The sequence below is a fragment of the Miniopterus natalensis genome, chromosome 1, assembly GCF_054644295.1.
Source record: "Miniopterus natalensis isolate mMinNat1 chromosome 1, mMinNat1.hap1, whole genome shotgun sequence".
Taxonomy (NCBI): Eukaryota; Metazoa; Chordata; class Mammalia; order Chiroptera; family Miniopteridae; genus Miniopterus; species Miniopterus natalensis.
The window spans coordinates 8,036,159-8,101,407 of NC_142081.1; the positions used below are offsets into that span (position 1 = coordinate 8,036,159).

At 54.4% G+C, this 65,249-nt stretch overlaps 2 protein-coding genes across 2 annotated transcripts; one reads left to right on the top strand and one right to left on the bottom strand.

Annotated features, from left to right (window-relative positions):
• The first annotated feature begins 436 nt into the window (after window positions 1-436).
• ASB2 (ankyrin repeat and SOCS box containing 2) lies at window positions 437-25,433 on the top strand. The gene is made up of 9 exons (XM_016212479.2): window positions 437-621; window positions 8,051-8,149; window positions 11,356-11,522; window positions 12,344-12,499; window positions 14,466-14,711; window positions 16,624-16,795; window positions 21,068-21,632; window positions 22,449-22,602; window positions 25,070-25,433. The coding sequence occupies exons 1-9, from the start codon at window positions 437-439 to the stop codon at window positions 25,204-25,206; spliced, it is 1,881 nt and encodes a 626-aa protein (XP_016067965.2). The 3' UTR covers window positions 25,207-25,433.
• A 3,520-nt stretch (window positions 25,434-28,953) lies between these two features.
• Window positions 28,954-29,916, bottom strand: FAM181A (family with sequence similarity 181 member A). Its single transcript, XM_016212485.2, has one exon. It carries the CDS (start codon window positions 29,830-29,832, stop codon window positions 28,954-28,956), a length of 879 nt encoding a protein of 292 aa, XP_016067971.2. The 5' UTR covers window positions 29,833-29,916.
• Between the last annotated feature and the right edge of the window lie 35,333 nt (window positions 29,917-65,249).

Below are 65,249 nucleotides of genomic sequence, written 5' to 3' on the forward strand. Positions count from 1 at the left end.
TGACCGGATGGACAGATGAGCAGATGGACAGGAGCATGAGCGGTTGGGTGGAGGGGCGATTAGACAGTTGGGTGAGTGGGTGAATACGTGGGCTGTTGGGGGCGGGTGGATAAACGAGCAGGTGGGTGGACAGGTAAATGTGTGGGAGAATGAATAAAAAGACATGTGGGTGGGTGGTTGATAGGTGGGTGGGTTGCTGAATAGACGAGTGGATGGGTGTGTAGGTAAATGAGCGGTTAGGTGGATCGTATAACAAACGAATGGATAAAAAACGATTGTGCGGTCGCCGGAAGATTGCATGGCCTTCCCGGTGGGTGAACATAGCTGTTTGGCCGAACCGTCCATGACCGGGATGGCTCTGGTCTCCTCGCAGGGTCTTCCGATCCGCTGCTTCCTCCCCGCGGAGCGTGTCCCGAGGGGGGCGAGGCGCGGGGAGATGGCCACGAAGATCAGCGCGCCCGGCTCGCAGCGCGCCATCGGCCACGAGGAGTTCAGCCTGTACAGCAGCCTGAGCGAGGAGGAGCTGCTGCAGCTGGCCATCGAGCAGAGCCTGGCCGACAAGGCCCGGGGCCCCGGCGCCGAGGCCGCCCGCCAGCCGGCCCACTGCCACCCATGGACCAGGTAAGCGAGGGGAGGCCCGCGGGGCTCGTAAGGTGCAGATCCCAAATGCTATTGACCCCAAACCAAGTTATCCTGGTCTCTAGGATGCATTTGAACACTTCGATGACTTACATTTATTGTCTAAACTTTCTGAGCTCTAACAGCGCCAAGTACTCTGTCAGGTACATGTATACATACTTTGCCTCATTTAATCCTCTTAAGGACCTTCTAGGAGGCTCTGTGCTAGATTCCCATTTTGCGGATGAAGAAGCTGAAGCTCAGCGCTGAGTAGGTAGTCCAGGTTACACAGTGACTAGGTATTGCAGAGACTGGACCGTCTGTGGCCTGGCCTCGCGCTGCTGGCTGCAGGTTTGAATGCAGTGGAGATGACATCTGAGCCTGGCCAGAGTTTCCAGCCCCATCTACGCAGTCTCCCTGGGCAAACATGTCTGAGAAGCAAGTGGCATCTTCCCAGCAAGGCGATCCTGCCTCCTTGCTCTGGCTCCCTGTCTCAGCACCACCCCATCTCCCCAGTGCAGGACCAGCTGGAGCAGCACCGCACTACACCATTGGAGGTATGACACAGGCCACAACTGCAATTCCACGTATATCATTTTGAATCCCTAATAGCCACATTGAAAAGTAAAGAGAAACAGGGGAGATTAATTTATGCCTAAAATATTATCATTTCCATGTCCTCAATATAAAACTTACAAAGGAGATGTTTATATTCATGTTTTTTAATATCAAGTCTTTGGAATCTAGTGTGTGCTTTGCACTCACAGCACATCTCGGCTCAGACCCCCTACACCTCAAGGGTTCACTAGCCACATGTGGCCAGCGGCTGCGATACAGGACAGCATAGATCTGGAGGACACTATCTTTGTAGGAGATGAGAGCCAAAAATGTAATTAGCATTGGACCGTAAATGCTTTTAGAAAAGAAATACACAAATTTTAAAAATGCTTTTGCTCACCTTGGAGTCCAGGTCAAGTATCGGGGAGTGGGTAACGGGGAATGAAAATTGCTATAACAATTGTGTTGGTGTTATCTTGGGGCATGGGCCTCAAATCACATTGTCTCCAGCAGCCAGCTGAGTCCCTGTGTGACCTTGGGTAGGTTACTTAACTTCTCTGAACCACAATTTCCTTTTCTAATAACAATAGTAACAACAGCAACAATAAATAGATTTTTTCCCACATCCATCCCCAGCTGATTGGGGTGGTGGTGGGTGATGGTGCATCTCAGCCTGTCCCCTGATGAAACTTACCAAGGTGCTCCCCAAGAGACTTTGGCGCTTGCCCAGGCTGGACCATCTCTGCCAGGCAGGCTGGGCAAAGACCCTGGATGTCTGTCACCAAGGAGTCCCTTCTAAAGGGGAAGCAGGCAGCCTCCTTGGACAGCTGGAAGCTCCAGGTGACTGTGCTGCCCCGAGGACATCCCATTTGGGGACTCAACCTGAAAAACAGAAGCCCAGAGCCAAGGACTCATGGTGACCTGTGCTCTAGGCCGCCCTGGTTCCTGTTCTGGCCAGTTCAGCCTAAGTCAGACCACAGTTTCCTCTTTCTCAGGAGAAAATCAGACAGAAGAGCACCTTCCCTCCCCCGAGCCTTCCGCACAAGCCAGCACATCTAGGCCTCTGCAGCCTTCCCCCAGCGTGGGAGCCCCACCTGGAGTCCTGAGTCCAGGCCCTGGCCTCCTTCTGCCTATAGGGAGAGGGAAGTAGACAACCACCGTGGGGTGGGTGTAAACATTTACCCGGCCTCCTGAGCAAACGAGCTCTCAGAGAGAAGTAAAATGACTTATCCATGGCCACATGGCCCGCACCAAAGATCCAGGGACAAGTAACGTAGGGGGGAACGATTCAGCCCTGCATCCTGTCACTCTTCTATTTAAATTAATTTTCATTAAATTTATTGGGATGACATTCGTTAATAATGTAGGTTTCAGGTATACAATTCTATGACACATCATCTGTATATTGCACTGTGTCCCCTTCCATCACCATTTCTCCCCCTTTACTTTCTTCTGCCTCCTCCCACACCCATCCCCTCTGGTAGTCACCTACTGTTGTGTTTCTAAGAGATTTTTTCTTTGCTATTTCCTTCACCTTTTTCGCCCAGATGCCCAACCCCCCCTCCCCTCTGACAGCCGCCAACCTGTTCTCTGTATCTATAAGTCTGTTTCTATCTTATTTGTTAGTTTATTTTGTTCATTAGAGTCCACATATGAGTGAAATCATATGGTGCTTGTCTTTCTCTGACTGGTGTGTTTCACTCTCGATGTGACCTGAAACCTTCTGGGTTCAGTTCCGCCCCTTTGTCTCTGAAAGGGAGCTGGGCTTGGGTCCTGCCGGGGAAGCCAGTCCCACCGACAGGATCTTAATGTAACTCTCCTCCTGCCCCTAATACGCACTGAGTGCCTCCCACGTGCCCGCACACTCTGAGCCCTTACAAAGCCACGCAGGCCGGGTGTTTCTGTGCCCATTTTACATGTGACGGAGCACCAGCTCAGCAGAGCCAGGAGGTGAACCCAGGTCTGTCCCACTCCGAAGCTCAGGCCCTCACCCACTCTGCGGGTTCTGCGAGGACTTTCTGTTTCCTTTCCCTCCACCGCGGAGTGGCTCTGGGTCTCGTGCCATCCACCTCTGGCCCACAGGTTCAGGGGCCCAGAGACGCATGGGCTTGGGCTCGCACGCGAGACACAGGACCCGAGAGGGTCCTGGTCACTTTTACCCCCAAATATCACAGTTTCCATGCAACCAGACGCAGAGCAGGCTTAGGAGCAGGACATCACCCATGGCCCCAGGGCCGCCACATGGCCAGCTCCTTCTCATTCCCCAGGTCTCAGACTAAATGTCACCTCCTCAATGAACTGCTTGGCTACCCGCCTGTGTCAGGCAGGCCACCCTCTTACTCAGTCGCTCTCCTGGCTATTTCCTTTGTGGCTCTGACCTCAACTTACGATTTCTCTGTTCCCACCGTTACCCTGTGAACTCCTTGTGGGCAGCGCCCCCCCCCCCCCCCCCCCCCCCCCCCCCGCGAAGCCTCTTGCCTCGCACACGGCCGGATGGCCTGACCCGGGCGAGCGCCGAGCCGGTGCTGAGTGAACAGGGGATAAAAGGATGGGAAAGAAGAAGCTGCAGAGGGGAGAGGAGTGGGTTTGGAGGTTCGAATCCTTCCTTTATCACTTACCGGCTGTGTGACCTTAGGCAAGTTAGTTAAACTTTCTTAGCCCCAACAGCCTTGCCCTTACCATGGCAATGGCAAAAGCTGCCGAGCCCACCTTGCAGGGCTCTTATGAAAAGCAAGGAAGATGAGGTGGGTGTCGGAGCCCCATGTCCTGTCCTGCCGCTGGAAGTGACCTCCTCACCTCTTCTCCGAGGGCCCACCTTATGACTGCCTCTGTTTCAGGGACAAGCTTTTGTGTCACCCTAGGAAGGCATTATCTGACCTCCTGAGAGTGTCCCCGACCACGCTGTGTAACTTCCTTGGGGACAGGGAACAGATATTCCTCACTTCTGTATCCTCAGTGCAGAGCAAAGAGCCTCTTATTATTGTAGGTGCCCAGTGAATGTTTTTAAGCGAATAAGTGCACTAAATTTCTTACAATAAAATTCTCCAGGAATGTAAGTTATTGCCATCATCTTGTGACCAAAATGACACCTGTGGACATAAAGATCATCTGAGTCTTTGGGATCCTAGAAATGAAAGCCAGACCACAGCCCAGAAAAAAACCATTACCTTCCCTTTTAGAGCCATTTTCCAATTGGATCTCTCCCTCCATGATGTAAGAAGTGAAGTTTGAAACCTGCGTGAGGATCGTCTTCCAGGCCGTGGCTTGCTGAGGGCTCCCTGGAAGGCAGACCCAACTTCCCGTCCCATGGAGAAGTAGGGTTCATGCCCTGCTGGCTTGAGAGGAACGAAAGAGGGGGCCCGAGGTTACTGCTACGGACCAGCCGATTGGATCCAGGAAGCTGGGTCTTCAGTCTTTGAACTTCTGCATTTTATTTAAGGTTACGTTTCTGAGAAGACAAAGGAGGAAAGCATGAAGCAGGAACTTGCTTGGGCTGATGCGACCACACTGTAAACAATTCAAATCAGTCCACCCGTATTCACTGTGCACTTCTGATGGGCCACATGCCTGCCTGGCACCTGGCTGCGAACCAGGCCTGGTCCCTGCCTTCCCCAAGCTCGACAGCTAATGAGAGTAAAGGCACAGCGGTACATAATGATCCAAAAGGAAAGATGCAGCAAAGGGGCTTATCTCCATTTCAGAGGGATACAGAAAGTGTCTATTCACTTAGTCAAGGAGGTGGGCTTTGCAGGATGAATAGGAGTTCACCAAGCAGGCTAGAGGAAGCAAGCTTCTTTGAGCCTCAATTTCCTCATCTGTAAAAGGGAACCAATTGCATCTCCTTGACTAAGTAAACTAGAGGATGAAATGAGATGCTTTGTGCTGTGTGCCTACCGCAAGGCTTGGCACACAGCAAGCACTCAGCCAGTCTCAGCTGTGTGCAGGAAGGCAGAAGCTGCAGCTGGAATTCCTGTTCCCCTCTAGGATTCCTCTCTGGCCAGTCCAGAAATGACAGCTTGACCAGTGGATGAGGGAGAAAAGTAATTCTCCTGGGTGGTAGGCTGATTCCAAAGACCTATGGGAATGGGGTGGAGGTGGCAGTGCCACGTGAGCTCCTCTTCGCTCTACCTGAGGGGGCAGACTGGTTCTTGAGGAATCTGAGGTCTTGGCATGCAGCCACACAACACTGAGATTACCATATGGGATCCCTCCAAAGGCTTTGGTTTGTTATTTTGTTTTCATTTAAGTTTATCAAGTGCCTACTGTGTGCCAAGCACTGTACCCACGCCACCTGTGCTTGACACAGGGTTGGCACGAGGACCAGATGAGAGAAAAAATGCAGAATCCGGGCACAGTGGTGGGCCCGGGCAGACTCTTGGATTTGTTAGCTTCCTCCCTGTTAAGATGCCTGCACGCCACCTGCGTTCAGCCAGGTCCTGTCCAATTTCACACCCTCCCGTGGCTGGCCTGAACGTCTCACTAACTGAGAAGCCAGCAGGCATTGTCATCACAGCTTCGCTCACTACTCTCCCAAGTCTGAAGGACGGGGCCCTACCTGGGCTTCTTCTAGGGCATGACCTGCGCCCACATCCTGCCAGGTTTCTCTCAACTTTAATGAGTCAGCAGGTGGCTTTCCCCTGCTCTGGGCCTGAGAAGGAAGTGCAGCTGCAACCTCAGCAGAAAGAGCTCAAACCCCAGTCAGGGGCCTGGCTGCCCCTCCAGCTCAAACTGAGACTCACGGCTCAGGGGCTCTGATCACTCACCCTGCCTGCCCCTCACACCAAGTTACCACCAATCTCAGGGCTCCCAGAACCAGTCCTCCTGCCCCTTTTCAGCCCCTCCCCTGCAGCTCTGTGATTCCCCTCTATGTATGTGTGTGTCCTAGTCTCCCACCCACTGGCCCCTGAACACCTCGAGGATCAATGGAACTGTCTTGTTGGCCTGCATCCCCAGGCCCCAGTTTGGGCGCGAGCAAGCAGGAGCTGGGAAATTCTAGTTGAACAGAATTCAGTTTGTCTGCTTCCCTCTCTGTGAAGTGGAGACAGTGCACCCCCTGCCTCCATCATGGTGGGGGGACCATGGACATGAGGCACAACCCCAGGGGCTGTCAGCGTGAAACCCCAGAGCTTCGGAGCCGGTGGATTGGTCTCTTAGGTCTGTTTGACACGCTGACTTCCCACGTGAATTCAGGTCAGCAAAGGCTCCGCGGCCGCAGCAGTGAGGAAGCCCCTGGTCTGGTCCTGCCTCCTCATTTTGCAAAGGAGGAAACTGAGGCACAAAGAGGGGTGGGGCCTTGTTCAAAGCTGCAGGGCCTGTCAGTGTGGCAGCCTTAGAGCTGGAGAGAGGACAGAGAGGGAGGAAGAGACCACAGCCCAGAGGAGGGAGTGTGGCGTCCGCGGCTCCGCTCCACTCGCCAGCTGCAGCTGGGTGGGAGCCGGGGGCAGTCCCCAGCTCGCAGGGCCCCAGCTTCCTTGTCTATAAAGGGCAGCGACATTGGCACTCAGCTCCGATGTTAATGAATGAGGACTGATAAATAAACACACACAAGGGGCTCGACCCATAGGGCACACAGGAGAAAGTAGGGAGTGACAAACAGAAGGGAGCGAAGGAAGGTGGACGGTAGTATGGCCATGAGGATGAGGCAGGCGGCAGCCCGGAGCCCCCCAGGTGGGCTAGAGCAATGGACTCAGATGCCCTTCCTTCTCTCCCTGCCCCCTCCCCCCTCCCACCGTGCCCTGGCGTCGCCCAGGGTCCCCACAAAGCCTATCCTGGAATAGTGTGGGTCCTCAGAGTCAAGTTTCCAGCACCTCCATGCCCCACGGGGTGCTGGTCACCGGTAGCAGTGTCCTCCTCAGTCCCACAGGGCACCCCCCACAGGGGCTCAGGAGGCCAGGCCAAGCCGACTGGGGTGCCCGTGGTACCAGGGCCTGACCTGTTGGAAGTGGGGCCACCATGGGCCACATGTCCCATTTTTGCTACAACCCCAACTAATCCAGATTCCTGGAGTGGCCTCCACATCTCCTTCACTCCTTCCATCTTCAAAATATGGGGTGGGGAAAACTGATGCTCAGAAAGGCAAAATAATGGCCACATTGGTGGTGGACACGATTTAGCGCCCTGGGCTTGCCCTCTACTAAGCGCTGTATGCCATTCCCTCACTCAGACCGCACCAGCCCTCTGAGGCTGGGCTGTCCCGGAAACTAAAGCCCAGGCAAGTTCTATCTGCCCAAGGTCACACGGCCAGAAAGTACCAAGCCTGGACTTGAACCCATTTGGGTCTGACTCCAAGCCCTGGCCCCAGTGACCTTCCTTGGGCACTTTTGCTGTAACCTTTATACTGTTTGTTCCCAACCCTGGGACATGGGCCCCTCTAATGAGGAGCCAGCAAGGTGGGGGTGGAGGAAAAGACCCCACTTCGCTCCCCTGTCCCCCACCCCCATGAAGCTCTTGTCCATCCCTGTTAGGACCCGGCCTGGCCAGCCCTGAGGCTGGGCCCCTTACACCCTGGGGCCAGTTGCTGACACTTCTCACATCCTCCTGGTGAAGTATTTCACCTTGTTTCATATCTGCCTCCCGTGTGGCTGGCTGGGGAAGGGGACCGCAAGAGTGGGGGTGAGGTTAACCTCATTGTTGTCTTATATGGTCATTTAAATCTCCCAGGGCTTCCTCCAAGGGCCAAAAATAATCCGAGACACAGCAGCTGTGTCCAGCACACAGAGAGGACCGGGCCATCTGCTTTGGTTCAGAGCCCTGCGTCTGTCTGTCAGTCTCTCCCCCTCGCTCTCCCTCCATCCTCGGACCTGCCTCTGGCCATGACCTGCTTCTCTTATGCAGAATATTTTTCCCTCTTTCACTCCTGCCCTGCACCCTCCAGGTCGGCGGTGCCTCCCGAGAGCCCGGCGGCCTCGGGCCACATGGGCCTGTTCCAAGGGGTAATGCAGAAATACAACCGCAACAAGACCTCCCAGCTGGCGTAAGTGACCCCGGGCCCGTCCCCTGAGACACCCAAGCTCACTCTCCCAACTGGGGCTGGCGGGGGTGGGGGGTAGGAAGCAGGTCCACAGCCCCCAGGCAGGGGGGCACTCTGGAGGGACCTCCCAGGCACACCCCTCCCCGGGGCGTCCCTCTGAGACCCAGCTGCTCCTGCTGAGCCGGACTGGGTGGTCACAGACTGTCCTCAAGCGATTGCCATGCAGGCTGTGATTGCGATTAACCTCTCAAAGGCCCCAGAACCAGCCCTGTGTGCTGGAGTGGCCCCGTGGGAATCTGAATCTGGGGACCCAGCCAAAGGGAGACTTGGGGAGCTGACCCTAGCACCACAGAGGCCCAGAGGAGCTCAGAACAGAGTTGATAAGTCAGCCACACCCTCTGTTTGTCTCAGTTTCCCCCCACCCCTGCCATCATTCCGGGTGTATGTGTATGTGTGGGGGTGAGCACTTTGCTTTGTTGCCTTTATTTGTTAAGTGCCAGGTGCTAAAATCCAGAAATAATCTGAGTTACTGGAGGGGTTTCTGTTTGCCAGGCACCAGGGTGCTGGGCTAGGTGTGTCTGTGAGAAATAGCTCAGTACTGTTTGCTTCTCTGCTCCCCATATTGAGCCCAGAAGCAGCTGAAAGCAGAAGAAGGGCCCCACGGCTGGAACCCCATTTCCTTGCCCAGTTACGTTGCAGAGAGGAGAGGAGACAGTTGGCCAGTGTTTTGTTTCTCCTTCCCAGCCCTTGTGAAGCACCCACCTGCCTGGTGCTGCAGGTGGGATTCTGACTGTGTGGAGAAGGGAGACCCAGGGTCTGGTCTTGGCACTGCTGAGGTTTCCTGTGTGACTGCCCGGGAGTCGCTGTGAGGTTGGAGAGGACAGAGTGGCCTCCAGGGTCCTGTTCAGCTCCTCAGTTTCTGGTGGCCTGACACCCCAGCAGCCACTCCCACCCGTGGGGCGGGGACTTGGGCTGAGCTCATAGAGGAGCCATCAGCGGGTGTGCCTGAGAGCTCCAGGGTCCTTGCGCCACAACTGGAGGAGACCCAGGCTGGGTGGCAGGTCCTGAACGTGTTCTCATGATGCCACCGCCCCCCCAAGGCGATAAGAACAGCCAGCCCGCCTCCCTTCCACTTCAGCTGGGGTCCCACAGGAGACCCTCCAGAGAGACGGGACACATACCCCACCGGGGCTTTTCCTAACGCCAACGGGGGCTGCTCTGGCCGCTCCATAGGGGAACTCGTCAAGGTGGCAGTGATGGCGTTGATGGGGAATCCAGGGCTTATCTGGTCAGTTACCCCTCGTCCTTGCTGGGTCTGTAATTTAACAGGCATCGATGCTCTGAAGCTATTAATAACCGAGAGGCTGAGAGTCAGGAGGAAGTTGGCTCAAGCTGGAGGAAGCAGTGGGAGGTTGAGGGGCTGGCCCTGTGGACCCTTAAGGCCTATCCCGGCCTCTGACAGGGGTGGGCCCTGTGTCACTTCTCCATCTGGGAAGTGGGACCATGTATGCAGAATGTTCCCCAGGAGTGGACCTGGGAGTCACTGACTCTCCAAGGATGGGGGGAAGGGAGCTCAGTGAATGCAGGCAGGCATGCATATGTGCGTGAATGAATGAATGAATACAGGAAACAGCTTTAATGAGCCAAGCAAAGAAGTTATCATTTGCATTAGCCCTGAATTCTTTTTGACATTGAGAGTTTTATATTGCGAAGGCTTCAGATTTCGGAATCCTTCCAGTATTTAAGTCTTTCAGTGCTAAAGGTTCTGGGGTGAGGATAGGGTCAGGAGCAAGGAAGGAGTTGGAAAGACCTCAGAGAGATGCTTACTGCAAAGAGCTCCCTTCACAGGGGTCTGTGCCTTCGTCTCAGAGCTGCTCCAAGTGCAAATGGGCCCCAAAGGTGAAGGTGCTTGGTCAGCACTGGAGCGCTATGCTCGGGGAAGGCATTTAATCATTGCCAACCCCTCCCACGGGGTCAGTTATCCATCCCTTTGGAGGCTGGCACTGCAAACTCGAATCTTCTTGGTAGACGTGGCCTTGGGGTGACATTAGAGGCAGCCACTAAAAACCGCAGGGAGGTAAGACCCCCTGGTTCTCTTTCAGCCCCCGATGGGCTTTGTCTGAAAGGGACCTGGGTTTCCACCTGTGGGAGTGAAGGAGCTTGCCATGCTTCAGCCTGTTTCTAGTAGAGTTTCCCTCCATGGTGCCCGACACGGAGATCAGAGCTGTAAGAACACCCCTGATGCTCACAGGGGGTTGGACACTGGCATGGCTTGACCTAGACCCCCTGCATTTATCTTCGCGGGCCGGTAAGTCTTCCAAGTGCTCCACAGAGGCCACTGCAACAAGTGTTTTGAGAAAGATATAAGTAAAATTCCCGAAGAAACAAGCAAAACTCTAATAACAAAGAAGCTATCTTTTTGGAAACAGAAGGGATGAAGGTGTGAAATAATTGTTGGGGTTCCTAGGTTCTGAATTCTTCCTCCTTCCCTCTTTTCTTTCTTCCCTTCCCTTCCCTTCCCTTCCCTTCCCTTCCCTTCCCTTCCCTTCCCTTCCCTTCCCTTCCCTTCCCTTCCCTTCCCTCCCCTCCCCTCCCCTCCCCTCCCCTCCCCTCCCCTCCCCTCCCCTCCCCTCCCCTCCCCTCCCCTCCCTCCCTCCCTTCCTTCCTTCCTTCCTTGCAGCAAATATTTATTGAGCACCTATTATGAATCAGTCACTGACCTGGGCCTGGGAATTAAATCATGAGAGATATAAGAAAGAAAGGCACTGTCCCTGTCTTCTGGAGCTCATAGTCCATTCGGGGAGACAGACAGTGGTCAAAAAATCATTCAAAAACATGTGAAGGCCAGCGGTTATAGGAGGGCTTATGGTTAGAGGCAGGGAGAGGCTAACCCGGCCAGGCAGGCTGAGGAAGCCGTGATGGAGCTGAGAGCTAGAGGGGCCAAGGTCAGAGCCAAGGTCGGCGCCGGTCCCCAGGGCATGCCCATGTGGGTCAGGACGGATTATTGTCCTTATTGCAGAGGACACTGGCTGAAGGGGGCGCTGAGCACCCACCCAGACTGGCAGGGACAAGCAGGGCAGAGCCATCCCACAGCTTGCCCCGCTCCCGCCCACCAGCAGGAGGCCCTGCTTTCCCACTGGGAGAGCAGCTGCCTGGCCCAGCCTCTGCCCTGCTGGGGTCCTGAGCAGTGGCCCACTCTGTTCTCACAGGCCCGTGGACCCTGTGCTAAAGGCCATCAGGGAAGACGATGAAGAGGCCTTGAAGGCAATGATCAAAGCGGGGAAGAATCTCGCAGAGGCCAACAAGGAGGGCTGGCTGCCGCTGCACGAGGCGGCCTACTACGGCCAGCTGAGCTGCCTGAGGGCCCTGCATCGAGGTGAGGTGGCCGTTCTGGGTGCAGCCAGAGGTGGGAGTGGGACTCAAGAGCCAGGGCCCCTTCCTCCTAACAGCTTTGTGCTCTTTGCCCCACAACCTGGGTGATGGGGACCAGGCTAGGTTACCACTCCTATTGCAGAGTTACAGTCACCAAGCTGGGAGACGGAAAATGACTGGTCTCCTGACTGCAACCACCTTTCCCACCCACCCAACCTCTCCAGGCCTCCCAGGACAGGAGAGCCTAATTCCTAGAAAAGAAAGGAGGGAGGGCCGGCTTTTGGGAGAGCCACTGCGAGCTTGTTCTAGAATGTTCCAGGGGCTGATTTGGTATGGAAAATAGTGCAGCTGTGCCTGTGCCTGCCAAGGCCATCCCCCACAGCTGTGGGACCCTGGGTGAATCATGCCTCGTCTCTGAGCCTCAGCTTCCCACCAACCCGTATGTGAGTAACACCTGCAGCAGCACCCCAGCCAGCCTACCACACTCCAGGCAGAAACAGCTGCATGAGACCGAGCTTCCAGCAGCAGCCGGTGGGACTGTAAGGGAAGAACAGGGTCATTCACAGAAGGAGAGGCTCAACCAGGGGAGGCTTCCCAGAGGAGGTGGCATCTGAGCTTCACAGGAAACTGAAACAGCCTTGTGAAAACCACTGAGTCCAGGGCCAAGACGATGAAGGCAGTCTGGGTGGTAAATTTAGGCAGATGTCACACAAGTTTTTCCTTGGAATTGGGAGAAAATTATGACCACTTCTGCGGGGCGGGGTGTTGGGGAGGGGAGAGGCAGGTATCTTCCTCCTTTGGGAACGTGCCAACTGCTCTCCTCAGCATACCCAGCAACAATCGACCAGCGCACCCTGCAAGAGGAAACAGCCCTGTACCTGGCAACGTGCAGGGGACACCTGGACTGCCTCCAGTCCCTGCTCCAGGCTGGGGCCGAGCCCGACATCTCCAACAAGTCCCGAGAAACCCCTCTCTACAAAGGTAGGCCCCCCTGAGGAAGGTCCAGAAACTAGGTTGCTCCTGAGGTGCATACCCCTCCCCCCCGGGGTCTACTTTGAAAGGGCAGCCTCACTTGGATGCGTAACTTAGGTAACTGAACCTGTCATACGTGCGGGTGTCAGTCAACACCTCCCAAGCCTTCCCGTGGGCTAAGCACGCCGAGAGGCACCACTGCAGTGGGCGCCGACTCACAGACGACGGGTAGCCAAGGGTGTGAAGAGCGTGGCTCCTGGCACCTGGGAGCGCAGGGCAGGGCCTGACATGGGGGAAGGGCAACCACAGGAGCGTGTGCCTGAGCTGAGCCCGAACAGGAGGGAGCTACCAGCTGGACAAGCGGGAACAGCATGGGCAAAGACAAAGACGTATGGGAGAGAATTTGTACCTCGGGGGTTTAAGAAAACCAGAACCTTCTGGCTGAATCAGCACATCATCTGAGGACACTGGCTACCCTAGCAAGTGCCCAGAGCCAAAATCTGAATAATTATGACAGCTGGCTTGTATTGAGTGCTTATATCTACCAGGCGCTGTCCTTTTATTTACCCCCATATCCATCTACATCTGCTAGTATCCCCATTTTACAGATGAGGGCCTAAGACACAGAGACCTGCCATGAGGTACCCAGGACCACACAGCAAGGGGCAGACCTAGCTTTTAAGCTCAGGGAGCAGTGTGCCAGCTCCACCCTCTGGACTCCTACCCGATAAAGCATCCAGTTCCTGCCTACATGCTTAAACCATCAGCCTTGGGGCTTGCAAAAGTGAGAGGGCCTTACACTTTGAGAAACTATAGAAATCCCTGGTTTCCCATGTGTCTGGCATCCAGCACCTGGAATGTTCTGTAGGCAGCAGACCCTGGGTAGCTGGTGACTGGGGTCACTGCATACCTGCGGTGGAAGTGTCTCCCCCAAAACTCATGTCCACCCACACACCAGAGCCATCACCTGGAGCCTCCACTGTCCCAGAGAGCGCTCCTAGGATGCTAGGTGGGCCTTGGTCCTGCATGAAATCCAACTATGTGCTAAGCACCATGCTAGAACCTTCCGTGCACTGCTTCACTCAGTCCTCCCACAGCATCTTCTCAGGAAGGCTTTGTTATCTCTGCTTTACAGGGAGAGAAAACCAAGGCTTCAAGAGATAGGGAGCTTCACCTGGGGTTCTGTTTGAAACACTACACAGCTCCCCTTCCTTCCCACCAGCCCCCTGACTGACCCGGAGAAGCTTCCAGGGATAGTTAATTTGGACAAGTGTCCAGGCTCCCTGGTGATAACTGGCCAGAGCCAAGAGTGCACTCAGGGTCTAGAGAGAGGAGGCTTGAAAGGGAGGCAGGGGCGGGTTGAGACAGACTTTACGAACTATATTCAGGAGATAAATTTTACTCCAGATTAAGTGCAAAGCCTTTGAGGAGGGGTTTTGAGCAGGAATACGACACTGTCCTCCTCTTGGGGCCTTGGCAACATGGAAGGCTGAAGCAGGTAACATTGGGAAGGGACATCAGTTCAGGACATCCTGGGACATTCCAAGGGACAGAGATTTTCTGGACCCAACAACCTGGGTTTGAATCCCAGTTCTGCCCTTTACTGTCTGTGTGACCTCGGCCAAGTCACTTAACCTCTCTGTGCCTCACGTTCCTCCTCTGTGAAAAGGGACAATAACCCTACATATTTTAAGGGTGGTTGGGAGAATTAAACGAGCTAATCATGTCAAGTGCTCAGAACAGAGTTCCTGGCACACAACCGGTGCTTAGGTCAGCAAGTATTATTGCTAATCAGTGTTACTATTACTTTGAGCTGTGTACCCTGCGCAGGGACTGAAACTTGGTGTAGACCCAGTGGATGTCTGTTGAATGAATGGCTGATGAGTGAGTGAGTGAATGGGCGGACAGACAAATGAAGTCCCGGCTGGCCCCCGCCACGGGCCCCGGTGAGCGCCTTACTTCTCCCCGGGCGCAGCGTGTGAGCGCAAGAACGTGGAGGCGGTGAGGATCCTGGTGCAGTACAACGCAGACACCAACCATCGCTGCAACCGCGGCTGGACAGCGCTGCACGAGTCTGTTTCTCGCAATGACCTGGAGGTCATGGAGATCCTGGTGAGCAGCGGCGCCAAGGTGGAATCCAAGAACGCCTACGGCATCACCCCCCTGTTCGTGGCCGCGCAGAGCGGGCAGCTGGAGGCACTGAGGTTCCTGGCCAAGCACGGTGAGTGCTTAGCATCTGGGTCATGGCATCCCCAAGGGGTACAGCTGGGAAGCACCCCAGAGATCCGCTCTCAGGGAAGGCAAGCCTAGGCGTAGGTGTCAGCGTGTGGACATACTCCGATGATCTCCTTGGAGTGCTGTGTTGAGAAGGATTCTGAGGCTGTGGTTAGGCTCAGCGGGAAACCTGTTGAGATCCACCAGTGATACCTGAAATTAGGCACAAACTTGGGATGAGGGGAGTGGGACCCCAGCCACGTATTTGCAATCTCTTAACTAGCCCAATATCCTTGTTTCACAAATGAGGAATCTGAGGCCTGGAAAAGGGAAGTGAGTTCTCTAGAGTCACATAGCAAATTAGTGGTAGAACCAGCCAGACTCCTAGGCTCCCGACACCCCAGCCACTTCTCTTTCCACTGTGTCACACTTCAGGGCCATAAGTAGCCTCAGACAGCACCTAGATCACATCCTCACTTTATAGTTCATGAAACCAAGGACCAGGATGGGAAAGTGATTTTTTCAAAGTCACACAGAAAATTAATGGCAGAGCTGGGATTTGAACTCGGGCCTTTGTACTCCTTGTAAACAATTTTTATTCACTTAATGGGCAAAGTAAAACAATATTGCCTTTCGGCAGACATCCTTTTGGCTAAAGAGCATTATATTCTGATCTCCCCCCAAGAACACTTTTGGTTTCTTTTCTCTCTCTCTCTGGGAAGTGACCCCTCCCTCTCTATCAATAGAGGTCAGAGGTAAGCCAAACCCTGAGACAGAGTTGGAATAATTTGCTGAAGACCTACTATGTGCCAACCACTGTATTAGCATGAACACAGGTTAGGCCAATGTGGTTTCTCCATGGCCATATGAGATAGCTAGTGTCTTCATCCCATTTTGTAGATAAAGAGACTGAGGCTCAGAGGCTAAATGATTGGTCACAGTCAGGGCCTGAATTCTGACCACGTCCATTTGACCCCAAACTGCACATTCTTTGCACACCGCCACGCCACCCAGGCCAGGAGAATGGCCCTTGTGGGATTTTGCTCAGATAAGCGTCCACTTAACATGTGCTTGAGCAGTTAGGAAAACAGACCCAGGCACTTCCTTACAGCCAGGGATGAATCTGGACTGACCAGCGCAAGGACAAAGGGGCACAGGCAGCGTCCTGGGAGCCCAGGCAAGGAGGCTGGGCAAAGGGCAGGGTGCTCAGTGGGTGGGGAACCTGCTAGCTCTGCACATCTGCACAGCTCTCCTGCCAGCTCTGAGTCAAGGTCTGCTCCCTCTGTGGGTCGAGCCCATCTTCAAATCCAAATATTTTTCCTGTGTGAGCAGTCAGCTTTGCTAGCGGGGTCCAGGCTTCCAGGGAGCTTGACTTTGAGAATCCTGCTCGCTGACTCTCCCCAGGGATGTAGAGCTGAACCTGTCCCTGTGCCCAGGCCCCTCAGTCCTGGAGAACCGCCACTTGCCGAGCACCCCCTCTGTGCCAGGCACCATGCAGGGAGGCTGTCCTAGTCCGTACCGGCTGCTATTGCAGAACACCGCAGACTGCCTGGCCCTGGACAGCAGCAGCTTGTTTCTCACAGTTCCAGAGACGGGGAGGCCAAGGTCAAGGGCCTGGCAGATTCGGTGTCTGGTGAGGGCCTGCTCCCTGGTTCATAGACAGCCGCCTTCTCCTTGTGTCCTCACAGGTTGGAAAAGTGCTCAATAAATGCCAGCGTCGTCATGGCAGCTTTTCAGCTTCTGCTCAGGCGGGCAGGCCCTGGGGTCTCGGTGCTATGGAAGGGAACTGGGGGTTCTCCAGGTGGATCCCTCCTTTCTAAGGATCCAGTGTGTCACGGTGGTTAGCACCGCCCAACAAGGACACTACAGCAGGGACCGTGACCACCCTGATCGCTCACTAGTCTGCCTTTCTTCCCCAGGCGGTGACATCAACACGCAGGCCAGCGACAGCGCGTCGGCCCTCTACGAGGCCTGCAAGAATGAGCATGAGCTGGTGGTGGAGTTCCTGCTGTCCCAGGGCGCTGACGCCAACAAGGCCAACAAGGACGGCATGCTCCCGCTGCACGTCGCCTCCAAGAAGGGCAACTACAGGTCAGCCCAGGCCGGGCCACCGCCGCCCAACCCACCCCGGGGGGCTCCGAATGTCCTTCCCACAGGATAAGGCAGGCTCAGGTCAGAGAGGTGGGCACCTTCGGTGGGACAGAGGAAAGGCTCTCAGCAACCGCAATGGCGACAACAGGAAAGCAAACGCCTAGCGCTGACCGCCACTTTCCATTAACTATTTTAATCCTTTTGATAACTCCACTTTCAATGATCCTTTTAACAAATCTTCTAAGGCAGATACTGTTATCTCTGTTTTTCAAATGAGGAAGCTAAGACACAGAGAGGTTGAGTGAGTTGTCCAAAGTCACACAGCTTGTAGACAGCAGGAAATCGCCTAGTCCCAATGTCACATCTATAGAAATCCACTCAAGGTGCCAGATATGAGTCTGGGCTGGTGGATATTCCTGATGGGGATAAGACGATAACCTCTCAGGCAGTTAGCAAGCATGCTGGATGCCTACAATAATACAAACAGTACCAGTGATAATAGCTAGCCTTTATTGAGCACTTACTATATCTGAGTACTTTGAGCAAGATGAGAGATGCTTATATCCTCAGGGAGCGATCTGGTGGGAGGAAGATGCACATGTATGTACACACATACACATACGAATTCCTGACAGAAAGAGCATGCCACAGCGGTCCTGGTGCATGTTGGAAGCAGAGGTGTGGTAGAGCTGATCAGTATCAGCTTACGTGAGCTGATTGTCACATTGATAGCCTGAAATTGGCCGTGGTGAGAGTATTTACACCACAGAAATAGGTGCACGCTATAAACCACGGGCTCCTCCACACAATTCAACTGTGCAGCTCAATAGAGCAGCGATTTTCAACATTTTTCATCTCACAGAACGTAAGCTAACTACTAAAATTCTGTGGCACACCAAAAAATATATTTTTTGCTGATCTGATTTTAAAAAGATATAATTTTGATTCATTCATACCAGACGGCTATTGCTGTGTTGGCTGTTGTTATTTTTTAATTTGACAATATAAGGGAAAAGAGGTCAGTGCTCCTTACTGAATAGGTACTGGATGTTTTAAAAATCCTTGCATCACCTGGGTTGAAAATCACCGTAGTAGTGAACCAGTGTCTTAGGGTCTATCTTGCAGCTGACGTATAACACAGACCTGCATTTTGGACCTAACTTTTTACCCCCTTGTTCTTAAAAATTCTTTCTCTCTTACTTCTAATTTATACTATCTTTGCAAGCTTACTTAAAACTTTTTCTGGAAAAAGGCAGAATAGAGGACATTTAATAAATTAAATTAAAATGCAGCTTATAAAGCATGTTCACAAGCAAGTTAGAATCCTCATTAATTAAAAGGGAGACTGAGGCTCGGAGCTCAAGGCCTCACAGAAAATAAGAGGGGAGAGCCTGGGCACGGGCCCTTTCCCCCACCTCTGCCCCCTGCAGGAAGCTGGTTGGCTGCCTGTGTCTCCTGTGGGAAGTGATTGACTGGCATCCATGTGTCTCAAGGTGTGGGGCGTGGATCACCTGCAGCAGACTCCCAGGTCGCTCCCGGCCTGCTGAATCAGGCGCTGGACCGCAGGGCCCAGGACACTGCATTTTTAGTATTCCCTGGTGATTCTGAGTTGCACTGTAATGAGAACCAGCAGTTTGCATCTTCGGCAAGCTCCATTGTGTGCCCGCCCTCCCTCCTTCAAGGAGGACCTGCTTCCTGCTCCAGCTCCCAGAATCTCCTAGAAAAGCAGCAGACTCCTGGGCCGAGTCCCTCTCTGCCCTGAGCAGATGCTCCACTGGTGGACCTTTGCTGGCTCCCAAATGAGCATTACATGGGCTCAGAAAAGAGATAATTGTCCCCAACACACACACATACACACACACACACATACACATACACACACACACACACAGAGCAGGGCTGACACAGTGCAGCTCAGTGGTATTGGCGGCTGTGGGCGGCTGGTTCCTCTGTGAAAGTCTAGTCCACAGTCAAATTTACACTGAACAAAGGTCACACTACCGTGACCCGGTGACCCAGAACACCTCCATGTCTCGAGTAGCAGGGCAGTGTACTACAATCACCCTGATGGCCCAGGTACCAACAGCCACCATATATTGAGTGCCTACTATGTGCAGCTCAGCTTAACATATAAGATCTCATGTTATCCTCAAAAGCAGCCTCAGTGAAGGTATCACTAAGTTGTGTTTTGCAGCCTGGGCAGAGCAATCCACCTTGCAGGTTTGTTACGGAGAGTGAATGAGAGAAAGTGTTTAGCTCATAGTCCCAATTCCAGAGGGGCAGGGAACCGGGCCTCTGAGGCACCGAGGGTTCTGTCGGGCAATGGGCACCGTAGTTCCTCTTCAGAAGGTGCACTTGGAGCAGTAAGCACTCTGTGGTCCCTGGACCTGCCCGTGGGAGAAGTGGGAAGGCCCCAGCCCATCCTCTAGCCCACACAACGGGCTAGGGGAAAGAGGTGACGATATGGATATGCAGTGGGGCCACCAGCATGGTGACCCCCCGTGTTAGGGGGACTGGGCATCATGGAAAGGTCTGGCCCTGGGCATGCTGGACCCATACATTCTGGCTTGGCTTTGCCATCCACCTCCTGTCCAACCTCACTCTTATTCCCACCCCATACCTGGGCCTCGGTTTCACCCTCTCTAAAATGGGACAGCTGGACTCACTGATCTCTAGGCCCAGTCTAGTGTTGCACATTCGCGTTCTGATTGAAGAAGTCCCACAGAAGTGGACAATAAGATGGTTTTACTGCATTATTAAGATGATGCTTCCGGGAATCTAGGCAGCATCCAGTCACATTCCTATATTTCTGCCACTTTCCCTCCATTCAGTGGGGGATTGCTGGAGACCAGCTGTGACCCGCCGGAGATACCAGCCCCATCTGGCGGGCAGCCCCAGGCAGTCCCTCTTGCTGTTCTTTCCTGAGCTTGGGCAGGTTACGGCTGTTAGAGAGCATTTGTTGCTAATGGCCTCCATCCAGGGTGAGGCCCCAGCCCTGCCTTTGACCAGCACCTCTGCAGAGCAAGGTCAGGCCTCCTGTGCCTGAACAAATAGAAATTAGGAGGCAATTAGCCCCCCTGGGTGTGTGAATTTCCTTTTGAGGTTTTAGACGCAGATTTTAGGTAAACACAGCGTTACTAACAATAATAACATTTTCCACTGAGATCCTAGCGGGAGGTTGCTGGCATCAGATTTCCAGGAAGCGGGGAAGTCAGCATGCCAGGAGGCAAAGAGGCGTGGGAACAGGCCTGGTGGCACCGGCTTGCCCTGCCACGTCCACCTCCTTGGAGCCCACATGGGGCCGTGAGGTCACCTGTCATCAGGGATTAGATGGATTAGGGTCTGGAATCATGACAGGAGCTTGTTTCTGCAGGTGACAAAGGTCCGGGGGGAGGGGGAAAAGAGCAAAGACAATGGGTCAAGGGTCCTGGGATCAAGCCCCCAGAACTGCTTTAGGACCTTGGATTAGTCACCTCATTTCTCTGAGCCCCATCAGTTAAAACAGAGCCACAGACCTGCTCTGGCTACCCCACAGGGCTGCAGGGAAGACAGAATGGGCAGGCAAGTAATGCATCATGAAGGATGCAAAACCCCATGACAGAGCTACTGTCACCTCAAGTGCTACCCGGGAAGTGAGGGGGTGGTTAAGAGTGTGGCTCTCCCTCAAGGGGGAATTAGACTACCTGCATTCAAATCCTGGCTGCTTCGCTTACGGCCTGTGTATCCTTGGGCAAGTCACATACCCTCTCTGGGCTTCTGTTTCCTCGTCTGTACAGAGGATAATACTAGGACCCCGCCTCAGGGCTCCCGGGAGGGTAAAACAGATGAATGTAGGTGAAGTGCGGGAGGATTCAGTGGAAGAGAGCCGAGCCGGGGATCTCTGGCCCCAGCAGGGGCTCAGCAACCCACTGCAGGCTGCAGGCAGGGCAGAGAGCCTGGGAGAGGCTAGAGTCAGAGACTTCAGCATAAGAGGCATTGGGACTTAAGGACAAGGGAGGTGACTTCGCGGTCACCCAGCTCCACTGCTTACTGGCTATGTGACTTTGGGAAGGTGGTTGAAGCTCTCTGAGCCTCAGTTTCCCTATCTGTGAAGTAGGGATAACGGCAGGCCCGCCCTCCCCAAAGTGGGAACTGTGAAGAATGGCCGGCTCCTCGGCGCCCCCTGCTGGCGGCCGCGTGCCTCCCTGCATAGAATAGCTGTGAGCGGCCGAGCCCGGTCCCTCAGCGCCCCCTGCTGGCGCGTGACCCGCGCGCGCCCTCTCCGCCCGACAGGATCGTGCAGATGCTGCTGCCGGTGACCAGCCGCACGCGCGTGCGCAGGAGCGGCATCAGCCCGCTGCACCTGGCGGCCGAGCGCAACCACGACCAGGTGCTCGAGGCGCTGCTGGGCGCGCGCTTCGACGTGAACGCGCCGCTGGCGCCCGAGCGCGCGCGCCTCTACGAGGACCGCCGCAGCTCCGCGCTCTACTTCGCCGTGGTCAACCACAACGTGTACGCCGCCGAGCTGCTGCTGCTGGCCGGCGCCGACCCCAACCGCGACGTCATCAGCCCCCTGCTCGTGGCCATCCGCCACGGCTCCCTGCGCATGATGCAGCTGCTGCTGGACCACGGCGCCAACATCGACGCCTACATCGCCACGCACCCCACCTCCTTCCCCGCCACCATCATGTTCTCCATGAAGTACCTGTCGCTGCTCAAGTTCCTCATGGACCTCGGCTGCGACGGCGAGCCCTGCTTCTCCTGCATGTACGGCAACGGCCCGCACCCGCCCGCCCCGCCGCCGTCCAGCCGGTTCAACGACGTGCCCGCGGGGGACAAGGCGCCCAGCGTGGTGCAGGTAGGGGGACGGGGCGCCTAGGCTTTGCTCCTGGGGCTGGTGGCCGCCCTGCACCACGCTTCCGAGGCTTGGTGGTTAATGCGCGTGGGAGGCGGTGTAGACTAGTAGTTAGCGCGCTTTGGTGGCTGTGGAAGCCGGTGGTTAGTGCGCTTCAGAAGCAGCAGAACTTGGTGGTTCACACGCACAGTTAAATTCTTTTTTTTTTTTGCTTCGCTGTCTTGGGGAACTTAAGGAACAGTGGAACAGGGGGCTGGTGGGGGACTTTGCAAAACCCAGAGGTGTATCGCCCCCAGCAGACCCGTGTCTGGAATGGGAGGTTGAATGGCCAGGATGGGGATGGATGTGAGGGCAGGTTGGGCTAAGGTGGGGTGAGATGGGCAGTCAGAGCAGGACCTGTCCGTGGTGATGACTTAAGTCAGAACTTAAAATGAAAAGGAAGTTAGAAACGCCCTTCCCTTGGAGATGTTTACAACGGCTAATGGCCAGCACTTATGGGCCACCTACTGTGTGCAAAGAAGTTTATGTTCATATTACCTTAATTCTCATAAACCCTCGAGGTGGCTGTTATACACCCATTTCCTAGACAAGGAGAGTTGATGCGACTGGCACGAGTTGCCCGTCACCCACTGTTGGCAGCAGAGGCCTGTGCTGATGAGAGAAGGGAACTGGGATCTAGCCTGGGTGTACCTATCCGGTGTCTGTCCTCAGACGTGCCCCCTGCCCTCGCCAGCCTTAGGCCGCCACCCGTAGGATGAGCTCACGGAGGTGGTGCCTTTGGTCCTGGGCATCCCAGCGCTGGTGTGTGCTCTCTTTCAGTTCTGCGAGATCCTGTCTGCCCCCGAGGTGAGCCGCTGGGCAGGGCCCATCATCGACGTCCTTCTGGACTATGTGGGCAACGTTCAGCTCTGCTCGCGGCTGAAGGAGCACATCGACAGCTACGAGGACTGGGCTTTCATCAAGGAGAAAGCAGGTAGGGGCTGTCGCTGCTGCTGCTGGCAGGTCTCCCTGCCTGACTCGGGCCCCGGACTCGAGTCGGGTGACTGTTACTAACATTTGATGAGCACAGTGCCAGGCTCTGTGCTGTGTGTCACATGCAGTGTCTTCGTGACTGTATGGAAACTGACCCGCAGAGAGACAATGTCACTTGTTCTCACTGCTAGTTAATGGCAGAGCTGGGATTCAAACCCAGGTTTGGCCAACTCGAGTCCTTCCACTAAGTCTTTCCAGAATGTTTTAAACAGTTCCAGCTCCCGAGGGATATCAGGACATTCAGAGCAAACTGCCCATGTCTGTGGGCCACTGAGAGGAGGTCCAGTGAGGTCCAGGAAAGAGTGACGACCTGGAGTGTCTCAAACTGAAGAGTGCATATGAATCACACAGGCGTCTTGTTAAAGATGCAGGTGCTGGCTCAGCCTGTCTGGGGCAGGGCCTGAGAGCCTGCATTCAGCATGCCCCCGGTGGCGCCAGTGCTGCTGGCTCACAGACCACACCTGGAGCAGCACTGGTCTCGGAGGCGGGCCCCCTGAGCTCTGGAGCCAGGAGCTGTCAGGTGACCGCAGGCCTCAGCATCCCCATCTGAGCAGAGGAGCTCGGGCAGGCTCATGTCCAGCCCCCTCAGCTCTGCCAGCCTGAGGTGCCTGCGGGGGGCGGGTGTGCCTGGTGCAGTGAGGTGGGGTTTCGTCACATCCAGCCGCTGTGTGCAGTGTAGGTGGGGCAGCAGGGCTAAGCCAGGTTGAGAATCCCCCTTAAGTATTAGGGAGCTCACCCGGGCAGGGGAGATGTCAGAAGCAGTGGGACCGGGTGCTGCCACTGATACTGAGAATTGGGCACCTGCCCGGAGGAGTTGCAGCTGCTCCAGGCTTTCTCTGGCTCTGACGGGCACAGTCCCGTCTCTGGCCAGGTGTTTGTCGATCCGTAGAACAGAGACTGACATGCAGGGAGTTGTTATTCCGCCACTGCTGCATGCCCAGGTGAGACTGCCTTGGCCTGTTGCCTGTCCAGGTGCCCCATGTCCCAGTGCCCCGACTCCGACTCGCCAAGTTCTTCCTTCATCCCCATACGCCTTTGAACCTAAACCTACTGTCGGAGTTTGCATTTGGACAAATCCCTGAGTAGCACTTGAATGGAGTTGGTGGGCTGGCAACAGGGAGGGTGGCATCAACTTGGGCACAGCTCAGGATGCTCGATAAACATTCATTGAGTTCATGAATAATTGGTTACTGTCACCATGATCCTCCACGGCCACTAGAGGGTAGAGCAGTCCATGCTTAGATGTCGGCCTTGCCCCTCGCTGTCCCCTCTTCCTGTCCTCCCTAGAGAAGGCAAATCCCTTACAACTAGACGGTGTCCCAGGGAAAAATGAAAACTAAACATCTAGTAACAGGTAGAACAAATAGCTCTTAACCAGTACCCGCTTTGGTTACCGTAAAGCCCACCCTCCATCTGCAAAGCACTCTCCCTGCGCTTTTTCATTCAGTGCTGCGATGTTGGCATCATTATTCCTGGAAGAAGGGCAGATAGGGGCTCTAAGAGGTGGCAATGATAAGCCCAGAGTCCCCTAAGTTATCCGGGCCACCAGCCCAGCCCTGGTGGCCCTGTGTCCTCTGCCCACCAGTGCCTTCTATCTTCTTCCCCACAAGTTCAGTCCTTGCTCAGGTGAGAAAGGGGCCAAGCTTACCAGAGGGCAGGCTCTGTCCTGAGACCCAAAGGCAGCAGAAGTGTCAGAAACGCAGCGATGGCACATTGTCACCTGGTGAGGCAGCACCGTAGCTGCCTGGCCTCTCTGTCCTCCGTCCGCATTCCCTCTGCATCCGAGCCTTCCCTGGGCAGCCATGGCCTCCTTGGCTTGGCACTGCTACTTTCCCTGCTTGGAATGCCCCTGTCTCCCTTCGCTGCCTGGCTAATTCCTGCCCACCTGGCAAGACCCCACTCAGATGGCAGCGTCTGGTGCGAAAGCCTTCGGCAGAGGCCCTGGGCTGGCACCTGTGTGTCTCAGACCTGAACACGGAGCCAGGCACGGCGAAGGGGTCAGCATGTGTTTGTTGAATGAATAAATGAACAGCATTCTCTGATTCAACAAACACCTTCCCCTTGCCAGACCTTGTGCCGAAGGCTGAAATAAATGACCCCGTTACTAGTCGTATCAGTCCCAGGTCCTCCCTGGCCCCTTTCCTCCCTGCCCCCAGCTGAGACAGCTCCACTATATGGGAAGGCAGCCTAAGGGGCCTCCCTGCCCCCTGCCCCCTGCCCCCTGCCCCTGGCCTGTCTGCACCACCAGGAGCCCAGAGCTGAGTTGCATGCATGGAGGCATTTAATAGCTCAGATTCGTACCCTGTCACTAAGGGTTGGGTTGGGGTCCGGGCTGTGTACATAAAGGAAGGAGCAAACCCTTTGCGGGTTGCAAATGACAAATCAGCATCTCTCTGTCATTTTTCCAGAACCTCCGAGACCTCTGGTTCACCTCTGCCGGCTGCAAGTTCGCAAGGCCATTGGGAAGTATCGTATAAAACTCCTGGACACGTTGCCTCTCCCAGGCAGGCTGATTCGATACCTGAAATACGAAAATACCCAGTAACCGGGGCACATGGAGAGGAGTGCTCCTCAAACTTTTTCACTAAACCTCAGGACAGCAGTGTCCCCAATTCCAAGGGGACCTGGCGATGGACAAGGCTGTGGGCTGCTGCCACTGAGCTGGGGCAGCCACCGTGACCTCACCAGGTCTCTGGGCCAGAGCTGTGCCCAGAGCAGAGAACGGAATATGTCACGTGGGAGGAAAATCGTGTTTATTTTCAAATGGATGAGCAGATCTCAGACCTCTGCCATCAGCAATGGCAGGAACCTCCGTTCCTGGGGCGGGAGGGACTGACACCGAAGAACTTGGGGTGGGCTACGGCTGGAGAGCCCTCAGGGGCGAGTCTGCCTTCATGGACACTGCAGAGCTGGCCCCTGCCCCTCTGCTCTGTGAACCTCTCCACTCAAGTTCTGAGCTTTTTCCCTGAAAGTGTGGCCTGGTGGGGATGGGGAGACCCTCAGACCTAGGGGGCTTCCTCAAGTACAATAAATATTGCACAGATGCCTCCTTGCCCAGCACAATCCCTCTCACCGGACCCAGGGCCTGGGTTCCTTGGCGCTGCTTGTGGCAGGGGTGGACTCACCAGTTTTTTCTTCCCTAGTGTGATCAAAGCCATGGGAGGGGACATGAAAGCAGGCCACCTGGCTGAGAGCCTATGCCGGGTTGCCCCAGGATCTGGAAGGGTCTTAAACCAGGTCAAACGTAGTTTCTGGCCTTTGGAAAGTGAGCCACTAGGCAGGTGTGGGGAGTTCTGGTTCCAGGCCCAGCTCTGCCTTTGGCTCACTTCCCTGGGACCCTGGGCTCCTCATTGCTGTGGCCCTGATGGCCTTGCTGATTCCTACATAGTGGCTCTCCGGAAAACCAGTAAGTTCCAGCTTCTGCCTGAAGAGGAAAAGCCTTCCAAGCAACACTTTAAAGCCATGGATCAGAGGGGAATGAGCAGAGCCCTTTCCACTGCCTGGGGCACAGATGGGAAAACAGGCCCAGAGAGGGGAGGGGGCTTGCCTGGGTACACACAGCAAGTCCCTGGGGTTCCAGCCCAGAAGTGCTTGGCCACGGTCCCACTCTGCCTTGCTCCAGTGATCCTGAAGAAATCCTGATGGAAACCCGGTCCTCCCAGATTTCAGATGTCAACCCTGATGGGGCGGGAGCGGGGCGATTAGTGACAGGAGGGAGCAGGAAGATGTTCAGGTGCATTTGGGCCAGGGTTGGCTATCAAGCAAACTCTTAATCTATGGCATTTCTCTGGTTACTTTAGGTTGTAGAGAGTCCTAACAGGCAGTGGCCCTAGGCACCCCAGGGTGGTCTGAATGAGATGCCCCCTAGAGAAGGTGAGGTTGAGGAGGAGGGTGAGAGGGGTAAGCAAGGAGGGCCTGGTACTGCCCATTGGCACCATTTATTTATAGGATGTGGGATCCCTGAGTCTAGGATGCTCTGGTGCTGCATTTGGGTTCTTGGATTATTATTTTTTTAATTTATTGATTGATTTGAGAAACATCGATTTTTTGTTCCACTTATTTATGCATCCATTGGTTGACTGTTGTATGTCCCTGCAACCTTGGTGTATCAGGACACTCTAACCAACTGAGCTACCCACCCAACTAGGGCTGGGTTCTTGGATTATTGATGTAAGTCCATGTCAGTTGGTCACAGCCACTGGTCAGGACCCCTTTCCTTCCCCACCTTGACCTCCTCAGGTCCCCACCCCCACCTCCCACAGCCCAGCAACTGAAGAGTTAATGCCTTGCCTGGGGCTCAGGCTGTGCAGTTGGTAAATCTTTTGACCATCACTGCTGAATTTCATAGCCATTACCCTCTGCAGAACACCCCCCAATGCTTCCCCAGCCCCCCAGGAGGATTACAGCCTCACATGTCTCCACAGCACCCCCAAATTCTTAAAGCCCTGAATGCATGTCATGAGCAGGAGCACGTTGGACCCGGTGCTGGGATTTGAGGCTGTGAGTAGGAGGTGGGCTCCTGGGTTTCCCCCTGAACCAGCTCAGTTTGTTTTCTGGTCAGGGGAGCATCGGCACTAAAGCCTTCCTAGAGATATTTTTCCGAGGTTGCTCCTGCATGTGGACTCAAGGTGCCAGATGCTTCTATTGAGCTCTGTCTTAGTAAAGGTTTCTGCTTCCAGACAGAGTCTCCCTGTGTCTGAGTTAATATGCTTTCCAGCTATTCCCCTGGAAAGGCTGCGTGGAGCCCGCCCGTCTGTGGGGTCCCAGGCAAGGTGGGCTCAGGCAGCACCCACTCCGAGAAAACAGGCCTCCCAGAGCTCCATGCTTTCTCTGGGGTGAGGGGATTGGATGGCCCAGTCCGTAAGATCACTGAGATATCTAATGGCAGGACCTACAGACACTGCCAGATGACCAGGAGAGGTGGCCTTTGGTTGGTGCAGCTTCTCATCACTTGGGTAGCAGTTCTCAGAGTGCCGGACCCTCACATCATCCCCACGACACTCCACGCAGCAGGCCTATTTCAATCACATTTTTCTGATGAGGAAATTTTGGTATGGGGGGTTGAGTAACTTGTCCAAGGTCACAGCTGGAAGGTGGCAGACCTTGGATTAGTGCTTTAGCACTGCTGTGCTGTGTGGAGGGCCTGAGGCTCATCAGAATGGATCCAAGGGGAGAAGAGGGCACTTGCCTGTCCCTGGTCCTCTCCCTGCTCTTTAGGGCCAGAGCAGCCTGAGGCAGGGGTCCTGGCTGAGGACTCCCGATCCTGTGTGCCGCATAGCCTCTGTGGCTCTGAGGTCCTCCAGGACCATCGGACATAAGCCACTTCCCAGTGCCACGCTGCCCATCCATGCGGATGTGGCCCCCAGGGGAACACTGGGACACATATAAGCAGGGTGGAAAAGTCTCTTAGTCATCACTCTTCCTGGAGCCTCACATAGGAAGGATTCTGAGGCCTAATCAAAGTGGAAGCTACCACAGAGGGCACCATTGTCATCCCTCCCCTCATTCTGCAGGTGGGGCAAGGAGGCCCTGAGAGGAAAAGCCCATGTCCCACGACAGAGCCAGGACTACAGCTCTGCCTCCCATGGTGCCAGCCTCCTTATTTCTGCAGAGCAGTTTGGACCCTCTGAGGACCCAGGCCTCCTCCAGCCTCTGTCCTCGGACACAGAGCCAGAGCATCCTTCCCTGGTGGTTCGTCCCCACCCTACCCCCTTAGAATTGAGCTATTGGCCTCCAGTGCCCACTCCCAGACATCACAGAGGCCCTTGGGCCACTCCTGGCCTCCCGCACAGTCAGTCACCTCCTTAAGCAGCCCTCCTTCTGGGCACAGCCAGCATTTCTTAGGCCTGGGTACCACTCAACTTCATGAGACCCAAGATGTGGAAACTGTAAAAGAAATGTCTTTATTCTTTTAACTGTCTTAATATTTACATAGAACAAAAAGAACAGAACTGAGGTTGGCTTACAGAGTGGGTGGCGGAATAACAGATGTGGAACTCGGGTTCTGGGGTGGCTGGCAGACCAGGCAAAGCCCTGCCGCCTGAGGTCTGCACGGGGACCGATGATCTGTCGGGCTCTGGCTTGGCTGGAGAGGGACCAGCCACACCCAACCCCACAGCTCCCAAGGTGAAGGCCTGAGAAGCCAGTGCCCATTCCTGCCCTCCCCGCCCGGCACACACATAAAAGGAAGGTTCTCAGGAGGCCACATGCTGCCCAACCTACTACTCACAGGAGAACACCTGGGGCCCCAACACTCCTGGGGGAGGTGGGGGCCAAGGCCCTGGCAGCCCAGCTAGAGGTAGCCAAAGACGTTGAAGATGGGTGGGGGCATGGCCGGCTTAGTGGGGATTGGCTTCAGAACCACGGGTCTGTATATTTTCTGCCCCGGGCCATCCACATCCTGGCAGAAATGGGCCAGCTCCCCAGGGGAAACCGGGCTTTTCCTCCACAGGCCCAGGCTGGGGACCGGTCCCTGAGGCAAGGCCCCTGGAGGGCCCTGGTAGATGGGCTGTCCATGGTACTGGAAGGGGCAACAGCTCCAGGCATTGACACGGCCCACCAGGGAGACCCCAGGCATCTTGGGTGTCTCCTTTTCAGCCAGTACCCTTGGGGACATGGGGATCAGGGCCATCTCGGGCCCTAAGAGCTCCAAGCCCTTGCAATATCTCTTACCCTCATAGGGAGGTCCCTCTCTGGGGCCCAGTACCCCCTCCAGCCCCATGGGGTAGCTGTGGGTGGGCCGCGGCTCTTCCCAGAAGGAAGCGGGCAGCTGTCTTTTCCTCATGGGCACCTGGCCAGGCCTGGCAGCTTCTGGATTCTGCCCCTGTAGGGTCTGCTCCTGAGAGAGGCACTCCTCTCTGTAGGGGTTCCCCAGAGCCTTCTCCTTGCAGTCCCCACCACTGCTAGGGCTGGAATCAGGGCCAGGATTGAGGGGCAGCCTCCCGGGGCGCTCCTCGGGCTCCCTTTTCAGGTGCTGCTCAGCCCCTCGGCCGGGGAGGCCCCGCGGGAGCCGGGAATACTTCTGGGAGAAGCGTTTGAGCTGCTTCTGCAGGTACTTGCGGTGGTCCACGGAACGGCGGCAGGGCGCCGACTTGTCCAGAGCTGCCTTGATGTCACTGGATGCCAGGTTCACAAAGTTCAGCAGCATCTTCACGTCACTGTCGGATGCCATCACCAGGGGGGCCACTTCACGGGGCTTTCCATGAAGAGGGTGGTTCTGCTAGTGGTTGGCAGCTCCAGGAAAGGGCACAGAGCTGACCTGGGGGACACACAGGCCATTGGAGTCTCTCTGAGCAACCAACTTAGCCCTCTCCAAAGACCACATGGCTGCAAACAGTGGCCCCAGCATCCCTGAGCCCCAGACATAGCCCTGGGTAGCTGGACACCCATTCCAGCCACTAAGCATTTCATGAGTGTCCGTGATGGAATGGGCTCAAACACATTTATTTAGTCTTCTCGGGTCTGTTGCCCTCTACTTGCAGCTGAGGCTCAGAGAGGTCAGGTGACTTGCCCAAGGTGACCCAGCCACAAGTGGCATTGCTGAGGCTGGAGTGCACATCTCCTCACTCCCAGCCCACTGTGTCTCACACACACCACGCTGCCAACATGTGCACTTGCCAGCAAGGTTTTCCTTTCTGAGCAGAGGTGACTGCTCCACTATCAAGCAAAGCCAAGCCCCTCTCTCCCTGGCGGTGCCCTTCTCCTCCCACCCCCGCCCCCAGCCCTGCGAGCATCAGCCCCTCCTTGTCCCCACGCTCCACCCCCAGCTCTCACGCAAGTCAGGCAGGACCCCTGTCTGGCACTCAAGCGCGGGCCTGCCTGGCGGGCTGAGCGCAGGCTGTGGCAGGAGGAACACCCCCGTAGAAGCATCTGCAGCAATTTCATGCCTCCTGGGCCACCTCCCACAGTCCCTCGCCCCTCCTCCGGGCCCCAGCCTGCCCCACGCCCCCACCCAGTTGGGCCCAGCCGCCTGGACCTCCACACTGACCGAGGGTGCGGACCCGGGCCCGCCAACGTGGCCCGGCTGGTTCCCGCCGCAGACCTGGGTCAGGCCCGTGCGGCCTGAGAGCTCCGAGCGTCCGGCTGGAAGCAGTTGTGCCGCCCTCGAGTGGGCTGAATGGAGGACAAGTCCCCAGAGCTGGGGGGCCCCTCAGGCCAATCAGGAGCGCCTCTCCAGATACAAAGCATCCCAATCAGGCGGCAGCGCCCCGTTCCCACATTCTTTGCCGTCACAAATTGTCACCATGGGGACCATCACAAAAAAGACAGCTCGCAAATGCAATCATTTCCCGGTAAATTTCTACCCTTCAGCCCCACTCTCCCCCTCGGCCTCCACGGCCTCCTCCCCTTGACCTCGGTTCCCTGGTTTCTCGAGGGGGTGGTGAGTGTGTTTAAAAAGTCCAGGACTGAGGAGGGGCTGGGCCCAGAAGAGATGGGCTTGCCATCCTCCCCCTAGGCTCCAGGCCTGCAGCTGCCATGCTCCAGTGCAGACAGACAATCGGACGGGTAAGCCAGGCAGGCAGCCTTCCCGGCTGTCCTTGAGTGTTGAGTGGCCCTCTCCTCTCCTCTCCTGTCCTCTCCTGTCCTCTCCTGTCCTCTCCTGTCCTCTCCTCTCCTCTCCTCTCCTCTCCTCTCCTCTCCTCTCCTCTCCTCTCCTCTCCTCTCCTCTCCCCTCCTCTCCTCTCCTCTCCCCTCCCCTCCCCTCCCCTCCCCTCCCCTCCCCTCCCCTCCCCTCCCCTCCCCTCCCCTCCCCTCCCCTCCCCTCCCCTCCCCTCCCCTCCCCTCCCCTCCCCTCCCCTCCCCTCCCCTCCCCTCCCCTCCCCTCCCCTCCCCTCCCCTCCCCTCCCCGCTCCCTGAGCCAGGGCCAGTGGCAGGCCTGTGAGGGCCAGCGGCACACTGATGTGGGCAAAGGTAGCCGGGAAGGACTCTCCAAAGAGGGCCCGGGATATCCATGGGAAGGCAGCCGGAGCTCTCAGGAATCTTGTCTTTATGTTTGCTTCCTCAATTGAGCTGCACAAAGCCTGAATTGCCCATTCAGTGTGGCCGGACAAAAGGTTGGCGTTGCACGGTCCCCTTGCATTTGTAGTCAAACAGTTAGGGACTTAAATCGAGTCGTCATGATGGAGAAAGCGGTGGACAAAGCCCATAGAATTGCCATCAGCAAACATTTTCCTGTGTCATATTAGCCAGTCTCCATGGCTCCCCCTGGCCTGGGGACAATGGCACAAGTTTGCACACTTGGCTACTGTCACCGTGCCAACGCCAGCAGGGCTGCAAGCAGGGACGCTCTGAGCAAGCAAGGGAGCCCAGGGCCGGCGTGGGCCCTGCCCACCAACTAGCCAGAGGGAAGGTGAGGCCAGTGGCAGAGGGAGGCTGCCTGGGAAATGCGGATGGGCGAGACCTCCATGCCAGCCAGCCTGGTGGGCCCCTGCACCTCCTGCCCGTCCCCTCCTCTCCTTCCTCTTCCCTTCCTTCTCTTGTCTCTGCCGCCGCCTCCTTCTGGCCCCCGGCCATCCGAATAGCTGATGGTCTATACACCAACCAACCCCTGTGCACCACAACCTGAAATGCCAGGGACTCCTCTCTGAAGTCTCCCCTCCCAGGCTAGGAACGCTGACAGGGTGGGGCCAGGCTTCGCCCAGGAGTGATGGTCCCACCCTCTCCTGCTGGCCAATAGACTCCTGCCCACAGTGGCATAGCTCCAAGACACCTCCCCCTCTGGCCTAGGGTCCCTACAGGCAAAATGAAGGGTCTGGCAGAGATAGCCCCCGGGGGGAGGTGGCCTTCTCCATGCCCCCTCCCCTGCTGTGGGGGTTGGGACTGAGATGGACGTGACCTTGGACTGCAGCACCCTGGGTCACTGGCCATTGCATGGCCCGGAGAGCGCGGTCCCTATTTGCAGCAGCCTTTGCATGGATGGGAGCTAAGCCATCGTCATTTGAAGCCCCTGAGTTTTGCGGGTTACTTGTTTCTGCAGCATAACCCAGCCCACGCTGACCGGTACAGGCAGGAAGCAGCCTTTCTGCTCCAGGCCACCCGCACCCATGGCTGGAGAAAGTGCCCAAGGCCATCGGGTCAGGCTCTCGCATCTCCCGTCCCAGCTCCAGCTGCCTCCTGCGTGGGGGCCAGGGACGCAGCCTGGCATGCGTCCAAATCCCCCGCAGCCCGCCGCTCACCACCTTCTCCGTGGCCCCTGCTGGGAGCCTGGCCTCACACCATCGCAGCCCCGTGCCCACCCTGCCTCCTTCGCGTCCTATGCCTGCTCCTGCGGGGCCTCTCTCTGGAGCGTTTTCTCCCTTCGAAGAGCATCGAGACTTGCCCACACCGCTTCGCGTGGGCTCAGCTTCCTCAGGTCCCATGGCACCTGCAGTCGCTGCAGCCCATCCTGGCACTGCCTGCCTGTGATGTCATCCCTTCGCCCCTCAGCTCTTCAGTCCCTCCATCAAACCTGACTGTCAACTTCCAACTCAGGACTATAGATGGGAGCCATGGCTGTGGGAGATCAGTCCAGGGAGAGCAGGGAGTTGTGGCTTAAAGAACTGTGGCCTGCGAACCGATCCAGGGTCCTGAGCTAACCCAGGCCTCAGGCCAGCCCTCTGGGGGCTGCCTTTGACCCGTTTTGACCCCTGTTTTTCTGAGAGGCCATATAGACAGGTGGAAAAACAGTGATAATACTTATGCCTCACTCCCGAGAGCCCTTTCACAGTCACACTCTCATTATGGTCCTGTGTCTGGGCAGGAAGGGAATTGTTTTTCTTATTTGCAACTGGTGACAAACCCAAAGACAAGCCTCAAACCTCTCATTCTTGGGCCCAACTCAGGGCTGTTCAGCCAACCCTGTCCTTTCTACATTCTTTAAACTCCAGCTCAAGCATCTAGGAAGACTTCCAACTCTAGCATTATATAGGACACCCTCTCCCAGCCCTATGTTTATAGATTCAAAGATAAAGTATAACCTCCTTAGCTTAATACAGAAGGCCTTTTGTAATCTAACCCCTACTGGGGTCTTGCACAGAGTAGCTTCTCACTAAATGTTTCATGAGTTAAGTACTTTGCCCACTCAGCTGAATAGAATTTTTCCTGTGGACTGGAAACAACTGTTCCCTGTCTTCTTTTTCATTTATAGTTTCCCCGCCCACCCCACCACACCTGTGTAAGCTCCCTGAGAGCAGGGAGTTTGCTGGTTCATCTGCATCTTCAGTGACTAGAATTGCCTTGGCACAGAGCAGCCTTAATGAAGGACCCTTGTGGTTGCTGTGGGTGTACTTGATGGCAAACTGTGTTTCTTTGGGACTGTAGATGCCTTGAAAGCAGGAAGTACTGTTTCACAATCGCATCCCCTGCACCAGAGCAGGGGTTCTAGAAAGCTCTATTATCGGCAAGTAAGCTGTGCTGATTTGAACTTGAGGATCCCTTCCAGAACCCACTGTTGCCGCCCGTGGATCTTCTGCATTCCAGCCTTGCTAACCCTGCCTCAAGTTTATTCACCCCACTCAGTGTCAGGGACTCCTAGCCTCCAGCCAGCTCTACTCAGCACCAACTCTACTCTGGTTCCTACTGCATGTCAGGAACCAGAGGGTGCAGGGTGGGCTTACTCGTCTTGCTCTTCTGTCCCCGAAGCAACTTGTTGGAGGGGAGACTGACTTTGTCTCGATGACTCAACAGTCCCCTTCCGCCCACCCATGAGTGAGACAGAACTACAGAACCAGACTTTCCTTGGTCTCACAAACAAACTACCAGGAGCCGCCCGTCCCAAATCTCTGGATGTCATCTGACATAATCCACTTCTAGGATTTAGCCAACCCAGCTGCAGACAGAAACGGAAAGCGAGAGGGGGTCAGTTGACAAGTGACATGCACTAGTCAAGCCAGAGGGGTCATCTGGGGTGGCAGGCTTTCAAGTCACTTTCATCAGAGAAGCCCGTTACAAAATATTATGTGGCAGCCAACATGTAAAATAGCGACAGCCGTGCGCCGCGAGATTCATTTCACACATGCAAATGCGCTTTCCACTTATTTTGCAAACCATGGAGTAAGACAAGGAAGCTGTTTTGATGGCAGAGAACTTCGAAATCAGGGGTTATGGATTGTGGTCTGACATCAGCCATCCTTTATTTGGGTGCCAGGCTATTTAGAAAATCTTGGTTTATGGAGACAAGCAGCTGGAATGGTCATTTTTTAAAGCCCATCTTGCGATCTCAGGATAGTCATCGAATGACTACCCAGCACGCACCGTTTGCTTGAAGTCCAGGGCATGCATTAAGTGATTTGTTCTCTCCAGGTGCCCTGGTTACTGTCTTTAATGGAGAAGGAAACTGAGGCACCAAGCTAGGAACCCTGCCCAAAGTCCCTGCTCAGTAAAGGACAAAGCTGGGATTGGGACGCTGGCAGCCAGAGCCAGACCCCCGGCGTGACCATCGCAGGCTGCTCCCTGCTGACAGCTCTGCACCAGCCCACAGGCCCTCGTCCCTCCCGGCTCTGCCAGCCCCGCCCCCATGACCCTGCAGAATTAGTCTGACCACCAGACTCGGAAAACATACCCAGGGGATGCAACAGCGGGACCAGGGCCTCCGTGGACACGTGACGCAGACACCACAGGATGATTTATGTAACTAACCCCCTTACGTAACGAGAGCATTTCCATCAAAGCCCAGCCCGGGGCTTGCTGTCAGCCATAATCAGAGCGGACTGGCTTCCATGGGACAGGAGGCTAAGGGGTGAAATAAACCCCTTGGACTGCCAGACTGAGGGCTTCCTGCCCTGGCGACCTCGTCTCAGAACCGAGGCTCAACACCAGTGTGGCTGTGCCCTCAGCACAGCCAGGGATCCTGTGATGACCCAGCTCGGCCTGTCCCTGTGCCCCTGGCCACAGCCCAACGGCAGTGACAGGGACATCCTAGTTGATGTCCCACCTTCTCTTGCCCTCTGGGTCCAAAAGCTGCCCAGGTGAAGCCCATCTTGGGCACGTCTCACCTGTAAAGAGGGGCTGATGTGACAGGAATAGCATCTTAGTGTCCCTGTTGGGTGTCCCCAGTGGACCACTAACCCCACATTCTTGTCACTGCCCTGTCTGATCCCTGCCACCCACCACATGTTCATCACCTTGACTTATCCTCTGGTGCCTCTCGATGCGTCTCTCCACCGGACCACCCAGGGCGCCAGCCAGGAATGAAAAGTCCGTTTAATCTCAACTGTCACCTCGGATTTGATTGGTGATGGCTGGCAGGTGCCGGGTAGAAAGATTCTGAGGGGCCTGCAGGGCTCAGTGGTTAGAATGCCCTGATCGGCTAGTGCTGTCTTCCGTGGGTGTGGGTGGAGACAGGCTGGCTATGTGCCTGGTGTCACTGAATCCAGTTCAGAATAACAGGATGCAAAGCCAGCGATGTGAGGCTTGGCGTTCTTATAACCCAACCCTGCCATTTTAATCAAGGGAACAGTGTCCTAGAGAAGGGCAGTGACTTCCCCAAGGACTCACGTGCTCCCACTTCCCAGGCCAGAGTTCACCAGTTCAATTCAGCCAGCTGAGACCAGGGAGGGGTGTTCGGCATTTTGGGGAATGGAGACCGTGATAAGTTTAGTGCAATGGAGAGGAGAGGTTGCTGCAGGGAGGGGGCGAGATAAAGTGAGGAAGAAAGGTTGTCTTCCATGTATATTTGCAAGCAGTAGGCACATAATAAAGGCCCACTGAATGAATGAATGAATGAATGAATGAATGAATGAATGAATGAATGAATGAAAATGATTGGTTGACTTCTGAGCCATCTTGGGAACTTCAATAGCCAGTGTCATCAGAACCTGTAAACAGTTCTCATACTAACCCATGGACACCCTCTTAGCTCTATTTGCAAACTACACCCAGAATCTGACTACTTCACCTTCTCCTCTGCTCCCACCTGGGACCATTCCTCCAACCGCTCTTACCTCACCTGGATTGTTTGTCTCCTAACTGGGCTCCTGAATCTGCCCGTAGCAGCCTGTGCTCCTTTTAAAAAGACAAGCTGGCTCAGAGCGCGCCTCGGCTCCCCACCCCCGTCAGCTCCCCTCTCACTCAGAGTGGGAGCCCTCCAGAGCCACAGGATCAGTGACTTCTCTTAGCTTACCCCCCTGACCACCCCCCTCCAGCCCCGCTGCTCTCCTTGCTGCTCCTCAGACAACAGGCATGTGGCAGCCTCAGGGCCTTTACATTTGCTGTTCTCTCTTCCTGGGATTCTCTTCCCCTAGATCCGTTGGTAACCACAGTCCCTCTGTGTCAATAAAGTTTTATTGGGCACAGCCATGCCTGTCCACCGGCCCATTGTCTATGCGGCTTTTGCACTAGAGGCATCATGGGGGGGGGGGGGTGCGAGACACCAGAGGGCGCATAAAGCCTGAAGTATTTACTTATTTTACAGAAAAGCTTTGCCACCCCTGGCCCTGGTCAGTTGCAGGGCTCACCCCTCCTTTCACCGCCTTTAGGTCTTCACCCTGCTGTCTTCCTAGGGCACCCTTCTCACCTCCATCCTGTCCATCCCCTCCGTCTTCTCCATCGCACTTCCCACAGCGAAGCACTCTGGCTTTCCACTCACTTACCTCCCTTATTGTCTGTCTGTCCGCTGCCACCAGACGTCATTCCCGCTGAGGGTGAGGACTTGCTCTCTTGCGCACAGCTTTGTCTCAGTGCCTAGAACAGGGCCTCGGAAAATAAATTCTCAATAAATAAAAATGTTTCCCACACTCCTGGGCATTGGCCTAGTCCATAGCCCTGGGCCTCTGCCTCAGTTTCCTTTGTCATGAAGCTGGGGCCCTGAGAGGTCTCTCGCCAGGTCTCTCCCCAAGGAGGCTGAGCCCTCATAAATGGACACAGTCCGAGAAACACCCATCTGGGCTCAGGCAAGCCCTGTACCACTTCCATTTTATGAAGTTATCCTCATTATTTTAAAAAATATATGTAGTTTTATTGATTTCAGAGAGAGAAGGGAGAGGGAGAGAGAGAAACATCAATGATGAGAGAGTCATTGATCGCTGCTTCCTGCACGCCCCTGACTGGGGATCAAGCCTGCAACCTGGGCTTGACCGGAATTCAACTGCGATCTCCTGGATCCTAGATCAATGCTCAGCAGCTGAGCCACACTGGCCAGGCTATGCCCATATTTAAAAGAATTTAAAGCAGGGGGTGGTGCAGAAATGATGGCATCTTAAATGTTTACATGTGACAGAATAACACCCATGGGACACGGAAAAGCACTTCCACGTAACAGTGCGATTCACTAGATAGTTATAGGGCTCGTTTTCAATATTAATCAAATTCAGTTAAAATATTAATGAGAAGCAATTAAAATATTAAATTAAAATAACCTAAAAGTAGTTAAAGTTAATGTTAACTTAAACATTAACTAACAGTGCGCAGGAGATGCAGGAGAACGTTGGAGAGTCGCTCTCGTCCTTCAGTCCTGTCGCATGGTCCCCTCATTCGAAGGGAATATCCAAAATCTGGTCCAAGAAAAGAGAGTCTAAAACCTGAATGCTGGGCGGGCTGCTAGCTCCCGCTGGGACCCCAGGGCATCTGCCGTGGCCCCTCCGTTTCACCTCCCCACTCCCACCCAGCCCTGTCCTGGGCCCGTCAGGAGTGATGCTCTTTGAGACCAGTAAGCACTAGTCAGAATTTACATTCACTGTAAGGTGACATGAGGGGCTCAGACTCACCCACCAAATCCTCTAACTGCACTATAGAGACCCTCTGAGCTACCTCATTGTACAGAGGGGCAACTGAGGCACAGGGTGATCTGCCCAGGTTCACGCAGCTAGGACGGGCACACCTGAGATCTGAACCTATGGCCACCCGAGCTCGGATACCCCTCCCTTTCTCATTGGTATCTTCCGAATGACCAGCCCTCCAGAGATGCACCAGCCCAGGAACGAGTATCCTTGGTATCCCCAAATCACTCCCCAAGGGCCCCACCACTTCAGCCAGCCCCCCGGAAATGTTGGTGTGCCAGGTAAACTGAGGCAGCATGGGGCAGTGGATAAGAGCTGAGCCCTGGGGTGAAACAGATCTGCTCCTGGGTAAGCAGCTGGCGCACAGAACATTGTTTTGATGGTTAATACAGCAGTGGCCATAATTTCTTCTGCAGAGACTGTGCACTTTGTACGTGAGGTTGCTCTAGGCCGGAATGTTCCCGTCTCTGATCCTTTACTTCCTGTCTTGGCTGCCTGCCAGGACCCTACTGGTTCCTGTGAGTCCTTTATCCCAGAGGACACCTCGAACCACAGATCGAAATGGCAGGGACCCTGGAGACCATGAGAAGCACGGGGGTGGGGGTGGGGGGGTGGGGGGGGGCTGTGGAGTCACAGACCTGGCTTCAAGCCCCACTTCTGTCACTTACAAACTGGGTGACCAAGGGAAGGTCACCTAACCTCTCTGAGCCTCAGTTTCCTCCTGCCAGGCAGCACCTCAATGCCATGTCCTTGGAGGAGGTCAAGGTAACGCCTTCGAGTGCTGAGCCTGGGGCTTGCCTTTGATGAGCATTTCCATTCCTGAGAGCCTTTCAGGTCATTTAATCCCCTTATTAATCAGATGAGGAAACTGAGGCTGACGGGTGAATGGCTTGCCCAAAGCGACCTGGAGAATGAGTGGCATGGTCGGGACTAGCAGCCTGACTCCAAGACCGGTGTTCCCACCCCCTTTTGGGAGCCCATTTTTTGCACCCTTGGCAAGGAGGAAATGCAGGATTTTCCTCTGAGCTCTCAGCTTTGGCCTCAAAAGGCCACACGAGGGCGCCCTTGGGGTTGATCGGGTTTCTGGAGTTTCTGGACCAAGGAGACTTCCCGCCTGTCCGCCCCAACGTTCACCGTCTCCTCGGCCCATGCTCCTGCCCCTCTGGATTCTGATGAGAAATCAGCAACTCTGGCTCCTTGAAAGTATTCCAGAGCCCCTGCTCATTGCCCTCCCCGGCCTCCACCCTCTACCCCCACCCCAGGATTACCTAGTCTCCTTTTGCTGAGTAGATTTGGGGTCCTCTGAGACCCCATTTTGGTTTTGCCAAGCAGGGGTTTCACAGCTGGCTTCAGGATTACAGTTCTGCTGTTTGGTTGCCGCTTAGATTCCACCCACACTTCCACCCATCTACCCACAACACCTGCTCAGCACCGGCTGGCGGGACGGCCAGGCAAGGGCGGGTGGAAGCGGGCAGAGGGGGAGCTCCATCCACAAGGCTCCTGCCTCATGGAGGGTGCCTGCCACGTGGAGCCCACTCAGGCTCCTGGGTCATGAATGAGAGTCCCTGAGGGGCTCCACTGTGACCCTGCCAGGGCTGCTCTCCCCTTTTGCCCACCCTGGCTAACCCTGAGCCATTCTTAGGTTCTTGTATAGTAGAGCCGATTAGAGTAAAAGCACAGGGAAGGCCAGGCTCCCCTGGAGGCCATCCTGGGGCTCTTAGGAGATTAGAGCCTGTGAAAATGATCCCAAGCGACTATGGACACACTGCCCCCTGCACCCCAAGGGCGCTGGCCAGGAGGTGGGCACCTGCTGAGGGGCCTGGGCTCTGGGGCCAGGAGTAAGGGCTCAGCAGGAGTTGGGGAAAGATTTTCCCTCCCTGGAGAAGGAGTGGGGCCGCCAGCGGCTGCTGAGAGGCTGGGGGTTCATGTCCCTGCCCTGCACCTTTCCAAACCTCCCTCCTTGGATGGCTTCTCAACCCCCATTTCCACCATATTTCAGCTGGATTTGAAGGCTGAGATTATCAGGTATGTCAGAATTTTTAAAAAGTCTAATAGCGCCCAGTGCTATTGAGCATGTAGAGAAATAGATACGCTTGAGCCTTACTGATGTGATGTAAATTGGTATTGACTCTTTATGGGTATTTTGTCAGCATCTGTTCAAATATGAAACTGGTCTGCCCTCAGGCCCAGAGCACAAAGGTCCAGGTGTGAGGATGCTGCAGAAATGCTGGTTACAGCTGCAAGAAGCAAACAAGCAGAAACAAAGGCCAAATACCAGCCTTGGGGTTTATACAGGATGGATCATTCCATGGAGAAAAAAAAGTGCAGATTTATGTGTATAGTAAGACCCCATTTATGTTAAAAACCAAAAAAGAAAGAAGAACGGGTGAAATAAAGTAAAAAGGAATGCTCGGAAAAGCCTGGGAGGCATGCACCTCAAAGTGATGACTGGTGATTTGTGGAGGGTATAGGAGGGGAGAGGGTTGCGGGGGAGGGGGGGTATTTTTCAGCTTACAAATTTTTATACATATTGTTTGTGTTTTTTTCAATAAACACATATGCATGTATAATGTTTCTGTCCCAAGTATTTTATATATATATATAGTTTTGCTCCAGACACCCACCTCAGAATGCTGCTCAGAACCTCTGAAATAGGTTGACACAAAAATCATTCATTCAACAAACGTTTTCCCATCAGATCCCCTGAGCTGGGCACTGAGCACAGGAGAGACATGGTCCCCACAGGGAAAGGCATGTGAACAGATAAGGACCTTACAGACTGACAAAAGAGTGACGGGGCTTTCACAGACAGTGGGGCCCGAAGTAGGTGTGAGCAGTTTCCCTGGGTGAAATAAGGGGAGGCTTCCTGGAGGAAGTGGTGCTTAGTAGTCTTAGAGATGACTAGGGGGTTATCAGATGGACCGGAGGGAGGAAAGTGGGAGTCCTGTGGGACAGAAACATTCCAGGAGGGCAGACGCGGATGTCTAATGCATCTGAGAGGTCACAGTGGGAGGCGATGGCCCATGAGGCAGAGAATGGGTCGGAGGGACAAGGGCAGAGGCGGGGCTCACCTCTCTTCCCCCCTAGTTGTGTTTCCGACATGCAGGGACTCATTCAACTGCCAGCAGAGGGTGCTTGAACTTCTGACTGCAGAACGGAGCTGCTGGTATCTGTGACCTGGGGCGGGGGAAACTGGCCTCTCCCAGCCCCTGCAGGGTGCTGAGGGCAAGTGGGGAGCACAGGTCGAAAGGGCGTGAGTGAGACCTGGGCACAGTGGGTGAAGGGTACGGAGGGGCGGGGGAGGGCAGCAGCCCCATTCCACCTACAGGCCACTGGGGCCACAGGCTGTGCCCCAGCGTGGCACAGGACTTCAGACAGTCAACACCCAGTGGTTTCATGTTTGATGCTTTTCTTTGTAAATGCGTGTATTTGAGTTAAAAAGAGAGTCGACTTCAGGCGGAATGTGAGTCAATGGTCGCTCAGGTGGTGGCGGCCTCGGGAAGTGAATGGCCGCAGTGGAGGATGGTGGAGACGGGTGCTCTGAGGGCTGGACCAGCAGCAGCCGGGTGTCTGTCCTGAGCCTGTCCCTCCACCATCCTGTCCCTTCTCTCGCTCCAAGCTCTTTTCTCCGCTCCTCCCAAGCCCACGCGCAGGTGCCTGGGCTCCAGTTCTGAGCGCTCCCAGGTCTTCCCACGGGACATCCAGCAGGTCTGCCCGCAGCACTGCTCTGTGTCCTGGAGCTACAGCCTCCGTTTCAATTAGGCTTGAATTTGAACACCTTCGAAAAATGCCTGGTGAGCACGCCAGTCCAGGAGGGGACCGAGCGTGTTTCTGCCCGTCTTTTTCCTGCCCCATGAAGTGGACGGAGCACATTTCCCCCTCAAGGAGCCTGAGCCCTCTCCCCAAATCCTGAAACTCGGTCTTGAAAAAGGGTTGTTTTAGCCTTGTCAACATGTCATCCATCAGTTGTCCCTAGTCATAACATAGATTTTCAGAGCTGAGAGGACTCCCTAGAGATCTAGCTCAGCGTCTTCACTGAAAAGTGGTGCCAAAGGAGTCCTCACTTGCTTGGAGCTGAGCCAGACAGTTCAGAGACTCTAGAATTCTAACCTGAATCCAAAGAAGCAAACCCCTCACGTGGACATTGGGGCCTCAGTGGAGCCATCCTGTCACCACAATAAATGGAGGGGCCTTGCCCGGCCAGCATGGCTCAGTGGTTGAGCATTGACGTACGACCCAGGAGACTGAGGCTGGATTCCCGGTCAGGGCACATGCCTGGGGTTGCAGGCTTGGCCCCCAGTAGGGGGCTTGCAGCAGGCAGTCGATCAATGACTCTCATCATTGATGTTTCTATCTCTCTCTCCCCCTTTTTCTCTCTGAAATCAATAAAGATATATATATATATATTTAAATGCAGGGGCCTTTGCCACTCAGTGGCACACAGGTTGGGGGACCTGGGGGCTGGTGCAAATCCATCCACTAACGGTTTCCTGGGTACCTGTCTGCAGTTCCCAGAGCCACCATTAGGTGGCCCCAGGCATTGCCAATCACAGCTTCATGGTTCAAACAACCTGGCTCTCTCCCAGCCCAACGCTGAAGCTTCACGTCTCAAATTTTCAAAGGGCTAGAGGGAGAGGCCTGCATGTGTCCTGAGCATGTCGCATCCCATCTCTGAACCTCCCTTACTCACCTGTGAACAGGTGTGTTAATAGCCACCTGCCTCTGAGTTACTATGATGATGATGATGATGATGGCTGAGAAGCCCGGTGGGAATGGTGGCCCAGAAGTTCCCAAATGCCGAACTCCAAGTCAGGCTCCCTGGGAGGCTGCGGCACAGCCTGGGGCACAGTCCGGGGCCCACCTTGGAGAGTCAGGTGCAGAAGGTGTAGAGCAGGCAACTCCAGGGTGAGGCCTCTTCCCCTTCTCAGGCCAGCAAGGGGTTGTGACTGCGTCTGCCACCGTCACACAGAGTACTCACAGGGGAGAAGGTGACATCCTGACCCGTGGCCCCATCACAGCACCACAGCTATGTTCCCACCACGATGCCTCAAACACCTGGAAAGGAGTGACCTCACGGTGGCACACGGCGCACCTGGGCTGCTGTGATCCACTGTGAGCGCAGTGAGGCGACTGTGACCAACCACTGCCTAGAGCCTGGTGCTGGTTGGTGACTGACTTTGCAAATGAATGCAGATTTCAAGTTATTCCCATACGAACATCACTCATGCACATGGCAGGCTTTCTAGAATGTTCTGGGATAGAGTTATCGTGACCATGTAGAGAACGGGGTCCAACCCATGGGCATGTGTCCTGCTGAGACTGCCTTGGGACAGTGGAAAGGACAGATTCCTCGTGCTTTACAGAATTACCCTTGCGGGAAGAGGCATTTGAGCTGGGTCTTCAAGGGTAAGGAAGATGAGAGGCGGCTCCAGGAAGCGAGAGTGTGTGAAAAGGAACAGGGTTCGGCACAAGCCTGATGAGAACCACAGATATCTGGGTAAGGCTGAGAGCAGGGGCGATGGGTGGGACAGCTCCTCAGAGGCTGGTTCTGGAAGGGCCTCCTGAGCCATGCTAAGCTGTCCAGATTTTACACAGAAATCCACAAGGGCCTCTGAAGGCTTTTCAGCCCCACAAGTGCAGGGACTGGGTGACAAAAAGGCCACACACTGGCCGTTGCTGCCACCTGGGGAGAAGCTGGGGCCAGAGCAGAGGAAGCGGCAGTAGAGATGGGAGGTAACACCAGATGCCCGAAATACTTAGGCTGCGGGATCTATGGGACCCGTCACGGCAGGAACAAAGGGACCAAGAACCAGATAGCAGCCAGGCTGGCTGGTGGGCGGGAGGATGGGGCAGGGGGCAGGGGGCTGGCAGCCGAAGGCATCTGGGCGTGAGAGGCCCTGAGGCTTTATGCCGTGGTGCTGGGGGCTCCAGAGAGACCCCTTAGGAAGATGAATCTGGAGGAGAAAGGACCCACAGGAGGCGCTGGGCAGAAGGCAAACTGCCCCAGCAGAGCCGGTGGAAGAGGCGCAGACTGGAGGCGGGCGCACATCCAGGGGCACTGGCGGGCTCCGGGGGAGTGAGGCTGAGGGCTGCTTCATGGAAACTTCCAGGGCCACAGGGGGGTCTGCTGAGCAGCTGGGGCCAATCACGGTGCCGTGGGAGACAAGCCCCTCTCTCCTCTCAGCCTTAGTGTCCTTATTTACGTAGTATAGGGCTGCCCAGCAGTCTCTTCAGTGTAGACCCCCTGGGTTGTCTAATGAGGGGATGGCCCTTTTTCTTGTCTTTTCTTTTTTAAAATATGTTTTTCTTGATCTTAGAGAGAGAGGAAGGGAAAGGAAGAGAGAGAAACATAAATGAGAGAGAAACATCGGCCAGCTGCCTCCCACGCCCCTCCTACCGGGGATGGAGCCTGCTACCCCAGCATGTGCCCTGACTGGGAATCAGCCGGAGACCTCGCGGGGCAGGGGAGGCTGCTCAGCTGAGCCGCCGGCCAGGGCAGAGCCCCTTTTCCTAAGGAAGATGCTAGCTGACAGTGATGGGCATCTACCCTGCATACGGGCTCTTCTGGGCATGCCCTCAACAGGAGAGTATTTCATGCACGTGCAGCCCAGTTGCACAGGCTACGCACTGCACCACTGCAGGCCCTGCCGTCCTTTAGACTAGAGTATGACAGAGCCACTCAAAGTGGCCACTCTGCTGAGAGCATCCTGCTGCTCCATGGACATGCCACATGCAGGGCACCCAAGGTGTCTACTCCACGGAGCCTGGAAACTGTCCCCTAAATGTGACTGGAGAGAAAAGGAAGAGCCCTGAATCAGGAAACCAAAGACCCGAGCTCCAGGCCGACCTGTTGTATTATATGGGAAGACCCCCACCTCTCTGGGCCTCTGTCCCTGTAGCCATAAGTAGCCGGGACAAGCCGGTCTCTGAGGCCTTCCTTGTCCAGCCTCTGTGTTCCCACTGCCAGAACCACTCGCTCCGTGGAACTTGCAGCAGCACCCACATGGCTGGTAGGGGTCATGATCGCTGCCGGGGTCTTCGACAGACTCCAGCATCAAGCCGGCCACAAGGCAGCCCCTCTCTGCCAGTCCTGGGAGCCAAATTTTTCCGTGGGCCTACATGCTGCAGACCAGAGCCTCTGCTGGGCTTGGTCCAGCCCACGTGCTCCCAGGAGCCCCAAGGGCTCATTTCCTGTATCGGCTGCTTCCTCCTGGCTGTGGATGTAACCCAGGGCGTCAGGGCATCTCTGCTGCCTGGCCCGCATTAAATGTCCAAGCTGAGAGGCCGCTCACCGCAGCACCCGACAGCCAGGCAGTTCTGGTTCAAACCGTCATCATCTCCTTAAATCCCATGAGTAAAACAGTCGGATTTGCTGCTGAGGAAAGCAAGCAGGACATTCATCTTGGGGACTTTCCAAGATGGACAAGGTTGGCGAGATTCTTTGCTTTACAGGAACCCAGCCCCATTACAGAGCACTAATTAACATAATAAGTAGTGTGTTCTCCACAGTTTACAGTCTAGGAATTCCTTTCTGCACTTAAGTCATTCAGCAAACACTAAAGGATTACCCTGGGCTAGTTCTCAGAGGCCATGGACATGAACCGGCTTCAGCAATCCCTCAGAATTGCTCACAGACCCCCTAGCTCATAGCTCATTTCATTCCCACAACCGCCCTGTGAAGTAGGTTCCAGTCTTACCCCCATTTTGCAGAGTAGGCCACTGAGGACAGGAAGACTAGGTGACTTATCCAAGATCCTACAGCTAAAGGCCAAGCTAAGCCCTAGATGCAGGCAACAGGATCCACCCCCAGGTTCTTTGTTCCACCCCAGGTGCTATGGCCTGGGGCCAGCACCTTCCCTTTCAGGGCCTCAGTTTCCTTGTCTGTGCAGAGTGAGGAGCCCCGAGTGGTGACTCAGCTCTGACGCGCACAGATCCTTTGATCCCATATCTGCGGGGGATTTGGCAAACAAGAGTTAGCTTCAAATATCAAGTTGGCAGATCCAGAGCTTTAAATCAGAAAAGACCCTGCCTGACAAGCCAACCGGGCAAGCAGGCATGTGAGCCAAGTCTGAAATACGCACGACTCACCCTTATAAGCTGTAAACACACCACGATCCAAGTTCCCACTGCCCGTCATCGGGCCTGTCGGCTGACGTCGGCTATCTCAGAGCCAAGCTTCAGCCTCGGAGCAGATGTTCATGTCTCCCCACAGAGCCCCACGCTGTAAATCAGGTGCTGGCGGGGAGGCGGAGGGGCTGTCCACGCTGGACCTGGCCACACAGCAGATAGCATGGGGTGGGGGCAGCAACAGCCCACAGCTTGTGGAGGGAAGCAAGGGACCTCAAGGTCCACGTGGTCAACTGTCACTGCCCACAGGCCTCAGTGCAGCGCTGAGGACCGCAGGCAGTAGTTACAAGAAGTGCTCTGGAATACTGGCCCTACTGTCAGCAAGCAGAGTTCCATTTGCCCCTCCTATGCCCCTGCAGAGCCCAGGAGGGTGGTCACTGGGTGCATTCAGGACTTCTCAATCGCTGCTTCTCAGTGGTTTCCCACCATGGTGGGCATGGGCGCAGGATTGGGGGGACAGAGAGTGAATTTAGGTGTTCATTCCTTTGGCTCTTTTCCCACCAATGACGGCACCTCTGGTCAGGTTGCCCTCTCCTGCCCTCAAGGGACAAGGGTGATACATGATTTTTAAAAAGACTCTAGGTCTAAACAAGCCTAAAACGGTTTTTTTGTTTTTGATAATATAAACAAAATAAGCCAATGAAGGTATTCCCAAACCTCTTCACACCCAGAGCGCAGTCTTGCCTCGGAATCACCCGTGGGCACGTTTACCCACACAGTGTCGGCTCTGGGCCGCCACGGGCACCGGTTCTTAAAGGAGGGCTCCATTGTCGTCTCCAAGATTGTTTCCCAAGCCACTGCTCACGTTCTGCAAATTTCATGTGAGGGCAATGGCAACTCTATTATGACTGTCACCTGTCAGCGTCAACTGTAAGAAGCACCTCCGTTTCACAGATAAAACTTGTGTGTCACAACCAATAAAATGTGAGTTTTAATGACGTCGACCTTAGACAAGTCAGTTGGCCTCTCTGGCCTTCATGGTTTTGATAAATACGAAATTAAAAAATTTTAAATGAAAGGGAAGTGTACTGGAAGAGCGTCAATCTTTCCACATCCAGATCAGCACTTGGTGTTCTTTTTTGTTTGAATCTTTGAACATTTTAAAGAAAAGAAACATAGTATCTTCGTCTTTAGATTTGAATTTCTTAGGTTACTAGTGAGCCAGAGTATTTTTCCATTGTTTATTTCTTGAATCACTTCTTTAGTCAGTTCTCTAGTGCTCATTTATCTAGTGGAGGGCTGTATTCTATTTGTTTTGTTTATCCATTTATGTGAGCTCTTTATGTAATTAGAATATTAATCCATTTCTGTCATATTTGTCACACCTGAAAAACTCTTGCAGAGGCATTTCTATTATTATTATTATTATTATTATTATTAGTTATCCATGAAAACAAGCTAGCAGAAATTAAAGCATCAAGTGCATTCTGCCTGACTTTAAGGATGCTGTAGAAGTGGCCCTTAAATCATTTTCCATGGGCCCTGATGAAGCTGTCAGGACTCTTTCAGTTAGAAGTGAAGCTCAGCTCAAACAGGCTTAAGCAAAGTAGAAAATCTATTGGCTCCGGTAGCTGTAAAGTCCAGGGTTGCAGGTACAGTAAGATCCAGGAGTCCAAGCAAGGTCACCAGGACTCGCTTCCTTTTTCTCTGTCTCTCGAGTCTGCTGCCCTGTTTGGCTTTGTTATTGGAAAGGCTCTCTCCTGCAGACGCCCACAGGTCCTGGCTCACACTCCACCAGCCCAGCAACCCCGGCTCCGGCGCAGCCTCCTTGCTCAGTGCTTCTAGGAACAGTTCCAAGGCTGCGCTCCGGACCAGTCGGCTCACGCGTCCTTCCCAAGCCAGCCACTTTGGCCAGGGTACGGCACGGGCTGATTGGCCAGGCCTGGCGGAGAGAAGCCCTGCCTGAGGATGGGTAAGGGGGGTGCCCAGAGGAAAATCAGGTGCTGGTACCGGACAGAGGGGGCATACATATGGGCAGACAGAAAACTGACATCTCTGCAGGTGCCCAAGGGACCACGCGAGGAGCCAGGGGGCCAAAGGGAAGGGGATTGTGCTCCCCTCCCCCACTTCAGCCAGATTACCTTCCTGTTTATCTGTTTTATGTCTTGGGCCCGCTGCTAAGATCTTGCTGGGGGAAGAGTTAATTGAGTTTCTGAGAACTATTGTGCTGCTGAATGAGTTGGGACGTTCTTGATGTAAACAAAGGGAAGCATGTCCAGGTTGGTGGCTGTGGATGTGAGTGACCATCGAGGAGGAATCAGCCACAAGGAGACTCTGAAGACGCGAGCACCATGCTCCTGGAAGGGGTGTTTATTTTGGCATCTGTGTGCTAGACCTGGACAGCAGCAGAACCAGACACAGACCCATCCTGGGGCGCTCACGATCTAATCGGGCAGATGGCAACACCTAGGTAAATATTGTACCACATTATATTATAGTGTTAAAAACAAGACAACAGGCCCCAAATGGAGTCGCTTATGCTAAACCCCACATCACTAAACCGAGACTTAACTACCGTTTCGGATGTCCCAGAAGCACAATCTTTAACCAGTCAATCAGGAACCGCCTCTCTCTGAAATCAATATAGATATATTTAAAATTTACTCAACAGAATTTTTTAAAAAGATATCACACACCTACACAACAGAGTTGAGCTGGTGTGTGTTTTTTTTAATATATCTTTCTTGATTTCAGAGAGATGAAAGGAGAAGGAGAGAGAGAAACATCAATGAGGAGAGAGTCACTGATCAAGCCCACAACCTGGGCATGTGCCCTGGCCGGGAATCGAACCCCGATTGCCTGGATCCTAGGTCGACGCTCAACCGCTGAGCCACGCCCGGCCGGGCGAGGTGTGTGGTTTTTTTAAATATGTTTTTATTGATTTCAGAGAGAGGAAGGGAGAGGAAGAGAGAGACAGAGATATCGATGGGAGAGAAACCTCTATTGGCAGGACACGCCAGAGCAAAGCCTCCCACCGGTGGGTGATTCTAGGAAATCAGCAGAGGAAAGCAGAACCAAACTTGAGAAAACGCTTAACAAAGTTGACAGTGTCAAAGGACCCACTTGAAACGTTTTAGCAGCAGCCTGCTGTGATCAGAGCACTCTCTAGAAATGATTTATTTACATATAAAAATGAGACATTTCCCAACAGCCTCCAGACAGCCCCTGGGGTGAGGCTCTCATTGGATGGAGCTGCCCGAGGCTAGGCCCCTGGCGGCTCCAGCCCCGGCGGGGGGCTGATTGCCTCTCCCCAGGGAGGAAGTGGTGCCCGCCCTGCCAGCATTCCTGAGAGTTACTTCTCCAAAATAAACCTCAAGTAAGCATTTAAATGTGCGGCTGAGCATGAAGTACAGTCTACGTTTTTATTCCAAGAATGCAAATGAGCCCCTGAGGGGCCTGGAAGAGGCAAACCGCCCTGGTTCCAGAAACAATTTTCTTAAAGGCTTGAGTTGGGCTCAGCTAGTTCCACCCTCTCAGGCCCAACTTGGGGAAACTGAGGCTCGGGATCTGGTCAGACCTCAGAGTGAGGGAAAGGCTGACTGGCCCCTGACTCAGGATTTCTCCCATTAGGGATTTATTCCTTTGCACCGAGGTTGTTCCCGATACAGACACATAGCCCTGGAAGGATAGGTAATGGGGATCATTCTACAGAACAGAATCGCTCAGCAAACTTAGGCTGAGCTGTACTGGGCACCGGTGACCCGGGGTTAGTGCCCTCAGCTGCCCTGGCAGCGGCCTCTGCTCAGACCTCGTCTAGACGCTCCAGTCTCCAGTTGGGGCTGGGTCCTTCCCGAGGCTCAGGAATCAGGACACTGACCCAGTGGGACGGAGAGATTGGTCCCATTTTGAACTTGCCTCCAGGCTGCATCAGGGCTCCTCCTCTGGGCTCCAATCACAGTACTGGAAAGTATTGTCCCCACCAGGGCCTGGCACACAGAAGGTGCTCAAACATGTTGCTGTGACCTGAACATAGTCGCCACACACAGAGGACCCTTCTCCACTCCCCTCCCAGCAGAAAAGGGGAGAAGCAATTAGACAGGTGTGTCCTGGGCAGGGGCCTCAGAAGGCCTGGGAGCTGTCCTGGGGTCCCTGCCACTCTGGCTGGAGGTTCTGGACCAGACACAGGGAATGGAAGTTTTTAACAGTCTCCCAGAGACACTTAGAGTTTGGGGGAGATCTCAGAGGCCCCCTTCCTTGCTGACCCTCAGCAATTCATCCTGGTCTGAGTTGCTAGCAGGAAGTTCTCAGCTGGGACCTCCCAGGCATCTTCTCCAGAGGGCAGCCTCTGCCAACCCACACAACAGAAGAGACCTGGCATGTGCACCCCTGGAGCATCACACAGGCTCCCAGGGGCGGGGATCCCAGACCAAGCATGAGGATGAATGGGGGTCCCCTGGGAGAGGTCAGTCTCCAACCTTACTCCATCATGTTTCCTGCCCAGCAACCTTTTCCAAATCACACTGTTAGGGTTTGCCTTCTTTATTGTCGATGAGGGACACCCCTTCTGACGTGTCATCTTCTGATAGCAGTGGGCAGGGAGGCCTGCTTCCTCACAGGGCCCAGAGCAGAGATTCCTGGTTTGCCCCAGGGACCCAGTGCTAAGCTAGGGTCCCTCCAGCTACACCAGGCCCCCCAGGGCCCTGCCCCACCAGTATTGATTAGCCCAGGGACACAAGTAGGGCACAAGACGTAGAGGCGCTCAGCTGGCCCTGCTCAGCCAGCCCATGTTTCCCATTTCCCTCTGGAGTGAAGTGCCTGGCTCTCCTTTCCCTGGAGAATTATAACTCACTTTAAATAAGGTGGCTTTCGTGGCTGCTTCCCCAAGCCAAGCAGTTTAGCACCCTCTGAATTCCAATTAACATTGTCGAGTTTCCCCTGACACCCACCTCCTTCCAGTTGTGAACAGTTTGCTCCAGGTTGGGTCACACTCCCACGTTCACAAGGCCGTTCACTGATCATACATTTACTGCCACCTGCTATGAGCCCTGTTCTAGCAGCAATGATAGTAACCACCAATGCCAGTCCCTGGTACCTCTTCTGGAGTCTGTGCCTCCTGTGTTTTCCTCCTGAGCTACCTCCTTGCCCTGGCCATTGCCCATGTCCTTTCCTGTCCCTGGCTGAGATTCTGTTATGAAAAAGCCATTCATGGAGAAGCCCAGCCCAGCCCCCCACCCCACATGGAGCCCTGGCCCCACCTGCCTGGCCCCAGCACTGACCACTGCTTTCCGGGCACGGGGGGCCTGGCTTCCTCTCCCAGAGTCCCGCTGCCTGCCCTCCGCCGAGGGGCTTCCTGCCCAGGCTCAGCCCCTCATCGGCCTGTTGTCCAGACAGGACACAAGACAATGGCTATAAACTTGTTTAAGTTGTACATAAAGGACGGAGACCCAGAAGCATTTGAGAAGCAACTGGGGAAGCCCTTCTACAGCAGCCAGCTGAGTGGCCACCATCAACTAAACTTCATTGCCTTCAACATTTCTGAGCCCATAAGCCAGGCCAGGTGCTGGGGACCCATGATGAGGAAGGCAAAGTCCCACTCTCTTGAGGAACACCCAGGGTGGCGGGACTCAGTCACAGAGGCCTGAGCCTGCAGACATGGAGGTGGGATGGCTGGTCTAAATATATCCACCAAATGGGAGGAGCAGTTCTTCTGCATAACCAAGGCCCTAAGGATAATAAATTACTCATCTGGGCCACCTGCGCTTTTCAGCCACCTCACTGCTATCTGAGCCTCAGCTGAGGGATGGGGGCAATCCAGGATGGGGGTGTGCTATACACGCCCCCACTCCCCCGACCCCCAGCCTCAGCCCAGGACCACCCACGGGATGTAGCACTCAGCCTTCAGCCTCCCGGAGCCCAGCTCCTCCCGCTCCTCTCCTTACCTGCTGGGGCAGGATGAATTTATTGGTTTATTTGTCAGTTCACACTCAGGACAAATGCAGGGGGAAAACCTAACTCACCTTTATGTCTCCAACACCAAACACAGAACCCGGCACATAGTAGGCACTCAGTAAACATTTTGTGGGTGGATGGATGGATGGATGGATGGATGAAGCATCCCTGCCAGCTCTGTGCTAGTTGTTTGTTGGCACCAGCACTTCTGTCTAAAGCTGGGGATCTTCTTGCTAGAAGCCCCTACTGTCATGGGTTAAATTGTTTCCCTCCAAAATTCATATGTTGAAGCCCTAGCCCCCAGGACCTCAGAATGTTACTGTATTGGGGACTAGGGCCCTCGCAGGTGTAATTAGTTAAGATGAGGTTCATACTGGGGTAGGGTGGGGCCCTAGCACAATGTGACTGGTGTCGTTATAAAAAGGGACATTTGGACACAGACGTGCACACACAGAAAGAGCGCCATAACAGGATGAAGGCAGAGATGAGGGTGCTGCTTCTACAGCCCAGGAAGCCAACGATTCCAGCAGCCCCAGCAGCCCCGGCAGAGGCCAGTTCTCCCTCACAGCCTCAGAAGGAGCCAGCCCTGCCCGCACCTGAGCCGGGCCTCCAGCCTCCAGAGCCGTGACGGAATGCATTTCTGTTGTTAAGCCACCCAGGCTGGGGTATTGTTACAGCAGCCCAGGAAACCAGTTACCTTCCTGTTAGATGTCACCGGTGCAAGACACTCCTGTGAGATGGGACGGTGACCCTTATTCTTGAGGGGTCCTGAGCGTTGGGGCCAATCACCTACTCACAGATAGGGCTTCTCAGCCAGCCTTGTGAGCACCCACTGCAGGGTCCCCCAGGCACCTAGATATGGGTGCCTCCCCAGCCACCCCCTGGGCTCCTTGGCCTCCCCACTGGCTCCATGGGGCTGAGGCCTGGGGCTCAGGCATGGAGTCTCTTTCTCCTGTCCTCCAGGGCCCCAGCTGCTCCTATACTCAGCAAGCCTCCCTCCTCTAATGCAGCCCTGACCCCCGTGTCACCTGCAGTGGCTCTGTGCCCCTGACCAAACTTCAGAACGCCACGGTGAAGGCACAGCTCTCTAGCTGAGCCAGAGACCTGTCAAGCGCTTCCCTCACCCTCCAAGGTCACAGTCTTCATCAAAAAGGCAGTGAACAGGCCCCCAGGAGTGGCCGGCAGGTCTCTGAGCTGTCCACTCACAGTGACAGCCACGGCGACAGGCACCCTGACGATGAATTTTCATCTCCCCGCTGTCACACTGACCTCGGTCACATCCACCTAGGAGGGCCCTCTTGCTGGGGCAACTTCATCACTCTCCTGCAGAAGCCAGTGCTGCACTCAAGATGCCCCAGCCCGCTGCTCACAAAGCCCGAGGGGCGAAGAAGGCTTTCCTGGGGGCGGGGCACCAGCTACACCTGCCCCGTGGGTCCAGGGTGGCATTTGCAACCAGCTCCCATCAGGTCCCAAGCATACTCTGCCGCTTGCCCGAACTAGTTGTCCTGGAGGAAAGTTCCGAGAAGCAGCCTTGGGCACGTCTCCTAGGAGGAAGGGCCAGTGCTCAAGTTTCCACAGATTCCGCCAAGACCTGGAAACAGAGGAGCCTGACGGATCCGACACAAGCCCACGAGGCAGCCTCAGGCTCTGAGAGCACCTGCACCTGCCCTTGACCTGCCTTCTGCCACCTGAGGGGCACCTCCTGCCACCTGCAGGCACCTCCAGCGCCTGGGGCCCAGCACACTATTCCCACCTGCGTCCACATCCCCGCACTCAGCTGCCTAACCACCTTGTCTGGCCAGGGGCCAAGATAATTATCCCCACTTTCTAGAGGGGAAACTGAGTCATGGAGGCGCTAGTGATGTGCCCGACATCACACAGGGAGTAGGTGGGGAAGCTGGGGACAAGCTTCTGCTTTCAACATTAGAGTGATGGTGTTCGAGCTTTATCGAGCGGAAGTGCCTGCTTAAAAGGCAGGCCATGCCCCCAGTGGCTTTGTTCCTGTGGGTCTGGTGAGACTCAGGTCCACAGCCTACCCTGGGCAAGGGGTGTGTTAAATGCTCCTCCCCATGGGGAAGTTATTTCCTCACCTGCCCATGTTCTCCAAGCAGCTGGCCAGCAGAAATCTCTCTCTCCCCCTGCACACTCCTATAGTGCACTGTGGCTGAGGCCCTTTTCTTGAAAGTGGTTCAGATCCCACATCCTTCACTTAGCAGCTCAGCGACATTGGATGAGACATTTAGGCTTGTCTTGATTTTCTCATCTGTAAAATGCGGAAAGTACTAGGACCTGACGCAGCACGGAATGAGTTGATAAACAGAAAATGCTTGAAACAATGCCTAGCACATCATAAGCTCTCAACAAATATTGGCCATATTATTATTACAGCCTTTCTTGCAGTTATCATTACCATGAGCGACTTCTAGTATATCTGTCTTGTCTACACAATAAGATTCTGAACTCCTGAGGCACAGAGCTTAGCACAGGCTCAAATATGTAGTAGATACTCAATAAATATTCACTGACTACATAAATTCATCATTACATGCATAAATAATCAAATCCCATAACTAACATATGATGGCACGGAGAATGGTCACGGTAACAATACTATAAGTAATATTATTGATCACTTGTTGATCAATTAATATATATACCAGGATTCAGACTAAGTTGTTTATGTGAATATCTCACTTAATTGTCACAATTGCTCAGGAGATGGGCACTACTTGCAATGAGACAATTAGGCACAGAAAAGTTCAACAATTTGTCCATGTTCTGGAGCTGCTAAGTGGCAGGTTTTCACCCCAGATTTTCTAATGCAAGAGCTCATGCTCTTAACCACAACATCGTGTGCCCAATTTTTCTTGCTGGACTGGCGGGTTCCCAGGAGAGAAGCTGAATCTTGTTTATTTTTGTTTTCCTAGTGCTTCACATAAAGCAGGCGTTCCAGAAAAAGTTTACTGGGTGTTTTCATGGATGGATGGATGGATTGGTGGGTGGGTGGGTGGATGGATGGATGGATGGATGGATGGATGGATGGATGGATGGATGGATAGGTGGATGGATGGATAGGTGGATGGATGGATTGGTGGGTGGATGGATGGATGGATGGATGGATGGATGGATGGATGGATGGATGGATGGATGGATGGATAGGTGGATGGATAGGTGGATGGATGGATTGGTGGGTGGATGGATGGATGGATGGATGGATGGATGGATGGATGGATGGATGGATGGGTGGGTGGGTGGATGGATGGATGGATGGATGGATGGATGGATGGATGGATGGATGGATGGATGGATTGGTGGGTGGGTGGATGGATGGATGGATGGATGGATGGATGGATGGATGGATGGATGGATAGGTGGATGGATGGATTGGTGGGTGGGTGGATGGATGGATGGATGGATGGATGGATGGATGGATGGATGGATGGATGGATAGGTGGATGGATGGATTGGTGGGTGGATGGATGGATGGATGGATGGATGGATGGATGGATGGATGGATGGATGGATAAGTTGATGGGTAAATGGATGAGTGGGATGGGTAGCTGGGTGGTTTGGTGTGTGGATGGGTGGATAGATGGATGGATGAGAGGATAGACTGATGGGTGAATGAATGATTGGGTGGGTGCGTTTTGGGGGAGCAGGTGCGAAAACGAGTGAGATTCAGGTGGAAGGTTGGGTGAGTGGGTGGGTATGTGGGTAACAGGAGGGTGAGTAAGTGGAAGACTGGGAAGATGGGTGAGTGATGCATAGAGAAAGGATACCCTCCCTATGTAACTGCAGAGTGGCACTCGAAGACTCCTGAGAAGGGGAAATGCTGGAAACAGATGTGCATTTGGAGATAAAAGGAGCTGCAAAGTAGTTGTGGGCAGTGCTGTTCCTGGAAGGGAGATGGAGGCGGGAAGGGACCCCTGGGTTACAGGAAGAGGCGTCACCTTATTCAGCATCTTTAGTCTGAAAGGTCCCAGGGCTCCACAGTGAAGGCACTAATTGGATTTCATTAAAGTGAAATAGATTTCCTAGCACTGGAAGAGCTAGTTCATTAAGCTAATACATGCTCTACTGGCGGAGACGTGGGGAGGGCCAGCAGCCCCAGCCCACCTGGGAATGTCCCAGTTCGATGCAACACTCAGGTTCTGAGCCTGCGTTATTCCAATGCCTGGGCTCGGAGAGAATCACTACCTCCAGTAAGTCCCAGTCTCAGGGGAAGGGGACAGGAATGCACAATGACAGGGTGCTGGACACGGGTAAGCAGCATAGACTGTCTGACCTGTGTGTTTGGACGCAGGTGAGGAGGGGAGGGAGGTAAAGCTGGTGCAGCTGGGGTGAGGTCCATGGGCCACGGTTCGCGGGAGGAAGGTTCATCCCCAAAGTGGTAATTGCACAAAACCAAAGGAGAAGAGGCTTGAGGGGCTGGGGATCATCCGATTGTTCAAAACTATCTACTGAACATCAACTTTGTGCCAGACGTGATCTAAATGCTGGACATTCAGCGGAGAAGACTGGCCTGGTGCTGGAGCTACGGGGAGTGATCTGGGCTGGAATTCAAAACGGGGGCGTGTTGAACATATGAAAGCTGGTAAATGCCCAGGCCCAGATGAGCTCACCCAACGAGAGAGTCAGAGGAGTGGTTCGTTTTAGTTCATTCTCCCTCTCAGGGAAACACTCCGTACGTGTTGCCTCAAGTTGTGCCGCATGAATTCAGCACTATCTGTATGACTCCCCTGGGAGAGGGCAGCTGCTCTCTCCTGGACTCTACCCCACGCACCTTAACCCCTTGCTGACTTTACTCTGTAGCCTTTCACTGACATAAACTATAGCCGTAAGTAAAATAGCTCTCCTAGCAAATCATCAAACCTCAGTGTGGCCTGAGCGCATCAGCTGCCAGAGCATCCCTCCAATTTTATTACATGTCTACACCCCACCCTCTTGCCCCCAGAACAGGAGCCAGAATCCCCAGGTCTTCATCCCAGTCTCCCCCCACCAACACTGCTCCCGGACCGTGAGCTGCAGACAACAGCCAAGGCTCCAGCTCACCATCGATTTCTCCTAAACTGCTTCTGAGATTTGCTTGACGAATGATGGACCCGGGTTTCTCAGGCTAACCTTGCACGCGGGAGCCAGCCCGCTCAAGCATGAAGGTCCCATCACGAACGATTGTGGGTTTCTACCCGGGACAGCAGCATCAGTTGCAGTTTTTCTGGGCCACTCCTGGGTCTCCGATTCTGGATGGAAATTCACAATGAGCTGAGCTGTGCAAGCTCAGTGGAGCCTCAGGACTCCCTGCCTCCATCCCCCCTAAATACCACTCCTGTCTTCTCACTGCTGATCGAGCCGCCTCCCTTGGCCTCACAGCTCTGATTTCTAAAAAAGTGACAGGCCCCTAAGAGCTCTGAGTGACACCTCTGCTCATATCCCAGGCCATGGAGGGCCAGAAGTGACCATGGCTGTGTCAGCATGAGGGCCCCTGGGGACCCCCAAGAGGAAGATAGGAGCTTCCCTTTGCAGGGTGGATGCAGAATCTTCGAAGAGCTGGTTTCCTTGGCAAGATGTAAAAAAATGGAAAAAAACAAGTCTGAGAGCAAAGGAAATTCTACTTGGTGATTTCATAGCTGGGCCTGAGCCTGGCCTGGCCCCACAAGGCTGGCTAGAAAGGACACTGTCCTCATGACCCATGGCTGTGATGAGGCCATCTCCTCCCACCCTCCCTCTTCTCCCTGTGTCTCTGACGGCTCAGGAGGCAGGTGGGCCTGGCCCCAAGGGTTTTGCCTGCCCCTGGTGAGTGAATGCCTGCTGCTGTGAGAGGGGCAAATTCAGATGCTCCTTTTAAATTTAATCTTTCTCTTTAGCCAACAGGCTTAGCTTCTAGAAACAAAACTGGACTCTAAATAATATTTGTTTAGTGCTTATGGGTTTATTTACAAAAACCTCTTTCCAACATGATCCTGGAAACTTGGCAGGGCAGGAATTATCCCCCACTCCCACCCTTGCCTCTTCCAGACAAGACACAGGACCAGAGAGGTGATGTGGGGGAGAGGACAGGGTCAGGTGCTATGGTAGATATTGTCGCCCACATGTGTTGGCTCCAGGAGGAAGGGAAACTGACAGGAAGACTGGTGACAGCCCCCTGGAGGGCGGCTCTCAGCTCTGCTGCCATGTGGCATTTGCTCACGCTGCCCCTCTGCCAGAAACCCTCTCCTTATTTATTAGTTGGTCTCCTACTCATCCCTCAGAGCCCCACCTAAATATCACCTCCTTGACAAAAAGTTTCAGAATACTGGTGGGCTGTCACAGCTGCTGGGATGACTTACCACCTGGATTATCATTCTGGGTTTGCCCCTAAGCTCCATGGGGACAGAGCTCTGTCTTTCATCCCTGCAGCCCCAGCCTATAGCGCAGGGACTGTCCCAGAGGACACATCTCTTTATAGTTCATTGGCTGAGTGAATGAGAATCAGTCAGTCAGTCAAACCAAGCTGCCGCCTCATGTATTTATTATCCACAAAGCAGATTTGCCCCCTTTTTTCTATTCTTATGCATTTACTTTATTTACTCGGGGAGCACAGGATTATATTTTTGCTGTAAGCAACTAAAACACTACAGAGAAATGCCAATTCCCCCTTGTCACCACCCCTTTCTTCCAGTCCTTCCCCTGGAGGGAACCCCATTGTCAGTTTGTATGTCTCCTTCCAGACCTCCTGATCTGCATTGCCTGCATATGACAACCTAGGCTCTGTGCTTTGTGTGCATCTTTTAACATAAACAATACCCCACTATACCTTTATTCTGCAACTTGCTTTTATCACAAAATGAGAGATCTTGGATTTCTCTCCTTGTCAGTCTCAGAGAGCTCCCAGGCCTTTCTAGTTGCTGACCTACTGTTCATTTATCTAGACTCTTCTTGATGGGCCTGTAAGCTTCCCCCAACCCTCCCTCCGACAATGATGCTGCGGTACTGTATTCGAGTCATATCATTTCCCTTCCCAGGCCAAGCCCCTTGTAGATTCTGGCTGGAGCCCCTGGTCTTCCCCAGACAACGTGCCCAGGAGAGGCCTGGGCTCTGGCCACACCGGTGGCTGAGATGGTCAGAATCTTCGAGGACCTGAGATCCAGGTCATCTAGGCCAACCCTTGCATGAAGTTCATTCCCATTTGCACAACACCCCGCACATGCTCCTTGAGTCACTGCTCAATAGCCTCAGGAGCGAAGCCTCATCACCTCCCGAGGGAGAGTCACTTCACCGTGGGAGGAACACACACTCCTGGTTTGGGGGCGTTGGAGGTGTGGGGTCTAAGCCTCAGATTCTTCTGCTATACACAGGGGGCAGAGCCCCTGCCTCCAGGAATGCTGTGAGGGTTTCAATGAGATGAAATGTCCACTCTTCGCAGGAGCTCACACCACGAGCTACCTGAGTCCACGCCGGTGTCCGAGCCTGGCCACCCTGCTCCAAGGTCAACTCAGCTCACCCTGCCCGGGCTCTGCCACCACTTGCCCTCATTTTGCCCCTGCTGATGACACGTCACGGCTGAGGAACGGTGTTCTGGTATATTTGGAAATATGAACCCCGTGTTTCCTTATGTAACACAGGATTGGAAATTCACCTCCTGCCAAAGTCGCCGATGGTCAGTGTTCCAGGATCCAGAAGGATCTGTGTCAGGGCCAGCTCCCTCCCTCCGGCTCCTCCTGGCAGATGGAGCTGCCAAGGGCGGAGGAAAAGAAGACAGATCAGCAAAGGAGCCGCCAGCGCCAAGGTGCAGGCTGCTCGTGAGGAGCTGTCCTGCCCGGAGCCACAGAGCAAGGACAGGAGCCAGGAGGGGGGCAAGGGCCAGGGCACGTTCCTGGGAGAAGCCTCCCTCCCGGAGGAATCCGTGGGCATCAAGGGGTGGTTGAAAGGTGGTCGGCCTTGGCTGAACTGAGCTCCGTTTACTTACTGTGTCATCACCCTCTTGGGTCTTGGTTCTCTCATCCGTGAAATGGGAACAGGGCTGCTCCCTCCCTGGGTTGGCGCAGCAGCTCGCGTACAGGTTCTTGGTGATGCCTAAGGTCTGGTGCATCGGAGAAATGCCAGGCCTTCCTGTGAGGACACTCTTGGGGGGCAGAAATCGGTTTGCGGCTTGCTCAAAGACCAAGGTAAAGGAAGCAGGCCTCCTGCAGGAGCCCAAGAGGGGAGCCACAGGGTCAACAAACGGAGGGAAGGACAGGCCCTGGGCAGGGGGGAAAGAGCAGCGAGCTTTCAAAGGGCCGCTTCCTCCCCTCTCCCCCTCATTTATGTTCCTGTTAGTCCTGGCGGATGGGGCCCGGCTGATCCCTGGCGGTGTCTGTGGACCTCAGCGGGGCTCAGGCACTTCCCCTGTCCTCGGCGGGCTGGCCCTGTGTCCCTCCACTGCACCTGCCACCCGGGACTTGGAAGAACACTCAGAGGCTGCGGCACTGTATCCTCTGGCTCTCGGAGGCTTTTTTTCGGGTGGAAAAGTTCCTCCGCTCTGTCTCACTCTGACCCACATAGCTCCCCACCTCGCCTCCCAGCACCCTGGCTCCTGGGAAAGGCAAGGAACCCCAGCCACCCCAGGCCTCGGCCAAGGCTGTCCTGAGGAGTGGGGGAAATGAGAGAGAGCGAATGCGGGGGGGGGGGGGGGGGGGCGGGGAAGGCAGAGGGAGAAAGGCAGAATCCCAGAGAGGGAGGAATAATGACAGAGAGACAGAGACCCCAGGAGAGGAGGGGACTGGCAGAGCCCCCCTCAGTCTCCACCCAGGAAAGCTCTTGCTTGTTATGAACTGGAGAGACCAGCGAGCTCGCCCCTCCTGCAGCTGGCCCGACACGCCTCCTCTCTCAGCAGGCAGCTCAGAAGCAGCCCAAACCCAGGACAGACTCCCTGGGGAACGCCCCCTACCCTGCATCGGAGCAAATTCAGTCACCCCGCAAGGAAGGCCTGAGAGACACGTCACCTGAGGGCAGCCAGCAGCCGACCGGAGGCCACGAGGGGGGGGGGGGGGAGCGCCACGCCCAGCTGTTCTCGCTTCTAGAAAACTCAGAAGGCGCAACGAGAGTTGCCACCACAGCTTGGCTTGGCTTGGCTTCCGGAGGGCAAGGCTGACATTAAGCTCCGAGAGTTAACTGAACGGTTTTTAAATGATTTGCCATTCATTTTATGGTTTTGGACGAGCTTTCCAGACGAAAGATCTCCCGGGTGACCTCGGAGGCCGTATTTCACGGGGGTTAATGCTGACTCAACCCCGCAGGCCACCGCCGCCTTTAATCCCTCGGATCGAGCCTGTCCTGACAAAGAGCAGTCCTAGGGGACCTCTCTGGGAACACTCAAGTCCCCGCCGTGGCAGATCTATTTGTATCTCTGTCCCCTGCAGCCCCACTTGTCTTGATTTCTGCTCCAGGCAAGATGTGCCAGCGGGTTCTGAGCCCTTCATCTGCTGCCCTGGGGTGAGGGTTCACCACAGTCACACAGCAGCTCCCTTCTCTCCAGATCTTTCTAAAGCACAGATAGGAGTGGACTTCTCCCCTGCTCAAATGCCTTCCATGGCTCCCATTTGCCACACGGTCCACCTGGTCAACCTTTTTGAGATGCAAATGGAAGTATTTAGGAGTGAAATGACATAAAGCTTGTGACTTGCTTGACAATGTTCCAGAGAAAGACAAGGGGGGGGGGGGCGGGGGCTGAAACTAGTGCTGCAAAGATTTAATGGTTGTTGAAGCTGGGCGCTGGGCACGTGGAAGGTCGCTGTTTCTCTACTTTCGAATGATTGGAAATTTCTTAATAAAAAGTAAAAATAAATTGAAAGTAAATTTCCAAATAAGTAACAAATAGCCTCCCAGGGAAGCTGTCTGAGTTTCTTGGAGTTAGTCAATGGAAACGGCGTGCTAAAAATAGCCGAGAGATTTATTTGGTTTTCCCACCTGACACCTTCGATCGTTTATCATCCCTGCCCCCCTTACTCCGTTCCCCAGATGTCCTGGGTGGGGCTGGGTCTCAGGGAAGAAACAGATGCTCCCGGGCCCCACGTGAACAAGTGCTCTCAGCTTCTAATCAAGGCATTGGAAGGAAGTGCCCCTCCCTGTCCCTCCACTGTGAGCCTCAGTTTCCCCACAGAGCGTTAAGTCTGGCATTACCTGCTTTGGCTCCCTAATAGGGTCCTTGCAAGGATCAGAGGAAATGTTGAGACTGAAAGTGCTTTTTTATTACCCCTTATTTTCTTGTTCAAAACTGAGACATGCTCACTGAGGAATATTTAGAAACAGAGACAATCAAAACACTACCCCCACCCCCAACATATAACTAATGTTATTATTTTAGTATATTACCTTCCGGGTTGTCATGTACCATGCATATTTTTCTAATTTACAAAAACAGACTCAAATTGCGTAAAATTTCATTTTTTAACATAACCCCTTGGGAACATCTTTTCATACCATTGCAGATTCTTTTACATTTCAATCATTGCTAGGTTTCCTGTTATGTGACGATATTATAATTCATTTCACCGGCCTCGTTGTCTTAGTTTCCTAGGGCTGCCATAATAAAGTGCCACAAACGGGGGGCTTAAAACAAAACACATGTATTTTCTCACAATTATGGAGGCCAGAAGTCTGAAATCAAGGGTTGACTCCTTGGAGATTTGGAGGGTGAATCCGTTCTGTGTGCACCTCCAGCCTCCAGGGTTCTGGCAATCTGTGGCATTCCTTGGCTTGTGGCACCATAACTCCAGTCTCTGCTCCTGTAGGCACCCGGGTGTCTTCCCTGGGGCTCTCTGTGTCTCTCCTTTTCTTGTAAGGACACCAGTCCTATTGGATTAAGGGTCTACGCTGCTCCACTGTAACCTCGTCTTAACTCAGCTAATTAGAGCCACAGCAACTCCAGTCTTGAGAAAGGGAGGCTGGATCTTGAAAAAGAAAGCCACGTATGGATTAACTCATCTGTTTTTTCTGAAGAAAGAACATACAAGCAATGCAGGCGACAATGATGGTTTTGAAACATGGCTGCAAATTATTCAACATTCTCCCTTTCAAGAGATGGACCCATGTCCTCAACCCTGGAATCTGGGTGGCCGTGCAACTGCTGCCACCAATAGAGGCAGAAGTGATGCCATGGGACTTGTGGACGCTGACTCCTGGAAGGCCACGTGGTCTCTGCCTCATGTTCCTGCTCTGGACCCACCATTAATTAGTAGCTGACTATCCTGACACCTCAAGCTGCAGTGGTGTGGCCACCTGGTGGGACCCCGAGATGACACAGAAAGACAGAGAGATCCAATCAGGCACCTAGCCCAGGTACAGGACGTGTGAATAGAGAAGCTTCCGGAGGATTCCAGCCCCCAACCATGTGAGCCATCCCTAGCCTTTGGGTGTTCTCACTGTGACCCTAGACAGCGTGGAGACAAGCCATCTCCTCTGAGCCCTGTTCCAATTTGCAACTCAGACTTTATGCACACAACAGAATGGTGGGTGTTTTATGTCATTAAGTTTTGGATTATTTTGTTACAAAGCAATTCACAGCCAGGAGAATGGTCTAGGAGAAATCTAGAGGGGGGGGGGGAATGAAGCCAAAGATGAAAGATTTATCCGTGTTCCTCTAGCAGCTGGTGGAAGACCTCACCCACCCACTCAGGAGCCTCATGCATGGTGTTGAGAGAAGTTACCAGACGTTTCTGTGACCTCAGTGAAATGTTCCCCAAGAATGGGTAAGTTCACTTCCTCTGCTTTTGTAGCTACTGATAGCCAGGAATATTCCCGACCCTGGAAGAGTTATATCAATGTTGTAAACCTGTAGCCCCACTTTCTGGTTTGTACATCAGTCTCTTGTGACTTTGATGTGTGTGAATCAAGCCCCAAACTTTCTGGACCTCCTTAGTACAGTAAAAAGGTCATGGGCTGAATCCCAGCCCTGGTCGGAATTCCAGCTCTGCCACTGTATGACCTTGGCAGGCGTTTGGCTTCTGTGAGCCTGTAAAACTGAATCAGGAATGTCTTCTTCACGCAGTTGTTGTGGGGCTTAAATGAGACATTGCCTGTAAAGGGTCAGCACAGTGTGTGACTCATAACAAACCCACTGCTGATGCTATTTCTGAATTCTCTCCCCACCTCCAGCAAACCGAGGAGCAGATTCTGGACACGGTGATCCCCCTAACATCCCTCCCCCACTCCAGTCTTTACCCCCAGAACGCCTGACTTTGGGAGCCCAGTGTCCCTCACTGACCCCTCCACCTCCAGCTACAGCGATGCCCACACAGAGGAAGCTGCTGGCCTGGCCGTGGGCACAGGCTGGCCTCCTTGGAGGACCCCAGATGTCTCTTGACTCTGCATCTGCCCCCACAGGCTCCAACTTAAGAGGCTGAGGGGCAGATTTAACGGAAGCAGGTGGAGGCTGCACGGCCAGGATGACAGTGCCGTTCCCGTGGGTAAACAGCCCGGTCCCACCAATTCGCAGGACAGCACCGAGGACAGGCTTGGGAATTACAGCCCCGCCAGGTGGCCATCATCTCTGCAGCTCATGAAAGTGATCCACGGCCCTCCGGCTCTCATTTTAAAGATTAAATGGGAGGAAGGATGGCTCCGTTGCATTTCAGCCCAAACCGCCGGCGGCCCAGAGTGCCAGAGCGTGTGATGGATTGAGTGCCTGAAACTCGGAAAGAAACCACGAATCTCCACCTGTCACAGTAAGAAGCCAGTCAGGTCCAAGGAGGCAAGTCTCCCGGCCTCAGGGCAGACCCTGGGCTCTGCTGGGATCCAGGCCCAGGCTCTGCCTCCTCAGCTCTAGGAAAACAGGAGCCCAATACATTTTGTTCAGCACAGATTAGGCACTCAGTAAATGTTAGTTGAATGAATGAATGAATCCTGTTTTGTGTTTCTAGCTATG

Excerpts from the sequence above, each read along its gene's own strand:
- ASB2 (XM_016212479.2), top strand. The coding sequence starts at position 437 with ATGGCCACGAAGATCAGCGCGCCCGGCTCGCAGCGCGCCATCGGCCAC. Across the intron at positions 11,523-12,343 it reads CCTGAGGGCCCTGCATCGAG|CATACCCAGCAACAATCGAC; the intron begins GTGAGGTGGCCG and ends TGCTCTCCTCAG. Across the intron at positions 16,796-21,067 it reads TCCAAGAAGGGCAACTACAG|GATCGTGCAGATGCTGCTGC; the intron begins GTCAGCCCAGGC and ends TCCGCCCGACAG.
- FAM181A (XM_016212485.2), bottom strand. The coding sequence starts at position 29,832 with ATGGCATCCGACAGTGACGTGAAGATGCTGCTGAACTTTGTGAACCTG.